Raw genomic sequence first — 71,015 nt, 5'->3', positions numbered from 1 at the left:
GAACCTGAGGCCCAGAGAGATAAATGGCCCTCCAAGGTAAACAGCAAGAGAACAGTAAGGTCTGCCCAGCTCCTTGTTTTCAAGGCCTAGGTAAGGGTCAGCTCTCACTAAGCTGAAAATTTGAGGTAACTACACCTGGCCAACCACTGTCCCTGCCACCCTCCCCCCCAGGCCTCTGTGACCCAAAGCCTGGCCTTCGCGCCCCGGCCTCCAGACCTCGCTCAGACAGCTCCCCTAGCTCCCCTCTACCTGCAATCCCTCCCTCCCTGAAACCCTTTTGGGACACGGCTCATCATTCACACCTTGCTCACTAGTTACCTTTGCAGGAAATCTTCCCAATGTCCTCCCCATGCACCTGCCCTCCCCATGCCTGCACCAGCACCTCTCAGCAGGCAGTGTCCCTACTTCTCTCAGTGCTCCCAATGCTCAGGCTGCTTCCGGTGTGGTCCCCCTATGGCTGTTTCACCTCGGGTGGGTCCTCCCTTGGGTGTTTGTCTCTCGGTCCTTCCAAGCCAGGCACTCCATTACGGGCAGGAACTGTGTTTTATCCCCTCCCCTCTACACTCCCAAAGAGCTTCGAAAAGTGCCTGACATGGGACAGCTGCTCAATCAGCGCCTGCAGGATTGAATTAGAAGAGTTTAAGATGCGCAACAAAGGCACCAGAAAAGGGAATCCCATTGCCTCTGGACCAGGACAGGAAGGTGACTGCGCCCCAGGCAGGCCCACCTCAGGTGGGAGGCTCCTGCCCTTCATGGCTTTACTTGCCCATTCTCATCCTCCTCTCCATCACCTAGGCCTGAGCTGATTTTCTGGGTCAGGCCTCATTGGCTGCTAGGAAGGCCAAGGCTGCAGAAGAGCACGCAGGTTTGCGCTCTGTCTGCAGTTTCTGGAGCAGTCCAGGGCAGTTCTTCTCAGGACCGGTCCCAGGCAGAGCTGCAGGGCAAGCTGTGGAGCTCCTCCCAGCTGCTCACCAAGGATTTCTGCCTTCTGGGCACCTTCCTAGGAGTCCAGGCACAGTCCTAGGCCCCAAGATTGGGTGTGAGCCAGGAGCTAGTTCAGGGCAGAAGTGGCACAGACTCCTTCTGAGATGGATATGAAAGTGGTCTATTTCATCACTTGCATGAGACCCATGAGGGCTCTCTTTTCTCCCAAGGGGGCAGTTTTGCGCGCCGAGGCCATCTGGGGACCAGTAGCGGGGTGGCTGCCTCCCTCCACACGAGGCTCCATACCTGGGGTGTCCAAGGCAACTGCCCCACGTGTCACCATCTCTTAAGCAGGGGGATAGGGGAAGAGGGCATGCAGGTCTGCAGCTGGGCTTTAGGAAGGGACCTAGAGGTGCTTTCATTCACATCGGCCCGCTTAAACTTGGCCACACGGCCTCGCCTACCGCAAAGGGCCATGGGAAATGTAGTTTCGGGTGCAGCAGCCGTGGGCCCAGCTTACATTCTGCAAAGTTCATTATTGAAGTGGAAAAGGTAGGTCTACGGCCATACCACCCTGAACGCGCCTGATCTCGTCTGAAGTGGAAAAGGTAGTATGGACCCTGGGGATCCTTACTCACCATCTGGCTCTGCCAGTGCCTGGAGGATCCTGGACCAATCCTGGCTGCCCACAGCCCGACTGCCAGCCGGCTGGACCTGGGGACATTTCTTCTCCACTGACCACTTACCTTCCAGATCGGAATGACCCTGGGCAAAACGTGTCTCTTCCCAGGGCATCCTTTTCCTCATCTGTAAAAGAAGAGATTTAGACCAGTGATCACTGGGGTTCCTTCTGGCACTGACGCTTGGCAGCTGTGGTTATGGGCAAGTTCATGAACCTCTTTGGGTTTCAATTTCCTCATCTAGAAAAAGGAGATAAATATCGTTCTCACCTCAGAGAGTTGTTGTGAAATCACCTAGGGTGACACCTGACATATAAGAAATAATTGATAAGCGTTTGCTCTCTGAGTTCCGTTTGTCAGTTCCTTAGGAAGAATCTGGTGAACCTGTTCATGCGAACATAAGTATTTGCCACAGGTCCTGTCATTGTCCTCTTTTCGTCTCTCTGAGGTTGAGGCTGCTGTCTGGAGCTCTGTAGGTGTTTGAAAATGAATTCTAGATCCTGTGGCTGGCAAGCGGTGGGGATATTTGGGGACAGGCGGTGGGCTACAGGACTGCCTTACAGAAGACCCTGTTCCCTGCCTCTGCACGTTCCTGCTGGAGCTGTGGGGCGGGTCTCTCCAGCCAGACTTCTTCTGCAGGCTGGTTGGACACTTGGAGTGAGCTGGGGCAGCCAGCACGCCTGGGGACTGAGCTAGGCCAGCAAACCTGGAGGATGCCAAGTCAGCTCCAAGGGAGCTGCCTTCCTCGAGTTCCACAGGGGTCTGCCTGTACCTCGGGCTCCAGGCTGTAGGACAACTTCCCACTTAGCAACTAATGGACCTGGGAGAGCTCAGGCACCTGCTTTCCACTCTTGCAGACCAATGCCCTGCATCACCTTGGTGATAGAAGGGAGAGGGGGGGATAGGGAGGGCCGGAGAGTGCCATCTGCCAGGTTAGCCCTGGGCGGGGGGGTGCCCGCTGCTGGGACTCAGGCAGGCCTCGGGGTGGGACTGTGACCCCAGCTGTCCTCAGGAGTCCCTGTTGAGCTGTGTGTGGCACTCCCACACAAGGCAGAGGCACGGCAGCTGGAGACCCAGATTTCTAGTGTCCTGGTTCCTGGCCATACGGTGTCATCTAATTTGGGAGCGTACAGTATGGTTACCAGACATGAGTCTGATGGGGAAGCAGTATGTAACCTGAGGGGGCGAGGAAGGCCTATATTTGCCACATATCTACCCTGTGCCCTGTCACAGGCCCTGAAACGCCAGAATCGAGATGAAACCAGTCACTTTACTAAGAAGACCCCAGTCTTTGATTGTAGCCATTTTATAGATGAGGAGCCTGACACTCTGGAAGGTGAAAAGACTTCCAGAGGTCACAGAACTTGGAAGCCAGGTCTCTACCCTCCAGGCACCGGGTTTATCCCTCTGTCCTGCAGGCTGGGCAGCGAAGGTCTGTTCCTCAAAACCAGCCCTTGAGGCCGCCACCCAGGTGCCGACATAGCTCAGGGCAAGGGTCACTGAAGAATGATAACTACTAATTATTAAACATTTAACTTTTTCTGTCACTGATCTCAGGTGATCAAATAGCACCCCTGGGCCAGGGCCAGGTGCTAGGGGCTAAGATAGCAGGAAGCCAAGGACTCTGCCCTCCAGGACTCAAAAAACTGCACGTGATGGTGTCTACAGAGAGCCGCGTGACGAGCTGGTTGTGTCTTCACTGGCATCCTGGGGTAAACAGCAGTAATAACAATAGACCTATTCCATGGGAAGAAAATGTGTTGAACTAAATCGGTGGCCTTTCCTTTTGCCCCTTCTATGTCTGCTGCCAACCTCCAGCTTCAGCCCAGGGCCATCCATTGCTTCTGGAAGGATTAGGATGGTCACCACAGGAATACAAAGGGGAGAACATCATTAAGCAGGCTTTTTAAAAATCATATGGCTCATTTTATTTGAAATATTCAGGGAAGATAAGTCTATAGGGACAGAAAGCACATTGGTGGTTGCCAGGGACTGGGGCATGGGAGAATGAGGAGTGATGGCTCCATAGGTATGGGGTTTCCTTTTAGGATGAAGAATATGTTTTGGAACTTGGTAGAGGTGGTAATCTATTAAAAGCCACTGAATAGTACATCTTTAAGTGGCTAACTTTATGTTATGTGAATGTCACCTCAGTAAACACATTAAAAGAAGAACATTATACAGGTTCTTCAAGGCCCTTTTAGAGGCAGAAGTTGTGAAAAATCCTCTGTAATCGTTCACAAAATCCAGGAGTCTTGAGAGAAAAAAAAGTGTTTTTTTGTTTTTGTTTTTGGTTGTGTGTGTGTGTTTTGTTTTTTTTTTTTTTTTCAAATCCGAGTTTGATCCCAGTCTCTTACTCAAGTGTTTACTGGGAAGCCATTTCACACCACATACACTGTTGTAGACACTGAGACAGTTGTCGACCATATCCGGAGGGACTGGAGGGCTGGAGAAAGAATTAGTCAGGCCCCAGGAGGCGTTGGCATGACCCTACCTCATGGGTTAGCGGGGGAGCAAGTCGGGTTGAATGGGGGTGTTGTGGAAGGTGGAGGCTGGGTCCAGTGGGGCCTCCGAGTTCAGGTCATGTGGGGAGTCGGCCCTGCCCGAGCACCTACAGGCTCCTTGGCTGGCGCTGCCCAGGGAGAAGGCCAGCACACTATCTGTGCCCGGAGCTGTGCACGGCCCCTGGACGGTCTGCTGAGTCCTGGACCATCACGTGAGAGGTACCCGTCCTCAGCACTAGGCCTCAGAGTCTGCGTGGCAACCCCTTGTCTTGTGAGCCAGGTCTCCTCAGCAAAGTGCTGATCTCCCCGAGCCCCAGCTTTCTCAGCTTGTGAAATGCAGTTAAGACCGTGCTTTGCCTGGAATGTCCTGTGTTCTCCTCTGTACTGACTCACAGGTTACTGGAAGGGCAAGTCCTGGGTCAAAGGGCTTCAGCACTGTTAAGACTGGCTCAACGTGTGGCCAGATGGTTTTGCAGAGAGGTTATACTGATGGAAATGTCCTCCAGCAGTGGGCAAAAGCCCTCCTTTCCCTTTGCCTTCTTCAACATGGAGGGATGGCCTTTTCTGACGTTTCCGATTTGGTGGGTAAAAAAAATAAGCGCCTCCCTGGGGAGATTAAGCATGGTATGCTGGTTCAAGTACAGGGGGTGGGAGCAGGTTGCTGGGTGTGGTTACAGCCCTGCCCGGTACAGGCCCTGTGACCTTGGGCCTGCTCCTTGGCCTCAGCTTTCTTCATCTGTACAGCTGTAGGATGGGGAGACATCACGGAATTTTTGCAAGGCTTAAATACGATATCACAGGCTAGGCAAAACCCGCTACGTGTTTGATAAATGTATTCTTCCATTTCTTTGGCTAATAGTAAAGTTGAAATATCTTTTGGATTTCTTGTTGTTCTTCTCCAACAAATAAGATGTTTGTCTTTTGCCCATTCTTCAGTCGAAACACAGGACCTCTTCTTACTGATCTTTGAGTAAGTCTTTATCTGTTCATTATATTAACACAGGATCTTCTAATGTTTAATACCAGGTCACATGGGAGTCACCTGGGAGCTTCTAAAACTTCAACCAACCTGTGAGTGAGGTCTGGGCTTCAGAACTGTTGGCAACCCCATCCTCCTCTGTTGCCAGGGTTCGGACACAGTGGCCAGTTTTAGTATCCTTGCTTGCTTGCTGTTTTTGTTTATGTGTGGCTTCAGGTTCTATAGTTTAAGTGTTTATGTGCATAGCCGCATTTATCTTTCTTTTCATTTATGATTTCATTAGTATCCTTTATGCTTAAGAAGCTCTTTTCCCCCCAACTAGTCACATATCTCTTCTGGTTTCCTGTGGTAGCCTCACCTCTCACTTCCTGTGTGATCTTGGCAAGTCGCTGAATCCGTCTGGGCTTCCGGTTCCCCAAAATGAGGGGGTTGGGCTAAATCAGACTTTTCCAAAGTCTTCTGAGCTGCTCTGTGGAAATATGGCTTCCTGGCCAAAGAAGGTTGGAAAACGCCCATTTTGTCAAATATTCTGAGAAACAGTACAGTAAAGCCAAGTGACTCAGCAGCTCCACTCCCGGGTCTAAGCCGGAGGGAACTGAAAACATACGTCCCCACACCATGTGTCCCCGAGTGCTCGTGGCAGCATCGTTCCTGTCAGTCAAGAGGTGGGTCCATGAACTGATGAATGGATAAACAAGGTATCCAGACATCCACACCATGGAATGTTATTCTGTTGTAAAAAGGAATGAAGTCCTGATTCGTGCTAAACACAAGCCTGAAGAACATCATGCTAAATGAAAGAAACTGGCCATGGAAGAGCATGCACCATCATTCCATTGCACCCAATGCACAGATTGGGCAAATCTACGGAGACAGAGGGTAAATTAGAGGTTGCCTGGAGCAGCGGGAGCCGATGGGAAGTGAGGAACGGTGGCTGACGGGGACAGGGTTTGGATCTGGGGTAATAAGAATGTTCTAAAGTTAGATTGTCTTGATGGCATACAACTCCGTGAATGCACTGAAGGCCACTGAACCGTACAGTTTAAAAGGGCGAAAGTTGTGGCATGGGAATTATATTTCATAAAGCTCTTTAAAGAAAGAAAAGAAAAGAAAAGAAAGGTCAGGACTTTGGAAGAGCTGGGTTACCTCCCAGCTTCGTGCTCGCCTAAGCCCTGGACCTGCAGCAAAGCTTGTAAAATTTTCGTCTTTGAGTCTTAGTTCTCTCATCTGCATGACACAGCCCGTAGCATGACTTTGCACCATCATGAAGGACTGGGTCACTTTCATGTCCGCTCCTTGCAGCCCCTCTGAGAAGAGGCTAAGGTGACAGAAATGAAATAGGACTCCTTCCAAGGGTGACTTACCTTGGTTTCCACCATGCCAAGCAGGGGTGTCTGAGTTTCTGGTCCAGCCAGGGTCACGGGCTGCTGAGATATTTGGGACAGGGTTGTCCAAGAACATGCTTTGGGACTTGGAAGGGACTATGCAGACATGACCTGTCTGCTAGCTAGTGACCATGACAGAGGGGTGGTCTGGGGGGAGTCACACCTACACCCACTTCCTCTGAGGCTAGACCAGCTTTTCTGTTCCAACCCATGGCCCCTGGTCAGTCTCTGTACTGCTTCGAGCTTTGTGTTCCTTCTTGTCTAAATGGAAGCTTGGTCCTTAGCTCAGGGGAGCAAGTGGCCACAGAGGACAATATCAGCCCCTTTACCAAGTGCCTGCTAGGTGGCCCACTCACCACGGGACTCCACGCCTTGTTTAAAAAAGCCGTGAGTTAGGTGCGGTCCCTCCCCAGCCCAGAGGAGCCCGCTGAGGCTCACCAGCAGGTTTATGGCCTGCCTCTTTTCCACTTAACTTTATGCCTGTTGTTTAACAGTCTTTAAACAGGTTATCAAAGGCTATATAATATTCTGTCAGAGGCAGAAACTGTCTTTAACTATTTCCCTAGTATTTGACATTTCTTCCTATCTTAGTTTAAGCACAAACAGAGCTGTGGCAGATAAACCTACACATAAAATTTTGTACACCTCTCTGCTTTATTTCCCTCAGGCAGATTCCTGGAAGTGGAATTAGGACTAGGCGAAAGGGTATGAACTCATTTACTGCTGCTCGTATAGGCTGCCAAGCAGCTTTCCAGAAAAGAAAGGCCGAGACGTCTACACCTGTCTGAGCAGGGTTGGTGACGCCAGGAGAGGCAGGTGGCTAACCAGCCTGGGCCTCTGTTCTTTCTCTCACCCCTCTGGATGATCCCAAGAAAAATGACCTTACCCAACCTCATGCTAGTTAAAAAGTATGCTAACTAGTAACTGGAAATAATCAGTTGCACGGGTCTCTTCTGTGGGGCTGTGGAAACCCCCAGGGCACCTTCCCACAGAACACTAGTCGGTAAGGCAGACAATAAATTAAGAGCTGCTAATAGACCTGCTCATGGTTGCAGGTGGCATTTGTCACACGAAAATGCCAGTCCTGGAAAGAAATCCAGGGCTTTGACTCTGTCATCGCCAAACCAGGCAACCAGAACAATTCTTAACATTTACTGAGTGCCTACTGAAGAAATTATGCGTATTAATTAATTTAAAGCTGATGAAAATCCTCTGAGGTAGACTTTATTGTTATGCCCATTTTAACAGTGGCATGAGGAAACGAAGGCACAGCAAGGTTGAGGAAATTGTCTGAGGTCACACAGGAAGCTGGCGGTGGATGAGGGATCTGATCTGATTCAGATGGTCGGCCTCTATGGGCCACGCCCTCACCCCCACATGGTGTGGCTATGCTGTCTGCCCAAGGGGCAAACAGGTCCTGTCGGTCCACTGGTCTTGAATTTGCTGGAGGGTGCAGGGACCTGAGACCCCCTGATTGGGATCAGTTGCTGGTAAATTCTTTTGAGAACAGCATGTGCAGAAGATTCAGGAACGCCTGAGGTCATCTACTGAGATGCTGGTGTCCATCAGAGGCCTCGAGGTGTAACAGGTGGAAGATGGTTCTCATCCATTTTCCTTCATGTTCAGTGAAGGAGGACATTCCTTGTAGCTCTTCCCTGTGCTGCCAAGAGTGGGCAGCAGTGGGAGTCCAGGTAGCCACCAAGATGCCTGTGTCCTTCCCAGCCGCGCCTGTCCATGCCCCCTCCAGCCTTGCCCGGGTGCTGTGGCGCTTGGTTCCCCGCACTGCTGGGGTTGTGCGGGGTGGGGGGTTGTGGGGAGGCAGCCCTGAGCTGGTCTGCTGCCCTATCAGGCTCCTGCTCAGAGAGCTGGCAAGAGGCCTAGAGTGGTGAGCAGCCTGATTCTCAGTGAAGGTCCTACCATGGTTTCTTCCCCAAGTCCCTCCCTGTGAGACTGTCAGCTCTGGGCGTCCACTGCCATGTTCCCAGGGCCCAACACCGTGGGGTGCTCCAGGGACAGGAATGTGTTGGGGGAGGTGGAGCCGGGAGATCGTCAAACAGTTGCACGAAGGATTCGGTTATTTTGGAGTTAGGAAAACGGATATACAGCCAGAGGAAGGGTGGTCAAATGTGGTGGAGACAGCAGTGGGAGGATGTGCAGGGCACGGCTGATGCGGGGACAGAGTAACAACAAGAAGATGTTTAGAGGCCTTAGCAGGTGAAGGAGGAGTACGAGGGCTGGGGGCATGGGTGAGGGTGTGGGTTGGTGCAGAGGGAAGAGGTTGGCAGGGTGCATGGGGGAACCTTGCTGTCCGGGACGCCACTGTGGGGTACATCACAGTCCCTGGAAGGGCTTATTCGAATGGGGTGCGGGGCCTGCTCCCAGAGTTCCTGACTTGGCAATTCTGGGGAGGGCCTGAGAATTGGCATGACTGGCCCTTCCTCCTGATACCTGAACAGTTTTGGGCTCAGGCCCCCTGGCTTCCTATGGATACCCTGACCCTTCATCCCAGGCTGAGCCCAGGGCTCAGGAGCATCACAGGTTGGGGGGGGTAGTGGAGGGTTTGGAGGGTGGGTCGGGGGTGGGAGCGCCAGGATGGGAGGCTTTACAACCAGAGACTCCTCCCATAAACACGTTCCCTAGAGACGTTGGACAAATTCCCGCACACATCTGCATGTTCTGGGATGAGAGAACCAAGTCAGAGCTGATCCCTGGAAGGGAACCCCCGAGGCCACTGCAGCACCCGCTGGCACTTGCCCCAGCGACGGGGTTCGGGAGCAGGCCTCCTCACCTGAGAAATTGGGGCTGAGACCGGGAGAAGCAGTGGACCTTTGGAATGAGTTCAAGTTCTGCCCCAGCAGCCAGGCTCCTGTGCAGGAGGCCTGGGGTTCTTGTTCCTCGAGGGCCCAACCCCACATGCCCGGCCTGCCCTTGACCCAGCCCTCTGCGGGGATGCTGGGGGACAGGAGCGGAATCAGGGACCCCGTGAGGCCAGAGGTGCTCAAACTTGAGAGCGCATTGGAATCACCTGGATGGCTTGTTACAACAGCCTGCTGGGCCCACACCCAGAGCTTCTGACTCAGTAGCTTTGGGGGAGGGCCTGCGCGGCTGCGTCTCTTACCAGCTCCTGGGTGAGTTGCACTTCGAGAATCACTGTTAGGTTCATCTCTGCCAGGCATTCTACTAATTCTGCCCCAAACAGGGTGAAGGTCTGGCACTGTTTGGACCTCATGTCAACAGCGTGGGGCTCTGGGAGCCCCTGCTGGCTGGCGACGGTCATGGGGCTCCGTGCGCAGGCCCTGGACAGCTGGCGTCACTGCCGTGGCTGGTTTCTGTCATGGTTCTCTCACATGGGCCTTCCCTTATGCCCTTCCTCCTGGAACCGCCCCCACTTCCTTAGCCCTCTGCTCCTGAGCAGGTGCCCAAACCTGTACTGAGCTTCCGGGCTCCTGTGCCCCATGGGGAGAAAGAGCACACTCACTCTTTTCTCTTCCCTTTGTTTGCTCAGGACATAGCCCCATCAGCCTTTTGGGTCTCTGAAGAGGTCCCGTCCCCAGGCCCCTCGCCACCCTTACTACAGCATGCCACCCCTCCCCCCAGTGCCTCTTTTTGACAGGAGCCACCCTCTTCTGTCTCTGAAGCTCTGCCCCCCACACCCTCACTTCAACCCTCTGGCCTTGGGCTTTATCGTGCTCAGCTCTGTTTTGGCCGGGGCCCCTTCTCCAGAACTTTCCTCCAGCCCCACAAAGGGGGCAGTCAGGGGAGGGCTGAAGGCTCAGGAATGTGTTGCTCCTGGTGGGAAATGATTGCCTCCTATAAAGTACATATGAAGCAATTATTTAACAAAGGGAAAGGTAGTAAAGGAGTTCAATAAATATTTGTTGAATAAGGGAACACAAAAGCTACTTTCCATGATGCACAGTCAAAACCTCCTGTTATGAAAAAGTGCTTTGATTGTGAGAGCCTTGCAGGTGTGCATGCAAAGTGGGGAACGGGAGCCCTGTTGGTGGGCATTTCTCTGGCACTGTGATTTCCAGTGAGTTCCATGGCAGCGAGTGTCCATGCTCATAAGTGTTACACACCCAGAAGGGGCCCCAGAGATAAAACATTTGGCAAGCACTCAAGTGAGTAACTATCATCTGGTCCCTGTATTAGGGGGACTTCCCTGAGCCTGCCCTGGGAAGGGGGTTGTGTCAGGCCTTGAGGACAATCCCACTGGCTCTGAGGCTGGTGTCTGCTGGATATCTGTGTGGGAACATGGGGGACGTTAAAAGTGAGGGTGGGAAAATAAATTAAAGTGAGGGCAGGAGTGAAGGTGGTTTTAGTTTCTCACAGAGCCCTTTCCAGCCCAGGGGTGCCACCATTTGTGCCCAAGAGGCAGAGGGCTGCCTTCGAAGCTTCTACCAGCAAGGCCAGAGAGAGACAGTTGCCTCCCCTGCCCCCCACCCCCAAGGGATGCTGGGGCCTTCGGGGTAACTGCTGAGGACCATGACTAGCCTGATGACCTGGGGTCATCGGTCAGAGGTCTCCTCATGCACACACGCATACACACATTTGTGCAAACACACACGCGCATGCACACACACACTGGGGTCGTGCATATGGTGAGCCCCGCAGCTGTAAGTCATCCCACCTGGGACTCATGAGCCAGAGGAAGATTCTGATAATGGGCAAATGGGTGGACAAGAGTTTGGAGGGACATTCCCAGCACTCTGAGCTCATGCTTTTCTCCTGCCCTGTCACTGGATCACTGTGCTCTGGGGCACAGAGCAAGGAGGGGGTCACTAATCAGAGGGAGGGCTGGAGGCCAGAGACTTCGGGGATGGCAGTGACCCTGATCCTTCCCCTCCTGGGGATATCTGGCAGCCAGTTCCTTTTGTTCTGTTTGAGGACGTATGTCCCTCCAGGGGCTTGGTCAAGGAGAAGGTGGGATGGCTCAGGAGGTCGACAGTGAGGGCTAGAGAAGGGGAGGGTGTCGGGTGGGGAGTTGGTGGGGTGGTGACTGTTCTAATGGTGCTGGAGAGAAACTGGATAAGCGAAGGAACCCCTTCCCTTGGGGCCCCCTGAAGATCCTGACGATGGTTCATGTGGGCCCAGAATCCCAAATGGCCGAGTCAGCAGTCATCCAACAGGGACTCACCAGGCCCGAAATGGGCCGTTCCCCGCAGTGGAAAGCGGGCATGTGGCCATGAGGTCTCTCTTTGCTTTCCCCTCGGCCACCCTCCTCTGGGCACACTGTGGCCACAGGTTAAGCCTGTCCATTACAGTGGCCCCCACCCCTTGACCCCTGCAGAGCCCTGCCCCTCTTTGCCCCCACCCCGAGCCCAGCGTGCTCTCACATCCACTTGCCTGCACCCTTTCCCAGGCATCGCCTCCTCTCTCTGCCTCCTGTAGACCCCTCCACCTCCCATCTCCGGTCCTCAGCAGGCAGCCATCAAGCATCCAGGATGAAGGCGACCTTGAGTAGAGGTCGGGGCTGGTGGGGGTGAAGGGAATGGCTCCTCCCACAGCCACTGGTTAGAGTTTCCAGGTCCTTGAGGGGACATAGACACCTCATCACCCAGACCTGGCAGGTACACTAGCTTGCCTTCACAGCAGGGCTGGCTGTGAGGACCATGTCTGTCCAACAGTAACCACACTTCCTGTTGCTCTGGCTGTCACCTCAGAAAGCCCTGACTTATCGCCGTTTCAGACCACCCTTCCACTCCTGGTGGCCCTTGTTGCTTCAGCTGTGGTCTCCCTGAGCAGACTGTCAGTGGTGAGATGTCCACACAACCTGGAGCCCATGAGAAGCATTGCTATGTGAGGAAGGAAACTCCTCCTGGGTCTTTCTACAGTCAGAGAATCCTTCAGCTCCTGGCCTGTCTACAAGGCAGCTCTAGGGCACAGGAACCGTCCTGGCTCCTGGGACACTCCGGTTCTCCCTGGCCTGATGTCAGTCCTGGTTTCTAGGCTTCCATGAAGCTGTTTAGGCTGAACTGTTGTGCAGAACTGAGGGGACCCAGCAACCTGGAAAACATCATTCTCCTGCTGGGAAACCAGGACGGTATTGAGAGTCTCCCTCCTCCCTGACAGGTCCCACAAGGCAGGATTAGCAAGGCCCAGGAAGGCCCTCTGAGATGGGAAGGCTTCAGACCGTAAAATCTAAGAGCCAAACCTCGGTCAGTTGCTTGCATTCCTGGCTCAGCCCAAGAACCAGGCCAGGACTGGGAGGGACACAGCAAGAGGGACAGGAAAGCACCTATGCAAACTTCCCCACATAGGACCGTACCCCAGTTTCCCGGTTCCTGGGGTTTGCTGGAGCCTCTGTGCACAGACACAGGAAAATCCCCAAGGTCCCCTGATTCCATTCACCCAGAGTGACTACAAATGGACCACATGTGCCATGAGACCTCCCCAAGTCTGGGATGCAGAAGGATGTCCAGCTGTGTGTGAATCGGGTTTCTGAGTATTAGTGCCAGCTTCTTGGCAGCAGAACAGGGAGGCAGGGAGACCCCCCCACCAAGGGCAGGACCTCTTAGAAATAAAAAGATGGGCTCCAGCCCTCTTGCTTGAACCCTCAGAAACATTCCTCCCTCCAGTTCTGTCACTCAGCCCCTTGCTGTCCCCTGAGGCCCTGGGTTGGCCTCAGACTCAGCCTCATCACAGTCTCTACTCCTTCCCTCTGCTCCAGCAACCCTCATGGTCTGCCATTCCTCTCACCAACCCTGCTGCTTTGTCCTGCAGGGGCCTGTGTGGGGGGCTGGTCCCTCCTTCTAGAATGATCTTCTTGCTCCTCTCTGCTTGTTACCACCCACTCTTTTCTCAGATCTCCCAGTCAGGTCAAACCCTCTTTTTGCGAGCGCCGTGTATTTATTCTCCGACGCCGCATCTTTATTCTCCGACGCTTTTGCCATTGCTGCCACTTGTGCCACCCGGTTGACAACTGCTTCCCTGACTAGGGCCGCAAAGCTTCCTGATGGCCTGGTTGTAGCCTCGGCCTCAGGTGTCCCCAGTGCCAAGCACTGAGCAAGACTCTGTAAACATTTGTTGGATGGGTAGATGGTTTTCACTCTCCACATGTTGGTCAGCCCTACTGCTGAAAGGGATGTCCCTTGGGGGTCCCCAAACAAGATGACTATGACCGAACTTAGGACCACTTGCTTTGGCCAACTCAACTGTGAGCCCTGGGGACCAGAGGTGGGGAGGGCGGTGTCATTCCTCCCGAGTCTGAGATCTGGCATCCCTGGCCTGGTCTGACCCTCTGTCTTAGTCCATGTAGGCTGCTAGAACAAAAACACAACAGACTGGGTAACTTAAACAACAAAACTTGATTTCTCACAGTTCTGGAGGATGGAAAGCCCAAGATCAAGGTGCCTGTAGATTCCGTGCCTCTTGAGAGCCCCTTCCTAGTTCACAGGCGGCTGTCTTCTCAGTTGTTCTCAGATGGCGGAAGGGGCGATGGAGCTCTCTGTTACCAGGGGACACATTCCCTCCACGAGGGCTCCACCATCTCTACCCAATCTCCTCCCCAAAGGCCCCGCCTCCAGAAACTATCACACCTGGGATCAGGATTGAACATGGGAACTTTAGGGGGACACAAAATTCAGTCGGGCAACCCCACCTGGTAACTCACCTCTTCCCCAGGCACAGATGGTTTGCAGAAGCAGGCACGGGGACGGACACGGCTGGTAGCTGGGCCTGCTCAAGCCCCAATTTGCCATGTACTTGCTGTGTGACCTTGGGCCCTCCTCGACTCTTCCAGTCTCCATCCCCTCATCTGCCCTGATGCCCAGCCAGGCCGCTGGGGACATGGACTGAGGTCAAATGCAGACACGGGAAGTCCTGTCGGAAGCAGCACACACCTTGTAAACATCAGAGCTCCTGCCACTGGTGAATTATAGTCATGGGGCTTTGCGGTCCTCACGCTGAAATTCAAGTCTCAGACTCCTCTATGTTTTGGGCTCCCATCTGCCCTCGGCTCAAACCTTCTTTTGGCGCCACTGTCTTTTCCTTGGGCTGACCCTGCTTCTACCCCAGGCCCTGCCAGGCTTACTTAGCCTGGGAAACATAGCTTCTCTGCCCTGAGCTCCAGGCCCGTGCCGTGGCTTCTGGCCCCCGCGGGCCCCCGCATCCCATCCCTTCAGCGACAACTTTCCTCACAGCGTCCCTCTCCTTCCTTTGTTTCTGAGGGGGCGCTGACCCTGGAGCAGGCAGACACGACTTGAACCTCGGTTCTGCAACCCTAGCTGTGGGCAGTGAGTCAACGGCTCTGGGACTCAGCTCCTTGTCTGTGAAACTGCCATCCAATCCCCCTGTGGGTTGCAGCGAAGATATAGTGAGGACATGGGTGCTCTGCTGGCTCAGTGCCTGCAAATGTGGGGTGTGCTCCCCTCTGAAAAGCCTCCCTTCTCCTCACAGCTCTGTTCTCCAGGCTCCAGAGCTGGGCCACCTAAACCCCAGTGACGCACAGAGATAAGGCCTGGACTCCGCCTGGCAACCTCATTTAATCTCCTTTGAGTCGCTCACTACGCTTTTTCTACTTTCCTTCCTTGCTCCTGAGGACAGAGGAGGCTGCTAGCTCAGGCCCCGCCTAGAGCCTCCGGGGTCAGGTGAAGGGGCAGCGAGCCTGGCATCTGCCAGGGTGTGGAAGGGCACACGCCTAGCGAGTCATCTGCAGCAGAATCTGACTTACACATCCCTTCCTCAACCCCTGCCCTGGAACATGGGAGCCCCAGAGACAGGGCTGTCCCGGCCAAATCCTCAGTGTGCTTTGCTGGGCCCCAGTCCCGCAGCTTGAGGGACTCCACTCACACAAACAGCTTCAGATCCCTTCAGCTGGAATCAACCCCCATGGTCTTCTGGGTGCTAGCCACGGAGGGAGGGATGCCCTGGGGATGCAGAGATGGGGAAAGCACAGTCCCTGTCTTCCACGGGTTTCCAGCCCAGGCGGAGAGACGGCCGCCGATAAGCACTGGCTACACCGGCGGTGCTCAAGCTGCAGAAGTTTGGAAGAAGATCAACGCTGTCTCACCCGTAACACCGAGCACAGGCTCGCACGCATGTTCGCACGCACCCCTCCACCCCCACCTTCGGTGCTTTAGCTGCACCCTCTCCAAGGTGGCCAGCTTATTGCTCCTCCAACCCTGCCCAACCCCACCGGCCACGCTCTTGCCACTGCATTTCTGTTGTCTGAGACACTCTGTTATGACGTTAGGTTTATCGCACTCTAATTTATTCATGTAAGATTCTCCAGGTTTAAGTGTACAGCTCAGCAGGTTTGGACAAATGCATACGATTGCATAACTCTGCTACGGTCAAGAGAGAACATTTCCACCACACCGGGAAGTTCCCTCTGTTATCCACATGGCTGACTCCTCACCCCCTGGAGTCTTATGTCAGTCAGGGCTTGGAGCACTTACTCCATCTGTCCTGCTCATTCCTGACCGCATCCCCCAGCACTAAACCTCATGCACTTATATACTTATGCACACAACTTACATGGGTCTCAGATGCTTCCCATGCAGGATGGGAACAAAGTGATGTGTTTTGCTTGCTGTCCTATCCCTGGTGCTCTGTTATTGGAGCTCAGAATTCTGAGTCTGAGAGAAGGGTTAAGAGGTGTGGGGCTGGAGCTGTGGGAACACTGGGGGGCCCCTCCTGCAGTCATCAGGACAGACAGGCATGGCAGTATGTGGAGAAGGAAGGAAAGGGCATGGCCATCTGAGAACCAGAGTTCGTTTGGTGAGAGTGATGAGAAGTGGCTGGAGAGGCAAGTGAAGGGTGTCAAGTCCGCCAGGCAGGGAGTTCTCGGACATTCGACCCCTTGCCCCATTCCCTACAGTTGCCTGCTCCCGGGGAGGCGGGGGAGGTGATACGGGAGAGTCTTAAACAGGGTCTGATTTATACGTTAACAGGGGCTGTCTGGGTGCACCGTGGGGGAAGGCCTGGAAGAGCCACAGCCCTTGGAGGCTGGACATTGGTCACTAGGTGGGAGGCGATGGTGGCTGAGATGGAGCCTGGGGCAGTGAGTCAGAGAGGAGAAACTCAAGTGAGGGCTTGGTTTCTCCTTTAGGCAGCTCTTCTGGCTGCCCCTAGACCACAAGTGCCCACCTCTCAGTGCCAGCCACACTCTGCTTTCTCGTTCCTCAGATCTCCACCTGCCGGGAGGTCTTTCTCACGGCAGAACACCAGTGGGGGACTCGGGAGTCCCTCTGGAAACTTCTTTCTGACTCCCCCTTCCTGAAGGTGGGCACGTCCTAAGGCTGTGTGATGCTTGGGGTCTTATCTTGATATCCAGCCCCATAGAAGGCTTGGGCTGGGAGTTTGCTTTGGCGGGGGGAGGGGTGTGAACAATTAGCCAAAAAGATGTTGTTGTTGTTGCTTTCCATTTAAACACATTTTAGCTGAGCACTGAATGCCAAACTCTGTGACAAGAGCTGGGGATGTAGAGATGGATCAGACAGAGTTGGATGCAAAGTGCACTCACTGTGAGATCCCACAGAGGGTGTGATTGACTATAGGAGGGAGTGTTCGGGGAAAGCCTCCTGGAAGAGGTGACATTCAAAATGGATTTTGAAGGATAAATAGGAGTTCCCTCACAGTACCTAGTAGGGAGGGTTGGCAGGGATTTTAGCAGAAAGAATAGCTCCACAGGGCCTGGGAGGACTGAAGGTATGTGATGGGTACAGAGCTATGATCACTGATAAAGTCTTTTCTGGGTTACTTGGGTGATGAAGAGTGACTCCTGGGAGGTATTCTTCTTGGAGAACAGTGTGGACAGTTCTTCACTGATTGCTTTGTAGCCTCATCCTAGTCTGACTGGCATTCTGTGTCACACCATCCTTTCCTCATGACCGCTTCTCTTTCCCTCTAACTCCCTTGCCTTGCTCCGCATTTGCCCCTTCTAAGATGATCGTGCTGGGTGCAAGGGTCCTGGGTGCAAGGCACTGTGGGACTTTCACAGCCACACTGTGGGCTGTAGAGCTGCTCCAGCAGCTCATGGAGAGGCAAGGAAGAGGGCAGGGACCGCAGGAGGCAGCCAATGCCCAGAGGACCCATGGGGAAGCTAGGCATGGGAAGCCATGCATGTGAAGCTAGACATGGGGAAGGAAGGACAGTCTCTCCCACTGCTCCCTAATCACCAAGTGGGGCTCAGAGCAGAACTCCACTTCGGAGGACACCTGGGTTACCAGCAGGGTGGCTGGTCAGAGCCAGGGTGGAGAAGCTACAACTATGTCCAGAGGGTGGGACAAGGGTGCTGGTCAGGGGTGCCTGCCCGGGGCAGCAGCATAGGGGCTCAGAGTGGACAAGGAGGGAGGAAAACCAGCTTCATCACACCAGGAAGGGGGTGTGTCACACTGGAGAGTTGACACCTGGCCCAGTGTGACAAGCCGCCTGTTTCATACTCATACTTCATCTTATTTGGGGCTTCCCATGGGCCAGGCACTCTGCTATAGGTTTTGAAAACATTGCATCACCTGATCTTCATACCGGCTCTGTGTGGGAGGTGCTGCTACCATCCCTTCCCCAAGATGAGAAGCCACAGCATGGGACACTTACCCAACAGGGCACTACCCCCACCAACAAACAAGAAACCTTAAGAGGAGGCGTGGCTAGGAGCTGCGCCCCCCCCGCCCCCCCCCCGCCACTGCGCCACTGTGCCACCCATCCCCAGGGCACAGAGAGAGACAACCAGGTGGTACCTACACTGCCTACCTGCCTGCCGGCCTGCCGCCCCTTTCTCTGCTCCCCACTTTCCCTACAGCGTTTGCTGTTGTGGGGTGGGCCGCCTCAGGGTAGTGGCTGGAAGAACAAGGCAGCTGGAAGCTAAGCCACTCTGGTCCGCCCTCTCCCCTCCCCCAGCTAAGCGGAGGCCAGGGCCTGGGCGTCTGCAAATTGGGTTGGCCCTCCTGGGGCTGCGAAGCCACCCGGAGCTGAGTCACAGAGATTTCCTTGGGATTAAAGATCCTCTGAGGTCCACGGTACCTGGTTGCGGTGAAAGCAGTTTGGCTCTTCCAGCCAGGCATTAATCCTAGTGAAATACTTGGTATTTCCAGTCATTCCGGCTGGAATTAAACTTAAATCAAGCCCTAAAAACGCAGAGCCAGGAGAATGTGAGCAAACTCGCCAAAGAAACCCGGCATCCATCCGGCCTGTTCAGATGCTGGTCTCAGTTCTCAGGAACTATGGGCCATGCATGGCCTGTGACTGGGAAGCAGGAGGGGAAGTGAACAGAGCACCCCACTGCCCTCCCAGCATCCTGCCCACCCTCGGGCACACGTTGTACACGGCCCAGCAATCCAATAACAGGCATCTCAGCTGGGCAGCAGAGCCGGGCCGCCCGAGCGAGATGCTGTTGCGGTTGCCGGTCCCTTTGCTCAGGGGCACACGACTCTGGTTGGTGGCAGAGAGGCAGCCCAGCTTACGGGCAGGAGCTCAGGGGCTGGAGCCACTGGGCCTAAACTTGACTCCATCGCCTACTGACGGATGACCCTCTGGGTCTCAGTTTCCCCATTTGGAAAAACAAGAGACTAGGAGGCTCCCTGGGGGATTGTGAGTAGGAAGTGGGCTAAAACACAAGAAAAGCTTATGTTGTGAGTGTTGTGAGTGCTGTGTGTTAGCTACTATTACTCTAGGGGCCTGGCTTCTTCACCAGCAGGGTGGGACTAGGGGAAGGCTTTGACCGCCAAGGGCCCTCTTCATGCCCACGTTCTGTGCCTGTGAAGAAGGCCCTGCCTGTGGAAAGCACTCGTCCTCCATGGGAGGAAGTGGGTGGTGGACAGAGGGCATTCCCTGCCCCACAAACCACACACTATTTGGTGGCCATGGTACGGAACGTGCCTATGTGTGTGTATCAATGTATGTTTACTTGTGTATATCTGTGCGTGTATGTGTTTGTGGGTATGTGTGTACATACCTACACAGGTATATGTGTGTGGGTGTGTTTGTACATATATGTGTTCATGTGTGTACGCATGCATGTGTGTCTTGTGTCTATACATGTGCACGTGCGTGGGTTTTTGTGTGTCCATGTGGAGATGTGTATATATGCACGTGTGTCAATGTAAGCGTGTGTGTATGAGTGTGCTTGTGCATGTGTGTACACATGTATATTTGTGCTGTGTTTGTGTGTAGATACATGCATGTGCACGGGTACCTTTGTGTGCATAAGCGTGTACATGGGTGTGTGTGTGTGTGTGTGTGTTTGTGTGTGTGTGTCCAGCTGGAGAGGACAGAGAACCAGCCCATTTTGGTTCTTTGCTGAGGTGTGGATGGGAAGGTGCTCCCAGGTCATCTCACACCTCGGCATGAACCTGTTTGGTCACTGGCAGTAACCTCAACCCGGGAGGGAGGGCTGTGGAGGCAGGCATGGGGACCCAAGGACATGAATGCAGGTGCTTTTACCAAAAAGACGCACCGGGAAGTGGAGTGGAGTAGCTGGAGAGGGAAAGCAAGACCGGTTACTCAGTGGTGAGCACAGCCTCCTCAAGTAAGCACTCCTGCCACAGAGGGGAATATGAACCCCTGACGGCATTGGGGACAGAACCAGGACTCAAGAGTGGGTCCACTGATCCCCAGCCCTGGCTTCCTAGCCACCTGGGATACCCTTGGGTAAAGGGAGACAGACTGGACAGGGAGAGTCCCTGGGGCCTCAGTCCACCAGGCTCCAGTGTGGGGAGTGATTGGGACTGTCAAGTGCTGGATCCCCATGCCCCAGGCCTGGCCTTGGGGTGGGACTGGTGAGGAGGGATTGCTGAGGAGGGCAAAGGGCTGTAGAGCCCCCAGAAACCAGGGCAGGCCACCAGGCTCCCAGACGGCATGAGGTGGTTAGAAAAGGGCCAGGCTAGTGTTCCTGAGTGGCTCAGATTGTTGAGCATCAGCCTTCGGCTCACATCATGATCCCAGGGCCCTGAGTTCGAGTCCCGCATTGGGCTCCCTGCTCGGCAGGGGGCCTGCTTCTCCCTCTCCCTCTGCTGCTCCCCCTGCTTGTGCTCTTTCATGAATAAATAAATAAAATCTTTTAAAAAGAAAGAAAAGGGCCAGGCTACTGGTATTTTAGTTCTCTTTATGAAACATGATATCTAGGCAAGTCAATTCACCTTCTTGAGCCTCTCTTGGTTCATCTGACACTTCTCCGCCCCCAGTCTCTGGGTAGAGCTGGGGGTAAGAGCACAGCCTTTAGTGCCCCCAGAGTGACTCCTGACCCTGACCCTTAGCCGTTGTGTGACTTTGGGTGAGTCACCCTGTCTGCCTGTTGTCTTATATGTGAAATGGGGATAAGAGTGGTCTCTACCTCCTAGGGTATTAACTTGAGTAATGTCTATAAAACAATTAGAACAACACCAGGTCCAAAGACAGGGGTTAGGGAATATTTGTTACTGTTGCATTTGATATTATTTCATAAAATTGTTAGAATAAAGCAAGCTTGCATGGAGGTCTCAGACTGCTGAGCTATGGAAGCGTCTGTTGGAAAGCGGACAGTGTTATTGTTTGCACTATCCATGGCCTCTCTCCCTTTGAGACCAACATATATTTTCACCCTCCTGACTTTGGACTTGACCATGTGACATGATTTGGCCTGTGGAATATGAATGGATGTGATGGTGTGCTCTAGGTTTCAGCAGAAGCTTTAAAATGCACTGATGAGGGGCGCCTGGGTGGCTCAGTGGGTTAAAGCCTCTGCCTTCGGCTCAGGTCATGATCTCAGGGTCCTGGGATCGAGCCCCGCATCGGGCTTTCTGCTTGGCAGGGAGCCTGCTTCCTCCTCTCTCTCTCTTTGCCTGCCTCTCTCCCTACTTGTGATCTCTATCTGTCAAATAAATAAATAAAATCTTAAAAAAAAAATGCACTGATGAGAGCTTCTACTGTCATGTTTGCTGACCCAGATGGGACAGCTTGGGCCCTGGAATAGGAAGTCCTGGGACAAAGCCACAGGAGTCACAGTTGGTAGTCACCCACATGTGATGGGAGAAAGAAATGTTTGTTATAATTGTGAACCCCTGCGACTTGGGGTCTGTGTGTTATCACAGCCAAACTGATACATACAGACAGTATTACAAAGAAGGGTCTCCAACGAGGAGTCCCATGACCTACTGGAGAGGACAAGAGCCAAGTTCTGAAAGTTGAAGTTAAGGAAGGGATTCAAGTAGACAAAACGCATAAGTGCATGTGCAGGCATGCATACATACACGTAAAACATGAGGAAAACCTCAATATTGTCTGCCCTTCACGCCCATAAGACATCGTGGTACTTAGCAGGTCCTTGGAGTGAGCCAGCTCTCTCCCACAGGGTCTTCTCGCCGCGCCACTCCTCCCTCGCTCCTAGTCTTGATTTCTGGGTTGTTCTCATTGAGAGAGCCTAAGAAGCCCTTTGCATTGGCTTCTGTTTTGTTTGCTTTTACTTGTGCCATCCTGTTGTGGACAAGAAGGAAGCAAGCCAACATCAGCCCCTGCCACAGACCAAGGGAAACATTTTCTGGCCTCCGGTTGGATGTGGTTCTCTTCCCGTGGGTCTTCCTTCCAGAGCCAGGTCTATAAACTTGGGGAGCAAATGCTTTGTTGCCACACTCTGTCTGGCCCAGAAAAGGTTTTTCTCACAGGGGACTGGAGTGGGAGGGGGCTGAGGTTACCAGGCCTCTGGTCCCAGCAGTTCTCCCAGTTGGGTGCGGAGGGTCTAAAGGAGGCTGCCATCTTGCTTTTGGAAGAGGAGTTTCTCACAGATCTGACTTCACTGGTCTGGGAACGTTTTCCATTTGGAGTGCTTTCCATTCCAGGAGGCAAAGCAAACATCTGGTCACACAGTTCCCTTTTTCCCTGCCAACTACCCCACTTGGGGATTCTAGACATTTGTTCCATCATTTCTTCATTTTCTTTCCGTACCATCGAGCTGAGCTCTGGCTGTCTCTATCTTTCCTCTCATCCAGGGAGCCATTCACAGTCTCTCTCCCCTTGTGTCTGCTCCTGGCCCTGACGGGAATTTTCCTGTGGCTTTCTGTGGTCTCCAACCCTGTAATTTACCACCCAGAGCTTGCAGGCTCTCCCCGCACTGAAGACTTTCCGAGCAGATCTAGGTCTAGTGTGGTGGCTCCGGGTGACTGTCACAGAAGACCTTGGAAAAGCCGCCTCTGTGGCCCCAGCAGCACTCCAGCCCGCCACCCAGAACACGGCAGCTCACGGCAGCTCTGTGCTCATGTTCGGTGTTTTGGAGGTGTGCAAGGACTAGAAGCCCCCTCAGGCAGCCTCAGGCGTCGCTGGTAGGATGTGTGGGACAGGACCTGTGGAGAATGGCCTCTCAGCTCCTCACGGCTCAGCACAGCAGTCTGTGGTCCCTCAGAAGCCACACCATCTTTTCCTGCTCCTGGGTCTTCATCATCCTTGCAAGTCGGCTTTCTCAGTCACTGCCTCCCGGCCTGCTGCCCCAATCTCTCCCTTCCCCATCTCATTTGCTCCTGCTTGGGCACCATGTCGGCTACTTTGTGGCTTCGGCTTCTGACGACCCTCTGAGGGTCACTCAGCAATGCTGCCTCCTGCTGACTGGGGCTATCTCTGTGTGTCTGCTACCAGACCCCCCGAGAGAATCTGGCGGGGACAGTTCTTTCTGTCTGGCATCTGGTCCTTGCTGGACAGAGTTCCATGCCAGGCCACCTCCCAGGTCTCTGGTGTCCTCATGACCAGGCTCTATGTGGCTCCTACGGAGTCAGGTGCCAAGCCTTGTGTCAACTGCTTATTTATGGCCAGAGCTGCACGGTCATAAGACCCACAGCATGGCAACTGGAACTGTTCGAGGCCACTATATTCATCATGCAGCATGGGTGTCGTGGGCACTTGGGGACCCTGCAGCCACACAACATTACCCTCACTGCACCAGGCCTGGTCCACAGTTCGAGAGTGCCACTGTCTGTCCTGCTGCACACTAGCCCACCTTCCTCCTCCTGCTGCTTGACACGCTACCCCTCCAATAGGGCACTTCCTCCTGTGTGTCCCCATGCTCCCATCCAGAGTCCCCCTGCCAGCCATCCCCTACTCAAGGGCCTGCTCAGCTGTTCCAGCTCCTCCTTGAAGTTTCCCCCACACCTTCCAGGGTGTCTACAGGACCTGCCTTAAAGCCCGGGCCTCGCGCTTGGTTTGTCTTGCCCTCTTTTCCATGCGGCATCACCACACTGTTCCTCAGTGGGGCTGATGCTTGGCAAGGGCCACTGTGGAAGCGTCAGTCATCCCCACCATGGGCACCCCACAAACAGTCCCGCTTTCCTCCTGTGGGCCAGCCTTGGCAGACAGAAGAAAGAGACAGGAGCGCTCCTGGTGGAGAGATCAGGCTGCAACCCCAGGTTGCTTCATCAACAACAGCAGGATTTGTGGAATTTGGTCATGCCACTTCCTTGCTCAAAACCCTCCAGTGCTTTCTGTTGGCACCAGGAGTCCCACAGAGCCCTCTGTGGAGCCTGCGAGCACCCGCATGACCACTCCCCGCTGACATCCTCAGCTTTCTTTCAAGCCACGCTCCCCAACCTGCGCTGCCCCACCACCCTGGGTTTTCAGTTCCTCAAAGACACCAGTCCGTCTCCTTGGCTCAGGCATTAGCTCCATATGGCAGGGCTAGGCTTCTTCACCTCCACAGAGCCTGAGATGACACATAGCCACGAAGGTGTTCCATAAATCTTTTAAAGTGACTAAGTGAGCAATGTGTGTGGTGAGGTGAATGGAGGGGAAACTCATGAAATACATCTGAGGAGCAAGGAGGAGATGGGCCAGGCCAGACTAGAGAGGCAGCAGTGGGAGACAGACTGAAGGGGGTTCGGGTCAAACTGTGAGGCCCTGGGTGCCATGCCCGAAGTCTGGCCTGTCCCCATCACCTGCAGCCAGCAGCTGGATGGTCCCGCTGGGGAATGAGGGTGAATGATTCTGAAGGAGGACTTGGGCCTTCACCGGCAGAACAGCTTGAATCATGAGAAATCCAAAAGTCAAGGGATAGATAGGGAGCCTTTGGAAATACCCCAGGGCCCGCTAAGGATGCACACAGACTTGGGAGGGTGGAGAGCAAGTGGCCTGAGGCCAGAGGGCTCTGGAGACCTGGTTGGGAGGAGGGGCAAGACAGGACAGACGTGCTTGTGGAGTGGAAAAGGAGCCAAGTCCAGGAAGGTGGGGACTTGGAGTCTCCACATGGGCCACAGCCAGATTTCTAGGAGGGCAAAGGAATGGTAGAGGTGAAGCAGGGGGCAGGAGATCAGACCAAGGGCACAGGGGGTGGCCATGTTCGTGGGGCAAGGGCTTTGCCTGAAGTCCAAAAGCCCAGGTTCACTTCCCAGCTCTGTCACTGACTAGCTGGCTGAATTTGGGTAACTCGGTATCTCTGCCCCTCAGTTTCCTTTTGTGCTCTAGGGCGGGGTGGGGGGGGGTAGGTGCAATCAATAATGTCCAAGTAGCGGTGACTCGCTAAGGTAATGCAGGCACAGGGCACAGCGCAGGGCAGACGTGCAGTCCGTCCTGGGTTAAACTGTAACACTTTTTTTGGTAGCTAATATTATGAATACAGTAATATTAATTCCACAAACTGGCGTCCCTGGAAGGACCCATGCTTGAAGATGGAGGCACAGGAGGTCAGTTGCAGAATGGGGTTGGCAGGAGGGTAGGAGCCGGGCGGTGGGAACCCCTTGGCCTGCAGGTGTGTTCTCAGGGAGGTTTCTAAGCCCCTCGGTGGGGACTGAAGCCCCGGAGTGGATAAGCCTGCCCATCAGGGACTGGACTCAGCTGGGAGGAGCTGGGGGGTGGAGACAACAGGGGTGGGGGTGCTCCTGTTACAGGAGCCCACGTTCCCATCTGGCGTCTCCCCTGCTCCTTGGGAAGGCTTCCCACGGAAGGCATGACTGAGGCAGCTGCCAAAACGACTGTCCTCAGGTTTGGCTGAGGATTCGAGTCATCCGGTGCTCCGTGTCTGCAGGCAGAGAGGTGGCACAGCCATGCCTAGCGACTGAAGCGGCAGCTCTCCGGGCAGGAGACGTGTGTCAGGCTCCCCTCTAAGTCGGTGGCACTCCTGCTTCTGCAGAGGGTCTTGGCTCCACCCCGCTTTCTGGACCTCCACACCAACTCACCCTGCATAGCATTTGTCCAACAGCAGGGCTTGGAAAGGGAGTTGACAGCTCTGACTCAGCCTGGGTCCTGCTGCTTCTCCACGGTGAGTTTCTTGGTCACTCCTGAATGGCTCTGCGCTCCCTTCAGCACTTCCAAAAGCTCAGAGAGGATGCTCCTTGAGTCCTTAGTCTGGAAGCCTGATAAATGCTAGCTAGTTCTTAAAATTCACAAAGCTGTCACACCCGCGATCACGGTTCACCGTCACAATAAAGCCGTGGCCCAGGAAAGGCAGCCTCGGTTACCCTGCTCCACAGACCAGGCCCAGAGAGGTCACCCGGCTGGCTGATTCCACACAAGCCCTTGTCTTCCCACCTGGAAGCTGGTGTTCTGTTCCCTCTGCATGGAGTTTCCAAAGACCGCCCTGGCTGCTTAAGATTCTGATTTAGAAGGCATGAGGTGGTTCAAGCAATGATTTTTTAACAACCCCCCTTTCCCAGGTGGCAATGTGGGGAGCATTTCTAAAACTCTGAGCCAAGTTTGTTGGACTCAAGACCCTCGGGGGAAAAGGAATCATAACAGGTGGCCCTGGGCAAACAGTGGAAAGTTTCTGAAAGAGAATTCTGCTTCTCCTCAGGCCGCAGCACCAAGCTTCAAGAAAGAAGGTAGAAAGAGGGTGTCCCCAGAGCTGCCCAGGAGCCGGAAGGATGCCCCTTGCCCTCAAAAATCCTAGAAAGGCATGGCTCTTCAACATTGGGCAGCTCTGGAACAAGATGACAAGAACCCAAATCCTTTCTCCCCAGCTTGCTAGCCTCACGGCTTGACAAATCCTTTAACTTCTCTTGCCTCAGTTATTTCCAAACAAAAGATCCTACGGAGGAAACAGCCCTTGGTACAGCTGCTAGCACATATTGAAGACTTCATGGTCTGTCATGAGCTACTGCTCTGGGTATTGTCATCACTGACTTTGGCAGGCTCTCCTCCTCTTAGCAGCTACTTCCCCGCAGCTACGGCCTGACCCAGCCAGGAAGAAAGAGGCACAAGGATGAGTGTGGAGACAAGGCCGACTCAACAGATGATCAGGTCAGCTTTGCTCCAAAGCTCTGTAGTCCCTGCTCAGAGCCTTTTCTCATATCGCTGTGACTAGGGGCCCATGGAGTGCTGGTCAGGTGCGGCGACAAACCCCAGTCCTCTGGCTGCCATTGCCCAAAGCCACCTTGGAAATGACAGCCGCTGTAAAGCTAGGCTTGCTCTTCTGGGCACACACCACAGGGAAGGGGCACAGCAGTTGGCATAGACATGTGGCCTCTCAGCCACCCCTCAGCACGGTGTCTCTTCTGCTCAAGACAAGTGGAGACTCTCATAAGTGTGGTGGCAAAAGGTACATGTCAGGCCAAAGAAGTGGGTGCCCAGAGGAGCTATCCACTCTTTCTTTGCCTGTCCTGGTGTTACAAAGACTTGGCTAATGTTCTTAGGGCTGAGAACTGCGTCCTCATCTTGGGCTTTCTCCGTTATCCCCAGCCCTGCTCTGCTCAGATGGCTGACCTGGAGAATTTGTTCAGTGCAGAACAAATAGAACTGTATTTTGTATTGGATCATTGGCAGCAAGGATGGGTTCTCACTGCTCTCGGGTCCGTGAAACCAGAAGCAAAACCAAGCACATTCTACGGAAACATGAAGGCCTCACCCAGACATACAGACTACAGACTAGAAGGACATGGGAACCCCCTCCCAACTCACTATGTGTTTGGGAAACCCAAGGCTCAGAAGCAATCCCACCAATGTACTCCAGCTTATTTTGTGTGGAACGGACATCACTCTTGGATGTTTGCCAGGGCTGTAAGCTTCATGAGGTAGAAGCTGGTTTATCCTGAACTGTAATTATGAAAAAGGATGATTTTAAAGTCAGCTTCTAAGCTTCAAAGATTGAATTATGCTTAGTGGTTTGGGGATTGCAAGGTGTTCTGTATGAAACTGCCATCCTCAAACACTAATGTGTGTAAAACCAACCAAACGACTTTAGGTGTGGTCCTTGGTCATTTGGGTCAGAATGATCAGGGGTACTTGTCAAAATCCAAGACCCTCGCCTCTCAGTGAGGCCAGGTCTTTGGCCACATGGACTATCCTACTTATCTAATAGGTGGATACTAGTTCTTGGAATACTATTTGAAAAACCAGAAGTGTAAGATCTAAGAGTCCTTGTGGTGTCTGCGTGGGGTGTCTACACAGTTGTGATGTCAGTGAGGAAAACCTGTTTGGGGCCCGGGGAGTGGATGGGCAACAGTGGAACACCGAGGGCTTCCAGGCAGAGGGCCTGTCCAGTTGCAAGAGAAAGGAGGCGGCTGTGAGTGTGTTGGAGTGGGGGGGGCGTGCTAGGGTTGACTCGCTCATCAATGAAGATTCTGAAAGGAAAACCCTAAGCTGCATTAGAATTAATTAATTCGGGGCATTAGAATTAACATTTGTTCCTGTAAAAAGTGTACCTTGACAAATACAGTTCTGCAAGTCAGCTTCTGGTCAGACTCCATCACTCTCTCCCACCTTCCTGTGCACTGAGAGCAGCATCTCCTAACATTTCTTCTCCTCAATGCCCTGATGACGTGGATATTCTCTGTTCCCATTTCTCAGAAGAGGAAATGGAGGCACAAGGAGATGGAACAGCTTGCCAGGGGCCACACCGCCAGCAAGTGGCAGAGCAGGGCTACGAATTCAGGCCTGCCTGACACCAAATTCTTCCTCTTAACACCAGGTTTCTTTAGGTGTGGTGTTTGGTCATTTGGGCCAGAACTATCTGGTGTACTTGTCAAAATCAAAGACCCCTGGAATGGAAGGCACTGGGATTGGGACATGGGAATATACCCCAAGTACCCCGACGGGGTTCCAATGGTCTCACTGTTTGAAGAACAAAGCCCAAAGCAACAGACAATGCCCACAGGTGGAAAGCCCTCTCTTGGCACTTCCAGTCAGGACCCCAGGGCAGGGTTTCCATCCCAGAAGCTCAGCTGTCTCCAGTGTGACTGGCACACACATTCCCCCAGGGAACTAACACCAGGACAGATGGAACCCTGCGATGCGATCCTCCCCCACCTTATAGGGGCCACCCTGAACCCCAGGTAGGTGCTCTGGGCTGACTCAGCACTATAGCCAGGAATCTTCTGGCCCTCAGTTACAGCAGGTCACTCCCTCTCCCTTTCTGCTGTGACTCTATTATCCATGCTGTCCCAGCCCCCACCAGCAAGATCGAGGGAACCGTCTCACCTTGCCCAGATGTGAGCAAGATGGCTCCAAAACAGACCTCTAAGTGCCATAGCCATAGTAGGGAGTCTGCTCCCTGGGGGCTGGGTCATGACAGGCACCTTACCCTCTGCTTTAGCTAATTTGTATAGATTGGCCCACGTGGGAGAATTATCTTCTCTGTACAGTCTGCAAGCACTAGGCCTGTGATTATTTGAGGCTCTTTCATACAAAAACAAAGACTTTGGGAGACAGGCTATCACAGCTCCCAGGCTCTATTAGCACAATAACCCCTTTGCTTGGGGATGGCACCAGCTTGATAGGGAAGGGTCTTTGGCCTGGGGTGGATGGGTCCAAAACAGAACAATGAGAAAGGAGGGAGGAAAACGCCCATAACTGTATACTGCTGTGCCACACTGCTGCTTGTAGATAAGCCCACTGTCCCTGTAGCAGGTGGGCCCCCGTTTGCTGTTCCTGGAGAACCTGTAGCCTGGGATCACACCCATGTGGCCACAGCTGAGCACATCTTGTCCCGGGAGTCCAAACTCCCAGCCATCAGAGAGAAAACACATGCCCATGAAGAGTTGCTGGTGCCTACCTGCCCCTCAGACTTCCTCTCTGGGAGTTTATATTTTAGATAGCTGAGTTGGGGATTTGTGGTAGGAGGAGACTCTAGAAAGAAAAGAGCAAAGTCTTATTAATTATCAGAGATCAGTAATATCTGTTAAGAGGGCAGGGAGAAAAGTGAGCCCCTGGAACATTTTCTTTCCCCAGCCAGGTATCACCCAGGTATCAGAGCTGTGAGGTCAGCTCTCCCCTGTCTGGGCTCCCTGGGAGCTTCCTGTCTCCTCAGTATCCCAGCAACGTTAAAATAAGCCTTGTTATCTGCAGCCTGGGGAGAGAGTTTCTTTTGCTGTCACTGCAGGTGGAACTCCTTTCCACCACTCACTGCGGTGGTGGCCTGTGGCCCCAGAAGGAGGAAGGAAATGACTACTGACAAGGCACCATGGTACGACAAGGGCTCTCTGACATTGAGTGGGTTGTTTTATATAACCCTTACAGTTACTTGGAGAGATGGTGGGGAGGAGGTTGACCCTATTTATGGATGAGCATCCTGAGGACCCATGAGCACGGTGACAGCATCGTAGACTCTGGAGCTCCATGTTCATGGCCCCCCTCTTCCTGTGCTGTATATGTGATGATCAGCAGGAACTGGCCCTGTGTTTCTCTGTTTCAGTTTCTATACTGAAAACAAAAACAACAATAAAAAACAAAACTGACATGGATGTCCTCTCTGAGAGCCCTGGAGACAGACAGCCCCTGCAATGCTTCTTGGGACGTGGTGTGTGAGTGAGTTCTGGGCACATCAGTCTGGAAGGGACCCTGGAGACCCTCCAGAGGATCCCCTCCTTTGTCGGGAAAGCTCACAGAGTCCCAGGGACAGGAAGTCTCTCAGACTGTCTCTAGCTAACTTTTTTATTTTTTGAAAACTTCCCGTTTGCCATACACATTCATGAGTATACATGAATTAGCTCATTTAATCATCACAACACCCCAATGAGAGAGGTTCTCTTATTATCACCATCACTTTTTTTTTTTAAAGATTTTATTTATTTACTTTCAGAGACAGAGCGAGAAAGAGCAGAAGCAGGGGAGTGGCAGGCAGAGGGAGAAGCTGAGGCAGGGAGCCAGGTGCGGGGCTCTATCCCAGGACTCTGGGACCATGACCTAAGCCAAAGGCAGACAGTTAACTAACTGTGCCACCCAGGCATCTCTATCACCATCTTATTATCTTGAGATAAGGACACTGAAGTTCAGCGAGGTCAGATAAAACTCCCAGAGAAATAGGTGGAGCTGGGACTTGAACCCAGCCTGTCTGATCTGGGCGCCCCCTGTCTGATCTGGGCGCCCCTCCTTCCAACCACCAGCTGAATCGTGTCCTTTGCACTGCTTCTTTTGTCCTGCTACAGAGAACTGGTGCTCCAGTTGGCTTAACAAAGCATTATGATGCACACCGCGCTGCCCTCCCAGCCTCCGTTTTCCTTGACCCTGGAGAAAATTTGGTTGTTGAGGCTAACATTTCTGATGCTTGGTCATTACACAATAAAACAGGGAAAGGAGAGTTTTATTTGTAAAGAAAAACAAAACTAGAGGAGGACGTACCAGTGTGAAAGGTAGAGCAGGGGGATTGTGGGGCATGAAGATGTCATTTGGAAGATTGGCTTGAGGACAGGTGATGTAAAATCAGAATTGTCCTTAAATTGTCAGAGTTGGAACTTTTTGTTGGGTCAACATGACAGCCCTTTTCTCTGTCGCACAGCATTTGAATTGTAAAAAAAAATTTAATTATATCAGATCTGTTGGTTACTAAGTATCAGAAAATACAGTTAAATTAGCTAGAACACAGGGAGTTGTGGGCTCCTGAAAAGAAAAGTTGGATGGCAGTGTGGCTTTCTGACCTGGTTGTCTTGAGTTGTTGGCCCTGCCCTTGCTGGTGTGTGGGTATCATGACACGTTGGCTTCTCTCAAGGCAGCAAAACAATGGTACCCATTCTGGGACTCACATCTCCCCATCATCTCACTGAGACAGAGACGACCATTCACCACTTCCCTTTCTCCAACGACTAAAGTAACATCCCATCCCTAAATGATCCCAGGGCAAGGGGAAGGAAGTACTCTGCTGCTTGGGCCCATCGTTTTGGGATGCTGGAGCCGTCCACATCAACTCTACCCAAGCATTGCGGCAGTTCCTCAGTCAGGGAAAAGGAAATGGATCCTGGTCACCAGCCTAGAACTCCCAATACAGACATTTCCTATTTTCTTTCCACTTTTTAAAAAAGCTTATTAGTTTTTTAATTAAAGTATAGTTGACACTCAATGCTACGTTAGTTTCAGGTGTACAACACAGTGATTTGCAAAGTCCATATTTATGCTGTGCTCACCACAAGTGTAGTTACCATCTGTTACCACACAGTGCTATTACAATACCATTGACTATATTCTCTGTGCTGTATCTTTTATTTCTGTGACTTATTCATTCCATAACTCGAAGTCAGTGCCTCCCACTCCCCTTCACCCATTTGACCCAATCCTCCAACGTGCACTCCTCTGGCAACCATTATATTCCACTATATTGTTCTCTGTATTTACGGCTCTGTTTTTCTCTTTTGTTTATTTATTCATTTCTCTTGTTTTTTAGATTTACATATAAGAGAACTCACATGATATTTGTCTGTCTGACTTCTTTCACTTGGCCTAACACCCTTTAACTCCATCCATGTTGTCACAAATGACAAGATCTCATCCTTTTTTATGGCTGAATAATTTTTTTCACTTTTAAGCAAGGAATATCAATTATTTTCTACCATCCTTAGAGTTAGGTTTTAATCTTTCCCCGTGATTGGCTAAACTTCATTTGCTACAATTCCCAATGTCTGTTAATTAAAAAGGAATTACTATTACTTACTCCCCATTTCATAGGCTGAAAAAACTAGGCCATATTGCAATCATTTAATTATCTTGACAGATAATTAAAATTATACTATTCTACTGAAAATTGCAAAGCCTTAAATGTCTGTTCCCTCTCACAAATAACAATTACTAGGGCCAAACTTGGTATTCTCAAATCTGGAGACTTTCAAGCCCTGACCTGGGGTGGGCTTGGCCCAGGGGTTCTGGATAAGATGAACAGGGCCACCCTGGCCACAGGCCAGTCCATGGGGGGACCAGGGGCAGGGAAGCCCTCAGCCCATCTGAAGCCATCTTCCCCAAAGTCAAGAAAATGGGCCAGATGACTACTCTGGGTTCCTCTGCGCGCTATCATTCTCTAGTGTAGAATCTGCCTTACCTGGTCCTCTGATTTAGGAAAGGAAGCTAGGGGTAATAAATCTGGTCCAGTAATCCAATGAGATCCCTCACTCTGACCATTCCCCCTCCCAGGTTAAGATTAACACAGTGCTTCTCAAACTTTTTGATCTTAAAACCCTTTTATAGGACCCCTTAGGATCCCCTTGAGAACACCAAAGAACTTTTGTTTAAGTGAGTTATTTCTGTGGTATTAACTGTATTAGAAATTCAAACTGAGGGAGTTTTAAAACACAAGAATATAGAGCATACATTCCATTAGCCTCAGACTGATGTCAAGACTGTCATGCAGCCTCTGGAAACTCCAGGGTCACTCCGGAGGGAACGAGAGTTCAAAAGGCAAACAACACTTTAGACTAATGTTGAAGTAGTTTGGATCCCAGACTCACTGTAGTAACACATAGATTTTTGAGAAAATAGGCCTTTGAGTCAGACTGTCTGGGTTCAAATTCTAGCTTCACTTATCAAAACTTCTCATGCTTCAGTTTCTTCAGCTATAAAATGGGGACAATACAACTTACCTCATGCGGCTGTTGGAAGATTTAATAATACAGATACCTACAAGGCACTTAGAACAGTGGCAGGATACAGTAAATACAATACAATAATAAATAATAGTAATACTATTATTAATTAATATCAATTACTCTTGGCCTGAAATAGGAGCTTATAAGTCACTAGCGTAAGTGCAGAACTTCCTCCTGGGGCTTGTCTCTCTGCCTGGTTCATGGATGCTGATGTCGTGCCCCTCAGCCCCTGTGAGGCTGTGAGCTCCAGGTGCCAGTCCTTGGACTCCTCCATGGTGCCCAGTGCTGCATCTGGTATCAGGGAAGAGGCCATATTGACTGAGTAATGGTAGAGCTGACTCTGTCTCCAACTAGCGAGTAGAGAAGCCAGAGCTAGCAGCCGGGGCTCTTAACTCACTGTGTTGAGGGCAACACCACAAAATAACAGCTCACCCACTCTCTGTGGTCAAGGAGAGAATTAACTTAAAACAGAACACTGCATTTTCTGGATCTGGAATTCTAGAAATGGAAAACGAACTGTTGTATTCATAAGTGCACATAGGAAAGCATGTTGGATGGCCTCCACTTGCCCATCCAGACCCTCTCTCCTCCTGTCCAACTCCCTGCTCTGTGTCTTGAGGAGGCTGAGTTCAGGGGACGGCACCGACCTGCCTTCTGCTTGAGTTTGGCCATGGGGAGACACAAGCAGGAGATCAGCAGGCACAGGGAACAAGCATCCAAAAAACAAGCATCTCTTCCCTCTGCTCCCTCCCTGCTAGCCGCAGATCACCGTTCATCTAGAAGCTACGGCTCCTGTCAGGTAGTCCTCTCCTAGCTGTCCAAATACGCGCATGTGAGAGTGTGTACACTCACGCTGGTGGGGAAGGATACACACAGAGTGTTAACAGGATGGTTTCTGTGTGGTTAGTAATGATTTATCTCTTCCTTCTGCTTCTCTATACTTTCTGATTTTTATACAGCATGCATTATTTCTGTTAAAAAAATTGTAAGAAATAAAAGATCACACATTTATGAAATTGAGTTGTTTCTACCTGAGAGGATTCGGGCTCAGGGGAGACTAGAAGCACTTGGATCCAGATCCTTTGAGGGTAGGTCTGGGCCCCGATCCACTTTGGTTGAAGGAAACTAAAGACACTGGTCATTACCCCCTAGATCAGATGTCATGAGGATTAATGAGATAAACATGTCTGCAGCTTGGAATTCTTAATGTGATTAAAAAGAAAATAAGAGGCTCATTATCATTCCTTGGTTTTGAGGTGGCCCTTTGACCTTGGCGGCCTCGGTCTCGCTGCCATCCTGACTGCGAGGGTCATACCAGGTGCATAGTAGAAGCAAGAGGACAAGTCTACGTGGGACAGGAGCATGGCTCAGCCTGGTGGTCTTCCAGCTTCAGCATGCATAGAATCACTGGGAGGATAAGCTAAATGCAGATTCCCAAGAGGGCTAACATGGGCCCCAGGAATCCCATCTCAGAGAAGCTGGCCCTCCTTCACTCCCCCACACATATAATTACGATGAACGGAAGCGCCTTGGTCACTAAGTTTTGGGTACAAGTCCTGCCTCCTTTGGGCTCTCATCCCGAAGACTCAGTGAGCAGAGGAAGGGAGGAGGACGAGGGCGGGGAGAGTTGGGTGGCTCAGGGGGCCAGTCAGCAGAGGCCCAAACCAACCTGGTCATCACCAGGAGGAAACCCACAAGCAGGACATTGAATCCGCCTGGGCGATTAGGCTCCGGAAACCACGAGGACCCACTGGAGGCTTTGACTGATGCTGTGTTCTTTTCCATTTCTTCTCTGATTACATTGATCCTGTACTTTTGCTGATGTTGTGACAGTCTAATTATAGACTTCTAGGCTGCTGAGCAAACAGTCGTCCCCTCTCGGTAAATCTGCCTGTTACACAAGCGCCAGCCCTAGGACACTGTCATTATATGCAGCCAACCCCATGAAGTGCCGGGCAGCACCACCACACACCCATTACCTCCGTCACGCCACTGCTGGAGCTATAGGCGCAGCAGGTAAGCTAGGCCAGGTTCTTTTATTTATTTATTTTTAACAGGCAGGTAAACTGAGGCACAGAGCTGTGGCTAATACATCACAGAGTCAGGGATGAAAACTGAAACATGGTGGGGAGTGGGGTGGGGCAGATGTTATCCAACACCTCTTTCTTTCTTTTCTTTTCATTCTTCCACCAGACATCCACGCAGGGCCCATTGTAAGAATTTTGAAGAGGAAAAAGTGTCACCTGGCCAAGAGCAGAGAACACTTGCAGGGTTGTATGAATTGGATGGCCTCTGCCCTTGAAGAGTCTCAGGAATCTACTTCCTGGTCCTCCGACTTGTAGGCTTCAGAAACTTATCTGTGTCCCAGAGCTAGATGGATTAAAGGATGTCGATTTGTTCAAACACCACTCACAAGAGATGGGTGTGAAGGTTGTGAGGAAGGGGTACAAGTTCTGGCCAACCAGCATCTGAACATCCTTCCTCTGTTTGGAGAATCCCCTATGTTAAGATCCCACTCACCAGAATTAAAGCTGAGAAGATCCCATCATCTGTTTCTGAGCCATCTTTGCAACCAGAACTTGGGCCCACGATCCGGGGTCTGCCAATCAGATGCCCCCACCAATATTTTGAATCAGAAGCTCATGGAAGGAAGAAGCAGAGATGTAAAGACTCCAGTTGTCAATGGGTGACGGCCGTGGTGGTGGTAGCAATTATATCCGGTTTCCAGAGGCAGTCATGGCCTATGATAACTTCATGGCATCTTCCCTGGACCAGTTCTGCAGTATGATCTTCGAGCTCCGTTCCTGGTAGTAGAGCCAAATGGCAAAGATCTCTAGCCAGCCTCCTGTTGCTGTGGGCTCCCCGGTATCTTTTAAGTCAACTCCATCTTGCTTAAATCTTCCAGAATCATTTTTGGATGCTTGCAACTGAAAATACAGGCTGATGTGAGGACTGGGAGACCAATGTTTGAACTCAGAACAGCAGCAGGCTGGTGAGTTAACCGTTCCTAGCAGGTGGGGGTCCTCTTTGTCTGGCAAACTATTTGGGATTGGTGGGAATCTCTGTCCCAAGAGGCGTGGACGCTGGTGCCGGAAGTTTCAGGCAGTACAACAGCTGGTGAAAGAGACATCGAGATCTAAATGTAAGCTTCAGAGTGGACATGGTTGGTCAGGAGATATGAAATGATCAGCTAACAATTTACACTTTCACGGAATCCCTTTTCCCTGAAGGAGGATTTGAAAACGTTAATCCTCAGATAAGAAATCTGGGGCCCCAGAGGTGAAGGGAGCCACAACAAGGGGTTGAGAATTTCCCCTCCTCTGTTCTTGTCTGACTTGCTTGCCAAGTCATCCTGACGGTAAAGTGGGAAAGGGCCCATGGTTGGCAAAGAAAGAGAAGTATTATAAAAAGACAACTGTTTTCACGTGTATTCACTGCCTCGTTTGACTGGGGCACACCTCCATGAAGCAGAGAGGCTAATTACCCTTCCCTTTTTTGGATTTGGAAGCTAAGACTCAGAGAGGTTGACCCATCTGACGGGGGCACGAGCTGTCTGACTAAACCCTACCTCTTTTCCCCAGGGACACCGTCAAGGAGGTGGGGAGGAAGGGGGGTCTAGAGACACCAGCTCAGAGAGCTAAAGTCAGCACTCCTCATGTTTGGCATCTTCCTTTCTCTGGCAGTGCCAACATCACCTTCTCTCTCTTTCTGGGCCCCTATCTTAACTCTTTTCACACTGCCTCAGTTCCCCAGGGCCTCCACAGCCGTGCTATGCTTGAGCCTGCTGTAAGATCACTGCCCAAAGATGCAGCCGAGCTGCCCTCCTCCCTGCCCATCAGATCTGACTAGTCTCAGGTCCACTCCTCCTGTGCTTTGCTCTAAATAAATTTCACACCTTCTTACTCCAAACCGTGTTCTCTTTCGGCAACACCCCTAAAAAACATTGGCCTAAGGGAGCCCAAGAAGAGGCAGAGTTCTAGGTGGGAAGTGGGGAGCCAAGTCATACCTTGGCCTCACCAGAGACTCGATAGGATGTAGACAATGTCGCTGTGGTGCTCCTTTGTTTTGCGATCTACAGGCTAGTGACCAAGGTGTATTCAGTTTGTGACAGTTCATTGAGCTGTGCTTTTATGATTTGTGTACTTTTCTCTATGTCCATATACACAATCAAAACTTTCCTTAAAAATCATTTTTTAGAAAGATTTATTTGACAGCAAGAGAGTAAGCCAGAGAGCACATATTGGAGCGTGAACAGCAGAGCAAGAGGAAGAAGCAGGCTCCCCGCTGAGCAGGGAACCTGATGTGGGACTCGATGCCAGAACCCGGGGATCATGGCCTGAGCCGAAGGCAGACACTTAACCGACTGAACCACTCAGGCACCCCTAAAAATCATTTTAAGTAAGATAGAGGTGGGTAGTTTAATAAACATTTATCATGATAATCCACCTTGAGATAAGGTACTACAAAAACTTAAGAAACTAATAAATGAGGGTCTCTGGGCACTAAATAGAAGTGGGTTTTTTTCTTTTTGTCTTATAAAAATAATTGATGATAGAATGTCTTTCCTTCCCTAAGTATTTAAAATAAGATTTAGGGCACCTGGGTCGCTCAGTTGGTTAGGCAACTGCCTTCGGCTCAGGTCAAGATCCTGGAGTCCTGGGATCAAGTCCTGCATCGGGCTCCCTGCTTGGCAGGGAGTCTGCTTCTTCTTCTGACCCTCCCCCTTCTCATGCTCACTCTCTCTCTCTCGTTCTCTCTCTCTCTCTCTCTCAAATAAAATCTTAAAAAAATAAAATAAGATTCTATTGAGACATAAAACATTTTCAGGGTCATGGCCACAAGAGAGGCACACCTGCATTTTAAAAATGATTTCCTCCCTCTGCTCTTCTTTCCACAGCTTTTGTAGGTTTAGACAAGTGAACCACTCAGAATGTAAAGGTTTTTTTTTTTTTTTAACATTTTATTTATTTATTTGACAGAGAGAGACCACAAGCAGATAGAGAGGCAGGCAGAGAGAGAGAGAGAGAGGGAAGCAGGCTCCCTGCTGAGCAGAAAGCCCGATGCGGGACTCGATCCCAGGACCCCGAGATCATGACCTGAGCCGAAGGCAGCGGCTTAACCCACTGAGCCACCCACGCACTCAGAACGTAAAGGTTTTTAAACCATTTTGATTGGATGTGTACTGGCAGGAGCTGGAATTTGGTAAGGAGGCTCCAGTAATCTTGGAAACTTTCAGTATCTGGTTCTGTGTCCAATGGGCATTGACTTCCTGAGACTCCTTCCAGCTCTAGGATGCCAGAATTTTATGAGATAGAAAGAACACTTTTATGAAACAAAACAGACAAACAAACAAAATTAGAAACAAAATTCGAGAAAAGTCAAGTTATGCCCCAGGAATAAAAAAGGGGGCTATATATGTGTGTGTGTGTACACACACACACACACACATATACATATATACATACACATACACACACTTATGAATAATTAATTTCTTTTCTGGCTCTTGGTTCTCCCCCCACCCAATGGTCAAAGTTACCTACCGGTCAGGGAGCTGAACAATATTTTACCTCCACAAAGGTAGAACCAAACCATGCCAGATCAAATTCTAGATAAGAATTTCTGAACTGCGTTCTACCCTGAGGCTACTAATGCTAATGGTATTCACCAGATACTGAAAAAAATAGAAATGGTCCAAGAGTCAATGTAATACAAAATTTTGCATTAAGTTTATTGTGATCATATGTTCTGGGTTTTTCTGGACATTCTGGATTCTAAGTGGTTGCTTTGTTCTCTAAAATGAATTTTTCATTCAACAAATATTCATTCATTCATTCATTCATTCACTCAACAAAACTGCTTGGTACAGGTGCTGAGCTAACTGGATATCCAAATGGGAAAAAAAATACATCTTGACCTTTAACTGCAGAAAAAGTTAATTTGAGATGAATCATAGACCTAACTATGAAGGTAGCAATCAAGTTCCTAGAAGAAAACAAAGGTGATTATCCCTGTGAACTTAGACCAGGCAATGACTTTTTAAACAGGACATAAGAAAGCCCAAGTCCTAAAAGATAAGATTAATAAATTAGACTTTTTAAAACTTAAATATTTCTGTTCGTCAAAAGATAACATTCAGAGAATGAAAAGAAAGTCACAGACTGGGAGGAGATATTTGTAATATATATACCGAGCAAAGGACTTATACCCAGAATATGTAAGGAACTCTTACAGATCACTAAGATAAGACAACTCTCTGCAAATGGGCCAAAGACTTGAACAGACACTTCACTAAAAGGGCATCACATGGCCAATAGCATATAAAAAGTTGCTCGACATCACTAATCATCAGATAAATGTAAATTTAAATCATAAGGAAATGCACACCCATTTTTTTAAATTAAAAAGACCAATAATACCAATATTGGCAAGGATGTGGAACAACCGGAAGTCTCATATCACTGGTTAGTATACAAATTGTTATACCACTTGAGTAAACTATTTGGCAGTATATTTAAAGCTTAATGTGTATATATTCTGTGATCCTGCAGTGCCAATCCTGAGTATAAATCCAACATAAAAGACATGTCTATGTAGGCCTGAGGGTACAAAGCTTCAGTTATGCCCTATGAGTAAGCTCTGAGGATCTAATGTACAGCATGGGGCTTATAAATAATAATACTATATTATGTACCTGAAATTTGCAAAGGGAATTGATCTTAAGCATTTGTGCTACACATACACACACATTATCTATGCGAGGTAATCTCTGTTGATTAAGTTGGTTGTGGGAATCATTTTACAATGTGTATCAAAACATCATGTATTACACCTTAAATATACACAGTTTTTATTTTTCAACTACGTCCCAGTGAAGTTAGAAAAAGGAGCTAGTTTCTAACAGCTTCATTCAGGATAGACAAACACATTTTTTTTTATTATGTTATGTTAGTCACCATACAGTACATCGTTAGTTTCTTTTTTTCCTTTACTTAGCAAAAACTTTTTTTAAAATTTTTTTATAAACATATAATGTATTTTTATCCCCAGGGGTACAGGTCTGTGAATCGCCAGGTTTACACATTTCACAGCACTCACCATAGCACACACCCTCCCCAATGCCCATAACTCCACCCCCCTCTCCCAATCCCCTTGCCCCCAGCAACCCTCAGTTTGTTTTGTGAGATTAATAGTCACTTATGGTTTGTCTCCCTCCCAATCCCATCTTGTTTCATTTATTCTTCTCCTACCCCCTCATCATTAGTTTTTGATGTATTGTTCCATGATTCATTGTTTGCGTATAACACCCAGTGCTCCATGCAATACATGGATACAATACCTATCACCAGGCTAACCCACCCACCCACACCCCTGCCCTCTAAAACCCTCAGTTTGTTTCCCAGTGTCCATAGTCTCTCATGGTTCCACTTCCCCTCTGATTTCTAACCCCCCTTCATTTTTCCCTTCCTTCTCCTAATCTCCTCCATGCTATTCCTTATGTTCCACAAATAAGTGAAACTGTATGATAATTGACTTTTTCCGCTTGACTTATTTCACTCAGCATAATCTCCTCCAGTTCCATCCATGTTGATGCAAATGGTGGGTATTCATCTTTTCTGATGGCTGAGTTCCATTGTATATATGGACCACATCTTCTTTATCCATTTGAGGATAGACAAAAACTTTATGTAACTCTAACATCCACTAGTAGAATGAGTATGTAAATTGTTGAATATTTACATAATTAAATAATATACAATGGAAAAGAATGAGCCATTGTTACATGCAACAGAATGGATGAATATTATAGATACACTCTTAAGTGAAAGAAGCCAGATACAAAAATGCACATGCATGTAATTCATCTACATCAAGTTCAAACCCTGGAAAATTAATATATAACGACCGAGGTTGGAATAATGTTTACCCTTGAGGGACACTGAGTGCAAAGGGGCATGAGGAAGCTGGAGGTGTTCTACATCTTCAGCTGGTTGGCAGGAACATGGGTGTACACATATGTAGAAAGTCATCATTGTGTACACACCAGCTTTGTGCATGCTACTGAATTTATACCTCAAAAAGTGAGAAAAAATCAGTCCATCTATCCTGATTTCATGTCCAACAATAGAATTACTGTGACTAGCCCTACAAGCAGGCATACTGAAATCCTATCTCATCAACGTTCCAGGAGACTTCCCCCTCCCCCAGAGAGCTCTTGAGATCTTGGCAGAAACTGTTATTTCAGGCTGGGATGCAAGGAGAGGAATAGGGAAATACTGCATCTGGGAGGTAACCTTTGTCTCCACCACCCAGTACAAGCTCCATAATTTTTTTTTTTTTAGATTTTATTAATTTACTTGACAGATAGAGATCACAAGTAGGCAGAGAGGCAGGCAGAGAGAGAGAGGAGGAAGCAGGCTCCCTGCCGAGCAGAGAGCCTGATGCGGGGCTCGATTCCAGGACCCCGGGATCATGACCTGAGCCGAAGGCAGAGGCTTTAACCCACTGAGCCACCCAGGCGCCTCCATAAATGTTTTTGATAAATAACAACAGCTACTATTTGATATGAACAACACTTAACACACACTTTGCATCAGACACTGCACTATTAGCTTCCATGTTCCTATTTAGTACATATACAAGCCTAGAAAGCTGCTCTATCTTTAGTCTTGTCATACAGGTGAGAAAGAGATTTATGGAGGATTGGTTAAGTTCATTGCCCAAGGCCTTACAGATAGGTGGCGAGTTGAGATCCCAACCCAGATTGATCTGCGTTTAGAACCTGGACTCTAAGCCTCTTGCTATGGGACGAGTGGGTGGTGTCCAAGCCCCGCTTGCATGTTATATAACATACGCGACATTTCCATTTCAAGCGGGGCTGAAGCTATCGCGGGTGCCCGCCTTGGCGACGGACTCCTTGAGGCCCGCAGTCCCACTAACCGCACACAGGTGGTAACTGCAGGCAGAGAACCAACTGCGCTGGCCCTCTCCCCGATGGCCTCCAGGGGGAAAGAGGAAGGCTCCCTTGGCTCAGAAACCATAAGTTTTTTTCAGACTTCGAAACACACGCCGGAGGTAGGTGTCGGGGTTTCATTCCCCAGTCCCGAAGAGAACCAACGCGAAAATCTCCAGAGAAGCAAAAGAAAAAAAGCAGGCCTGCGAGGAAGCTGGACGGAGATGGCAAGAGCTTGGGAAGAAGAGTTTTATGATTGCAATGGCAGAAGAGCATAGCGGAAAGTAGAGTCCCAGTAACTCCGAAGTTGGCGCGGGGAGGGGGGATGGGGGGTGGTGTCAACCCAGCCCCTCTCTGTTGCGCCTGCGCAGTGCTACCTTCTTGAGCACCCCCGCCCCTTCCCGCCGCGGAAGGTTTACTCGTCTCTCGGCAACCATTCACCGGAGGAGCCAATCAGAGGGAACCTTTTGCCCTGCCCTCGCCGTCAGCGCCCAGGCGGAAGGATCCCGGGGGCGCTGGCTCCGCCCCACCCCGCCCCTCGCTCCCCTGGGAGGGAAGGCTTGGGGCGGGGGGGGGTTGGGGGCGTGGTCATAGCCGTATAAGAACGGAGGGGGCGGCGGCGGGACCGCTCACTCGGTGCCGCTGCCTGGGGGCTGTAGTGACCGTCCCGCTCCTGCCGGGGGCTGCCCACGCCAAGGACCCGCCTCTGTCCTCTCCTCTTCCGCCTTCCAGGTGAGTCCTCGGCCCCCTCTCCTGAAGGTGCTAGGATGCGGCGGCCCCAGAGAGCCGCGCGGTCCGCCTTCGGGGGTCTGTCCCAGCCGAGCGGAGCTCAAGTCCTCTCAGAGCCGGGTGGGGAGCCAGAGGGGAGGTACGGACAGGTGCCGGGCCGCGGTGCTCTCTTCCCTTCCAGCAGCGACACCCCCACACGCATCCCCCGCCCCCGAGGGCCAGGCGAGACGCCCCGAGAGGGAGCTACAACTTTCCAGAGACTTCGGCTGGGGCTTGGCAAACTTGGGCGAGTTCCTGCTCCGCGCGTCCCGCGGGGCTGCGCGCTGGCCGGCGCGGGCGGGGCGGCCGAAGAGCGAGTGATGGGGGCCTTCGGTCCCTTCCCGGTCTGACGGCGCTCCCGCCGCCTCTTCCTTGGTTGTGCTCCCGCGGACACGCACATCTCAGCAGGCCAGCCGAGCCCGAATTCGAATGAGGCGGTTTCGGGAGGCGCAGTTGGAGACGCAGCGGTCAGGGGCGCCTATAAGGCCGGGGAGGGGAGGGGCGCTTCCTCGGCTCGGCGCCAAGCCCTGGGTTTCGAGGTCAGGGCGGGGATCCCCAACTTTCTGTAGACTCACTCTAGGCTGTGAACACCGTAAGCAGCAAAGTGGTCCAAGCGAGTGACTTCCGCGCGCTGCGCTGCTCTTGGAAACTTCTTGGGAATACAGTGCCCGGTTCCTCCCCCTTTAGGAATGAAACTGGCTTACCGTGTAGACTAAAAGCCTTGACAGTGAGTTGGCTGGGCTAACGGTGCCGCGGGTGGCTGCCCTACATCTCAGAGGTGGGAGGGGAGGCGGAGGAGGGTGACGAACCTGACCGGTACAGGTTGGTAGCCTGTACCCCTAACCACAGGGCGCAGATAGGAGAGAAAACAAAACTGCACTACCTCAAGTAAGGGAGGACTTCCGGAGTTTCTCTGGAGAAGGAGAGCTCACCCATCCCGACTAGAACCAACTGATAGATAAGGCTGGACCTTGCGGGAGGGATCAGATCAGTCCTCTTCCCGCCTTTTTTCCTGGAAAAAAGGCTTCTGCAGGGCTAAGTCCCTGTCTTAGGTAGCAACCGGCTACCTTTTAAACTTTTGTTTTTTTTTAATGGAGTTGTAACATGCAAGCCACGGAGTGCTTTACAGTTCTCTTATTACAGTCAGCGTTTATCAAGACTGTTGTAATCATCGGTATTGTGACAGTTGGTATTCAGGATATTTGGTAGATGGGTCAGGAACCTGAACCTCCCCAGGAAATAAAGTAAAGATTATTAAATTCTTCTAAAGTAGACTCCTGGCTTGGCCTAGCTGCCCTTCAAGGGGGTGGGGAGGGGTGGAGGATGAGAGTGGCCATTGTTGGCTACACTAACATTTCCACAGGAGTAACTTGGCAAGGAAGCCCACAAGGAAGCAAGCCAGGCAGCCTGGGGCTGCTTGGGTGTGTGGGGTGGGGGGAAGAGAGTAGGAGCGCTTACCAAGAACTGTGCTGTGTCTTAAATCCCCAAAGGTATTATTGAGGGGGTGAGACCCACACATGAGACCCTGCATGGAAGGGGGTGGGTGGGGACTAGAGAATGCTGACTTTTCTCTTCGCTTTCAGGGAGGCAGTCTGGCTGGACCAGCAGGGGTTCTGTCCTTTGACATTCTTGTTTGTGAAGATGGAAAACTTAATATCTCTGGAGTCAAGCTTTTACTTGAGATAACTGAAACCTTGTGTCTTAAGGTATATCCATGTCTTTAGACTACATTTATACTCATAAGGACTTTTTTAGAGGGAAGGTTTGGTACATTATATATAATTGTTCAGGTAGCTGTAGGGCGAGTCTCAGTAACATAATGTGAAAGTGAAGTTAAAAAAAAAACAACACTTTTTTTTTCCTCCTTTTAGCCAGGAGGCCTCTAAATTGTTACCCAAAACAAAAGTCCCTCATTTCATGACAGTGTCTGTACCTAAAGATTACTGCTGTACTCTCTATGTGGGGTTTCTTCCACAATACCTCCCTTGCATCCAGAGATTAAGTTGGGGTATCTCTGAAGGTAAGGGTGTGGATCTTGCCTATTTGTCAGATGGAGTGTGACTTAGCCGACCACCAGCGGATCTCCCTCCTTGGTTTGCTCGCCTGTGCTATGAGTACAGCAGCCCACGGAGATCCCATCCTGGGTTATAGAACCCCTCACCCCTGCATTTCCCAGTATGCCCCACTTAGCCTACAGCCCCCAGTGTTCAAGGCCAGGGCAAATTGCACACATCTTGCATTACCCATCAAAGAACAGAGAAGTCCTCATACTTCTGAAAATCCAAGGAACTGCTTAGCCATAAAGATAATGCAGAGTGGACTGTGGTGCCCTTGTTCTCCCAGTGCTGGTAATCGGACGCATTTGCTACAAAGTTAAAAAACCATGTCATTTTCTAAACTGCTCAAGTAAGTAGTAGTACCTTGTCTTCATCTTTCATCTCTGATCTATTGTGCGCCTGGGGCAGGTCACCAGAGAATGACAAGCCAAGAGCTCTGAGTGGTAAACTTTTTTGTGTTCCTAAGAGAAGTTGTGGAAGCTCAAACCTACTTGCATGAATTTAAGCTAGACTTGGGTTGTTGTTTGAGTTTCTTGGTCTCATGCCAGATCTCTGGGCTGTGTGCGTTACTCTTTGTGTTTAGGGGTTAAAGGGAAGAAAGGCAGAATCTGAGCGGTTACTTGGGATGAAACATTATTCTCGTTAGATAAGGCCCGTTGCCTTTTTTGTGATGTCACTGACGTACACAGGGCAATACAGAAAAATGTATTGTGCCCTCCTGGTGTTTTGGCCGTGGCCCGGCAATCTGGCATAAGCTATATTATGATGAGGCAGCTTATGTGTTTAAACAAGCCAGTTGGGTCCGGCAGTAGAGCTGATCTCTTATGATGCTTCCCAGACTTCTGGTCACAAGCCTTTTGATCCTTTCACTGCATGCATTAGAAAGAAGCTCATATTTGGAATTTAAGTGGTTTAGATGAAGCCTCTTTGCATAACCCAGCTATGTAGGAAAGAGCCTTATGAACTGTTTAGAATCAATAGATTTTGTACAGCTGGGCCCCTCTAGGCTGCCCTAGAACTGTTTGCAGAACTTCTTGGAACAGCAGGGAAAGAAGAATATGAAGAAGTAATTGCTGATGTTAAGTCACTCCATGTTGGAGATATTTTAGTATTGGCGGAGCCTTTTGGTCACTAAGCTGCATCAAGTATTGACTTCTTGGAGGACTGTGATTGAGTCAGTAGTTAAGTGCTTCCTAGGCAGCGGTTGGTGCCAGGTGCCGAGGAGGCCAAGGCAGTGAGTGGTATGTAAAAAGGCCCATGGAAGCACTCTGGAGCCGGGACAGCTTCCTAACGTGCGGGCACTCGGGTTTTGCTTGTTTGTCTTAGTCTTCCTGTGAGCCCCAGGAAGGCAGGGCTCGGTGCTCCCTGCTGAATCCCTGGCGCCCAGAGCAGGGCCTGGGGCACAGAAGGTGCTCCTGTGAATTGGATACAGTTCTCTGCTGGCTTCAGCTGCCAGTCCTCTGAGCAAGGGAAGTCTCCTTTAGGTGGAATCATTCTGGTGGGCTTAAAGCCTGGGAGCTTTTTGGCTGGGAAGCTCCCAGCCTAAGATGCCGGCTGGTTTCTGGGCCTTTTTCTAAATGGTGGCCTCCGTTTGGTAGGTCTAGAGCCGAGGGGCCGAGCCTGCAAATTGGCCAGCAGCTGAAGCTCCTTAAGCCCAGCTCCAGCTCTGCTCTCTTCCAGCGTTCCCCATCCTGCTCTTCCTGCCCCTCCACCCCAACCCCAGCCTCACATGGCTCGCTCAGCCTTTCTCTCTCCAGTTCACTCTGCTGCTGGTTCTGCTGATCTTTTATCTTTTTCACTTTTTGTTTCCCACTGCCATCACTGACCTGGTTCAGGGGCCTGTTGACAGCAGCTCCATGAGAGCAGCACGGGGCTCTTCTCCTGCACCTGGCCAATACCACATCCCATACCCCTTAAACACCACCTGAAGAACTCTCAGAATCTGCCCATCCCTCCAGAAGCCAAGCTTCTTTTCAGGACCTGTCCCCTTCAGACCTTTTCTTCATTCTCCACCTCCCCTGGACAAGTTTTCCTGACCACCTTCCTTTGCCTCACAAAATTCATACACAAATGTTGGCACAAATCACTGCTCTTCCTTCCTTACCAGACTAGGTTTTGACCCAGCTTTAGATCCTTCTGAGGTCACCCCAGCTGTGGGTCCCCCATATCTCATTACCTATCTTTTTTTTTGTTTTAAAAATTTTATTTATTCGATAGAGAGTGAGATATCACAAGTAGGCAGAGACGCACACAGAAGGAAGGGGGGAAGCAGGCTCCCCGCTGAACAGAGAGCCCAACGCGGGGCTCCATCCCAGGACCTTGAGATCATGACCTGAGCCGAAGGCAGAGGCTTAACCCACTGAGCCACCCAGGCACCCCTAATTACCCACCTCTTCTCAGTTCTGCCGTGTACCTTGTTTTCTGTTTCTACTTTCAAATCTTCCAGTGGATGAACACACAAAGTCCCATATCTGTCTCCATATTCACTCTCTGTGGGCCCATTTTGAGAAGAAAATCATCCACAAGTCTTGAACTGCATCCACTCCCTCATGTTGCCGTGTGGTTCTCTCCCCTGGCTTAGCCTTACCCGAGGGTGGGAGAAAGGGTCATCCTCCACCTTACCTGGCTGTCTACACCCTACCCCCAAACACACCCTGTTTATCCCTGACTTGTGCCTATGGCCAAGGAGGTGGGCACTGCAGCCAATGGACCCTGTGTGGTCTTGGCCAGTCACGGCTCTCACATGGAGGCAGTGGCCAGGTGCCATGGTAGGAAGAATCCAGGTGGAGAGATGAACTGGACATAGAGTGAGTGTGTGCCCTGAGTCCAGGCGCTGGTTGGGCTTGCTCAGCTGGGACCTAGTGTCCCAGGCCTCTCCTGATCTCTCACTTTCCTCCTCCCTGCCTCTGTGGCCATCTTGGGCTGTGAGGATACGCCCCACCTCTTCAGGCTTCGGTTTCCTCATTGTTATAAGGCCAGTGGACTGGTGCCATCCAGGATAAATAGGAGAGTCCCAGTTAAGTTTCTAGCAGTCATCCCATTGAAGAGTAAAAATGAACAGGTGAAACTCATTTTAATAATCTTATTTAAGCCCTCATAGCAAATGTTAGCCTCTCCATATATAATCAATATAACAAAAAGATTAAGGAGATACTTCCCTTTTTCTTTTCTCCCCCTCCTACTGAGTTCTTGAAATCCAGAGTGTATTCCGTGTTCACAGCACATCTCCATGGTCTCAGTGTGGACTTGGCCAGTGTCGAGTGCTTAAGGGCCATATGAAGCTTGTGGCTACAGTACTGAGTAGCACGGGTCCAGACCAGCTGCCCAGTGGCTTACTCTGCAGTTCTGATTCTGCATGAATGGAAGGCAAGCGTTAGTGACAGCAGGTTATGGAAAGAGAGCATGAGTCTGGGCAGAGGTCTTTGTCTCTTGCTTACTGATGGGTCATCAGCTCCTAGAACAGCGACGGGAACATAGTAGGCACTCAGATACCGGAAAGAACGAAAGGAAATTCTGTCATTGTGACCACCTTACTGCTAAGCATTCACCCTGTGAGTCAGGCCTGCCACTAAAACACAGGATATTTGATTCCTTGTTTGGTGCTCACTCTTACGTTTTTCTCTAGTTTCATAGAGCATAATCACCAGGCAATAGAATTTCAAAGAATTGCAGATGAAATCATCTGACACCAGCAGGGGACCAGGGCTCAAGCAACTTATCAACAATTAAAATATATCAACAATTGAAATTTGAAAATCAAGAAGGAGGAACTTTGAAGTAACAGGTGTCTGTGAGCTGCCAAATGACAGCAATGCATGACTTGGCATATGCTAATTTCGTGATAATTATTCTTAGAGGACCATATCTGTGACCCGCACAGCTCCACACATGTAGAAATACCAAACACAGGGGACTTGGCTGCTCTGGCGCAGCTGGTACAGAAATAGGGACAGAAATAGGTAACTCATGGTCTTGTTCCCTCACTTCAGTGCATCCCTCCACCCCCCACTGCCACCCAGCCACCCAAATGGCCATTCTTCACAGCATTTATAAAATGTGAAGGGGACCGCTGAGCCTGGTGATATGCCCCTCGGGCTGCTCTCGCTGTGCTCAGACCTGGAGGTCTGGTGCTAGCTACAGGGTTGGGTCTATGCAGACCTGAAACCTGGATGGCACTATGCATAAATAACATCTTCCCAGAAATGGAGGTCTGCTCACGCTTAGACTTATGTGACTGGGGTGTGTGTGTGTGTCTCAAGTGTGATAAGTGCTATACTTGAGCTTGGCCCTTTCCTGATAAGGCCCAGGGATGCCGCTAGGGATGGGACAGCAAGCTGAGGCCCGCCTTGTGGACATCTGATGCCTGCTCCAAGTTCTACGCTAGAGGGTTAGGTGGTGTGTGACCCTTGATAGACCCTGGGGGTCGGCAGCCCTTAGACCCTGTGGACTGTACGGAAACTTAGCCACCCTTACAGTAAACAGCCTCCTGGGAATTGTTCCATTTTTCTCAGTCTAGTCAGTCGCAAAAATGGTGGTGGCCGGCTCTGACGATCTCTTTACATGAGTCAGACCAGTAACATCTCTGATTTAGAAAGAGGCATTTCGTAGGAGGAAGTGGGGCGCCAAGTTGCAACAGGGATTCTTTCCAGTTCAAGTGGTGTATGTAGCACTTAATATTGCTGACACTCTGGAAAAATCAGGACTTCTGTGCTTAGCTTCCATCTAAAGATGCCCGTGTAGTGACCTGGTTAATGTTTACACTTGTGACGATTTCAGGGTATTCCTTTAAGCCTGTGTACTTCTGCGGTGCCCCGTTATGGCATCTGGGCCTGTGTTTTGATTCTGTTTCATGCTGTTTGGCAGCCCCAGCATGAGCTCTTCCAGTGTTATCTCTCCAGCCACACTTGCTCAAGCATCCTATTTTGAAAGACGAGAAAGTGTTTTCTGTTTGGAGTTCTTGCAGGGCGGGTGTCTGCGGACAGAGCCCAATCTCTGATAACCATTAAGACCGTCTGTGGGCATCCGTGGGAAGTGAGAACTGGGGAGGGCCCCTCGAACTCAAAGCTGGCTGCAAAGCCAGGCGGCCCTGGGTTCTGGTGGCCCGCTTCTGCTTCAGTCCGGAGTATCCCGTTCCTTTAGCTATGGTGGCACCCCAGCTGCCATGGGAATCACACCAGGTTTGGGGGCTGTGGCGCATGTGGGCATCAGTGGCTGGGACACTCCTGATAACCTTGAGAAAATAGCTTGAGACCTCCAGCTGGACGTTCCCAAGCAGAGAGTGGGAACAGGCCAGCTGTGGGATCTCTGGTGTCACTGACTCAGGACTGTCTTCTCTGGGCAGAGCTCTGCGGCACTGTGCTGTTGTTTCTTTGAATGGAGGCAGAGCATATTTGCGGGTGTTCTAGAAAAAGCTAACATGCAATATATGTTACTGGCCTTTTAATAAACAAGGCATTATTTAATCTGGTTCTATTGCCCTGGGCTGTCTGCTAATGCAAACTCTCGCATGGACATTCACGTGAAAGTTAGATGTGTGTCTCGGTTATCTGCACCATTTTCATGCATTTGAAGGCAGGGGAGTCTCCAGAAAGTGGCCTGCTCCCTGGCGTGGGGGCTGGGCCCTGGCGAGGGGCTGGCCGCTGGCAGACGGAGCCTTCCTCAGGCTGCCCCTGGTCCTCTGTAACTCGTGGCCTTCCCCACGCATTCGAGGATGGAGGGAGGACTTCTCTCCAGAAAGCCACATCTAGATTGGAGCCCGGTCTTTCTCCTTGCTGCCCACTGGTCTGCTGCTGCATTTATCAAGTCCCCGGTCCTCCTGGGTGCCTGGCTTGTTTCTCAAGGACGTAGGCATCTCAAGGGCCAAACTCTGTGCCCTCGGAAAGGTGGCAGGTGTGCAGGCTCAGGTTGAACACGTGCACGTTCATCAGGCTCTGCCAGGTGGTCCTGTGTTCGGCTCTGTTCCAGCTCCCTTTCTTGAGCTCACCCGAGGGGTGCCCATCCCTGCTTGCAAACTTACCTACCTTCTTTCTGCAGCCCCGGTTGGGTTATCAGTTTCTGGGATCTAGAAAGCTGCCTTCTTGTCTGCAGAGTGTCCTGTTCTGTTGCTTTATCAGCAGATCAACACTGCTGATCTTCCAGCCAGCAGAGCGCATCCCCGCAGCTGTCCCCGCACTCTCTGAGAACCACTGCCTGGCAGCCTGGCTCGCATCCAGCGGCTCCATCCAAGGGAGCAACCTGGGCCTTCACCTTCCAGCCCTTGCTCTTTTAAAACAAACCTGAGTGTAATGATGAGCATTTCTGTACAAAATTACCTTCCATTCTGCTGGATTCCAGCCAGATCAAACTATGGATCCTCAAAGGCATGATAATCCCGAGGGGGAGGGTCTCTGTGCTAACAGCTGTGAGGTACTCACGCTTGGGACTGCTTCTGCCTTGCTTCCGGCACCTGCCATCTAGCCTGCCTCACTTGGGGGCCTTAGCGCATCTAGCCACCTGCCTTCCTATCCCGCCATCCTATAAAAAACCTTATCTTTCACCTCTTTCCCTCCACTTTATTGCTGGCTACTTTTTACGACTACCAGAGCAGCTAGCTTCTCTTCCAAGCCCCACGCCCACCCCAACAGTTGCACCCAAACTATCCACCCCCTAGAAAGCCCTTCAGTCCCATTTGTGCCACTTCCCAGCAGGGCATCCTTGGACAGTTAACAACCTCTTTGTTCCCCAGTCCCCTTTCCTGTCAAGCAGGGATAATAGTAGCGTTGGTTGATCCAGGTAAAGCTGGATCAGATAGAGTTTGGTGGTTCATGTTAGGGCCCCTGGCTAGACCTTGAGTCACATTTGGTCTGTCCTCTCAGGAAGAGGGCCTGGAGGCCTAGGAACCTGCTGGCACCTGCTGGAGCTTCTGAGGTAGGCAGGCATTGGTTTCTGAGTAGATAGTGTTGGTAAGATGTTTATATTATGAAACAGCCGATGTGCCTCCCCATTGAGAAATAGGATTTCCCACACTGTGGGCAATGAATTGCCTTTTCTGGTGCTTCTCTGAGAGGCACCTCTAAAAACACCTTGGGCGTCCTCGAGGATGAACGCTGACTCTTGTCCTTTGCTCAGCTGGAATCTTCTCTAACGTGGGCCGTGAAGGGAGATTGGTTCAAGCTTTGCTGCTCTCCATGTATGTGGTGGGGATAAAGTGTCACTGTTACAGGGGTAACTTTCTCCTTTTCTGGATAGGACAAATACGGTCTCTGTTTTTGAGGAGATCACTGTCGTTGCAGCAAGAACTGGTGATCTCAGGGCACTTGTGGGTTGTGACAGGAGCCTCTGCCCTCTCCCCTCCTCCCACCCTGCCAGTGGCCGAGCGAGTTCGGTGGGAACTGTTGCCAGTTCCAAGTGTTTGAAATTGGCTCCAGAGTTGAGGATCCGGGGGTCAATTCACTTAATCTTTTCTGATCCTCATTCCTTAATTTGTGCAAAAGGGACAGTTGTAGCTTCCTCAGAGTACTTGTGAGGATGAAATGAGAATTGAAATGAAGGGGCTTATGCTATATACCCTTTCTTTTGCACACACATCTGCGCCTTCATTTTACAGGAATAGTAAGGCCCAGAGTTGTGGTTCTCATCCACCTGGGTTGCTGAAAGAATTGGTAGGCTAGAAGAGTATGGTATGTGTGCCACCCTCCTTCACTTCTGCTTAAACTCTCTAGGTTTTTATATGCTACATGTAGTTTTTTTTTTTCCCCTGAAAATGCCCTCTGTGGTATACTGGAAGGGGAAGAGTTTGTTTGGAAGATGCCTGCCTCAGGTGCGTGGGTGCCCTGTCAGCCCGGAGCTAGGGACAGCAAGTGTCTTTGTTGTGGCTACACACCACCTGTAGTCTGTCACCCGGCTTAGTCCATTGCCCACAGCTGGGTCTCTTACCTTGAGCCTCAGAAGTGTTCCTAGGAAGGTCCAGGCTTTTGAGGTAACATCCAGTAACCGTAAAAGGAAATGTCATCAAAGGAATGTTGAAATGTGTTCGAGTTTCTTTTGTATTCTTAAACCCCAGCAGGGTCAGAGGAAGAGGGTGGTGCTCAGTTGTCTCTGGAGGGGATGGAGGGCTGCCATAGCTGAGAGCCTCCGTTCACACCTCAGCATTTCCATGAAAGCTCTGGGACAGTAGCTTCTAGAGCTTTCTTGTGAAAATACCACAGACTTACATACACATTGTCCTTAACTTCGCAGGTGGACATTTCCACAGGTACTGAGAACTCTTTGAACAGTGTCTATGTCTAATACCTGGAACAAATAGGAATCAGTGTTGATCTGACCTAAGCCCTTGACCTTAAGACCCAGAAGTATTACTTGCGCTCTTCACGCTCATCTCCAGCTTGTCTGCCTGCCTCTCTGTCCAGCTGGCCCACCTTGAGTCTCCTCATGCTTTCATAGCCTCTGTCACTCTTATTTCTGGGCTCTAGACAAGCTAAGAAGCAGGACTAGAAATAGGTTTCTCTTTCTTTTTCTTTTTCTTTCTTTCTTTTTTTTTTTTTTTCTATTTTCTTTTCCGTTAGGGCTTAATCATAGATTTTCAGATCAACCTGCCTTTGAGGGCCTCGGTCCCAGGCCATGGGAATCAAAGGTAAGTTAGATATGAACTTGTCCTTAGGGAGCATGGTTTATTCTTCTTTGGGCTTGGTCAGTCTTTTCCTCTCCCTTTTTCTGCCATTCCTGCAAACCTGTTTTCTTTCAATGTGCACATTCTAGCCTTCTGCTGAGGCCAGATGATAGAAGAAAAGGGAAATCAGGGGGCACCTGCAGTGGTTAGTCATCATGAGTCCAACTTTTTAGGAGATTAAGTACTTGAACTGAGTAGACAGACGGTCCTCCTCGCTTGTAAAATGGTGCCTGAATTTCCAAATCAGTGAGAAATCCTTGTTCCTACCTTGCCCAGTTTCTGCTGTGCAAAATAAAATGAATCCGCTTCTCAGGCAGTTAAAGGAAAAGCAAACACTAGTTTGAGTTTACCAGGCTTCACATTAATTTTGTTTTCTAGTCATCATTTTGTTACTTCTGCTAACTAGAATTTGTCTTTAACCTGGGCCTTTCTTGAGTTGAGAATGCGTTTCACAGGATTCTTTTATATGCAGATTATAACGTTGTTGATCTCAAGTGGTTAATTAAAACTCCAACTGTTACACTAAGCTCTGGTGTGTTATCTAAGCCCTCAGGGCCTATGACTTGGATTTATTCTAGCAATACCAGTGTTTGTTGGAGTCACTAAAAAAAATATGTACTTTTGATATTTGGAATTGTTTGGATGGGCGAGAGAGAACAAAGAATTCCTTTGTAATCATCATCAGTAACTTATTTTGGACCCTTCTAATGGGCTAAGCGCTGACTATGAACCCAGCCTAAATTTGAGCCTTCAGTAGCTTGGGCTCTTCCGTATCTAAGGCATAGTAAACTGGAAGAATTAAGAACTACACCACAGATTTCTCATTTGTCATGTTCTACAACATGCTTTTATATGAGCTACTTTTTTCTAAAAGTGAACTCCATTGTTCATATGATTGTCAGAAGGACAATCACAGGCATCCTAGGTTCCTGGGAAAGTGCTGACTGCATTTATTAAGTTTCTTGCAACTGTAGCCAGTAATCAATATAACAGCACTACGAGGGTCACTACCATATGTCTGAACTGAGAAATAGCCATTCCTATAAACCTACAGAAAACCACTTTGGGATAACAAACATAGGGTCTAGATTAGACAGATTATCCATTATTTTCAAAGTCTGGAGGATTTTTGACAAACATTGGACATATTCTATTGAACAGTAGAGAAGTAGAAACTTGACCAAAAGCCATTCTAGGGGAAAAACAGGGACCAGTCCCTCCTCCCCACCTGCCCCCTAGAGATCTACATTGAAGTCTCAGAGGGGAAGCTTCTGTGTTTATTTGATTTGGGGACAAAGAGTTGGGGGGGAGTGATTAGGAAAGGCATTGAAAGAACTAAATAAGGCAGCAGATGAGTTAGAAGGCTTGTGGGGGAGAGGTTTTCAGACATGTTTCATAAGATTTTAACTATTTTCAGTTAATATGCATATAGGTTCTCAATTCAAAAAGGATAGTATAAGTTTCCTTTGTCCCGTCTCCCAGTCTAGAGAGGGGGTATTTGGTATAGGTCGAAGTACTTGTGTTTCCTTCCAGAAATCTGTATAAATGTACAAGCATGGGCTTGTGCTTTTACACAAGCAGTGTTGGTTTTCTCTGAATAAATCTCAACTAACATTTCCCATTCTTACAGATAGAGAGCTGCCTCCCTTCTTTGGGACAACTCCATGCAATTGTATACTGTTGTACACATGCATTAAGTCATTCACCTTCCACTGATGACTCTATAGCTTTACAAATAATTCTCCAGTGACTTGTGCATACTTGCAAGTATACCTGGAGGATAAAATCAGAAGTAGACTTCTTCAAAGTAGAATTGATATAAAGAGTACATTCACTTAAAATTGAGAGTCCTACACTGTTCTTTAGAGAGAACCCACAGGCAGTGTGCCAACGGGTGTCTGCTTCTTGATCACTGCCATTCTGATAGGTAAGAATGATTCGGTGAAATTTTAATATGCCCATCCCTTAAGGTAAGGTTGAATGTGTTATGTATCTGAGTCACTGTTCATATATTTTTCCCCTTCTTCTGTTGGGGTGCTGGTCTTTCTGACTTGTAGGAGCTCATTCTTCATTATTAGATAAGTACTTTGCCTCATGCTGCAAATAGTTTCCTAGCGTTGCCTTTCTGCCTTCTTTATGGTATTTTTACCATGTAGATATTTTTATTTTTCTGTATCCAAAGTTTGACTTTTATGTTTTATGTGGTTCAGAAAAGTCTGCCTGCTCTTCATTTGTGTATATAAATTCCATGTTTCCCCAGAACTCTTAGGGTTTTTCCTCTTATGCTTAAGTCTTTAATTCGTCCATCTAGATCTTAGTTTGGCACAAGACAAGGAGCCACCTTGTTTATTTTTTTAAATGTAGATCACTATCTACATGTCTAAACTTTTTGTCTCTACTATTTTGAAAAGCCCCCATTATTATATAGAAAATTCCCCATGTATTAGATTCTATTTCTAGATTTCAAAAATTCTGTTCCAACAGTCTGTCTTTTTGTACCAATACCATGCTGTTTCAATTATTTTGGCTTCATAATATCTCTTATGGGGCTAATATGTACATCATTCTTATTTCTCGTAACTTTTCTGGCCATTCCTGCCCCTCCTCCCATATGAACCTTACAGATTTTCAATCTAAAACAGATTCTAACTTTGAACCTACTACAAGTTTAGAGATTCGAAAATATATGAAAGGTCTCATGCTCTTGTCATCTTCTCACCCCACTCCATCCCTGGAGAAGGAATGATAGCTTCCATCACATTCTCACTGGTATTAAACGTTCCTCCTCTAAGAACTACTGATCTAAAGGTGGGAATAGTTCTGACTTTAATTTTAAAACTTTTTATTTTTCCCTCACAACTCCTTTATTTTTTAAAAAGATTTTATTTATTTATTTGACAGAGAGAGAGAGAGAGCACAAGTAGGCAGAGAGGCAGGCAGAGAGAGAGGGGGAAGCAGAGAGCAGAGAGCCCAGTGGTCTCAGGACCCTGAGATCATGACCGGAGCTGAAGGCAGAGACTTAACCCACTGAGCCACCCAGGCACCCCTCTCACAACTCCTTTAAAAAAAAGAAAGAAAGAAAGAAAAGATATGAGTCAAAAGTCATCCCTATAGTTATTTTCTTCTGCAACATTATTGAGGTTCTTCCGAGAGATACTCCTAAAATTAATTGTTCTTTCTCTTCCAAGTATTGATTCAATTGCTACTGCTCTGTCACTGTGACTTCTCACACCAGTATTGTAGATATGAGACTTGTTAGCATGATGTCAGGTGGTACACAGGGAGAGAAGGTTGTGTTCTTATGGGGAGATCAACACGCCTGGTAGAAAGCTGTGTCACAGAATCAGAGATAGTTTAGCTGTATCTCAAGACAAAGCTAGAGCCATACCTCTTTGCAGTCATTTGGACTTAATTGTGCAGTGCCCTGTGTAATAGGCACAGTGTACTGTATGCTGATCATAAAAGGGCCTACAAAGAACCAAATGTACATAGAGCACATTAAAAAGATGTTCTAAGTCTGACTTGAAGCCAAATGCTAGCCACAGTGAGCATAAAGTATTCTGCCACAAATTTTCCTTGTTATCCTTACCCTAGGCATGCTTTGGTAGAATGATCTAGAGAGCCTAGAGCTTTTTAACACTGTCCAAACAGGTTTGAAAGGAAACTTATCTGCCCCTTGGCAAGCATTCTTCCGTAGCAAGCATGGGAGGGCTCAGCCCAAGATTGGTCTTCCTAGAGCCTACTGGGATCATGTGACCACCCTTCCTGTTGCTGGCCAAGCATATTCATCCCTTCAACCTCCCTAAAGGGAGCCTGTGTTCTTGCTTGAGAGGTACCTGATGGCCAGACTGGACAATTTGCTAAGTCTTGGTTGCACTTTGCCTTCTGGCCCTCAATCCCAGCCCAGAGCTCATGTTGCCTTTGTGTCAGCTTATGCCCCCTCCCCATAAGTGAACTCTTCTGTTGCCTTCTTGTTCACCCTAATCAAGGGACACTCCTTTCTTCTACCTTTTATATTCCATTTTCTTTGTACCACACACTGCCTTTTATTGCTACATTGTGTTCTCATCCACTTTCTTAACTGCCAGCTCCTGGAAAGCTTGTCTGGGGATGTCCTGTGGTGCCCCCCAACACTGACTGACAACCATCACCATCACTGTGAACAATTATGTCAGGCGAGGATCTCTGGGAGCAGTGCAAAGCTTAAAACCCGAGTTGGAACCGCAGGACGGTGATGGGGGGTGTGTGTTCAAGGGCAGCGATTTCCAAACAGTGAAACTGCAGCAGTGGTTGAGATGGGTTTTGTGTGTGCCTAGCCACTCAGGAAGGCTAATGGCGAGACTCTGTGCTCACACCAAAGTGTGAGGATAGCACCTTGACATTTTATTTCGGCTCTTAACGTCTGTCTAGCTCATGTTTGACCCACGTGGACCCACAAGCACCTTGACTTTCTAATACGGCAGTGTTTGTTTTTACACATTAGGATTTCCAGGGATCTGTTGTATTTTATTCTCTGAAACGTATCACTTGGTTGAAAATTACTTTGGTAGCTATGGTTCTAGCAAGTGAAGTGTGAGACAGGATGTTTTTCTCCTAGTACTGAGAGCTCTCTTGATTCTCCTTAGCTAGCCTTGAGGTGTACTAGATTTCAAAATACAGTGAAAAGATCCCACTGCCCTGAGGAAGTTTTCCATGTCCCATGGAGGGCCCTCTTTGCTGGCAGAGCTGTTGCACCACAGAACTGACCCACGCCTGTGTTGCCAGGAATCCTATCATCCAGACAGCTCCCTGGTATCCCACTCTGGATACTGGAGGTGCTGGTTACAGCACTGACTGCTCCCATGAGGGAAAAGGATATGGGGTTCTTGCTACCAAGATATCTGTGTACCTGGTCTAGCAGGACTGATCTGACTTCCTGTCCTCAGTGTGGTGGTGGCCCAGAGCTGAATCTTCCTGTCTTCATGGGGTGAAGGAAGTCTTTTCCTGGGAGGGGGGCATGGGGTGTGTGTCTTGTGTTCAGGTTGTTGGGGTGGTAGCTTAGGTATCAGCCAGTTCAAGATGTAGGTAGGCATGCAAAGGCAGGAGAGGTAATTCTGTGAAGAACAGGAATTAGCCAGACTGCTAGGCCTTCTATTGAGGAATGTGTGTAGGTTACTTTGTTTTAGAAATCTGTGTACTTCCTTTCACACGAACCATCCTCTTGCAGACAAAACAATCAAAACAAAGAAGCCGGCCCCACATAAACAAAATTTCGAAGCAGAGGGTGGGTTTCTGTGTATGTCGTCCTCCCTCCATACACAAAGCCTCTCCCATCTGTGAGCTGTACCCCTCACAGCAGCACCCAACCATGGGCGCCCGTTGTCGCTTTGGGCGGGAAAATGGTCAGAGAACCTGGAGCATCTGCCCGGAGTTCCTCGAGCTGCTTGGCCATGTACAAGTGAGTCCTAACTCTGTTTCTCACCCCCTCACTTTCAGTTTCCCTGCAAGCACGCCCCCCCAAGATGGCAGAGGAGAGCAACAATACCAGGGATTGCATGTCCTTCAGCGTGCTCAACTGGGATCAGGTGAGCCGGCTGCATGAGGTCCTGACCGAGGTCGTCCCCATCCATGGACGAGGCAACTTTCCAACCTTGGAGATAACGCTGAAAGACATCGTCCAGACCGTACGCAGCCGGCTGGAGGAGGCAGGCATCAGAGTGCAGGATGTCCGGCTGAATGGCTCTGCGGCGGGCCACGTCCTAGTCAAAGACAACGGCCTGGGTTGCAAAGACCTGGACCTGATCTTTCACGTGGCTCTTCCCACGGAGGCTGAATTTCAGCTGGTCAGGGACGTGGTGCTGTGCTCCCTTCTGAACTTCCTGCCAGAGGGCGTGAACAAGCTCAAAATCAGCCCAGTCACTCTGAAGGAGGCGTACGTGCAGAAGCTGGTGAAGGTGTGCACAGACACGGACCGCTGGAGCCTGATCTCCCTCTCCAACAAGAACGGCAGGAACGTGGAGCTCAAGTTCGTCGACTCCATCCGGCGCCAGTTCGAGTTCAGTGTGGACTCTTTTCAGATCATTCTGGACTCCCTGCTCCTCTTCTACGACTGCTCCAGCAGCCCCATCTCTGAGCACATCCACCCCACAGTGATCGGGGAGAGCATGTACGGGGACTTTGAGGAAGCCTTCGACCACCTGCAGAACAGACTGATTGCCACCAAGAACCCTGAAGAGATCAGGGGCGGGGGACTGCTCAAGTACAGCAACCTCCTCGTGCGGGACTTTCGGCCCACGGACCAGGAAGAGATCAAAACTCTCGAGCGTTACATGTGCTCCAGGTTCTTCATCGACTTCCCGGACATCCTCGAACAGCAAAGGAAGCTGGAGACCTACCTTCAAAACCACTTTGCTGAAGAAGAGAGGAGCAAGTATGACTACCTCATGATCCTTCGCAGGGTTGTGAATGAGAGCACCGTGTGCCTCATGGGGCACGAGCGGAGGCAGACCCTGAACCTCATCTCCCTCCTGGCCTTGCGCGTGCTGGCGGAACAAAACATCATCCCCAATGCCACCAACGTCACCTGTTACTACCAGCCAGCTCCCTATGTCAGTGATGGCAACTTCAACAACTACTACGTGGCCCACCCTCCAGTCACCTACAGCCAGCCATACCCTACCTGGCTGCCCTGTAGCTAAGCTTGAGACCTGAGGGTTTCCACAGTGGGAACCCCAATAGGGCAAAGGCTCTCAGGGAAGGGAGCCTCCTCCTAGGCGTAGGTGTTTGGCTTTTAAAGGGGAACTCAGCTCTGATTCTGCTCTTTTTTTCTTTGTGCACCATTGGAATGGGTCTACAGTCTATCACGAGCCAACCCTGAAGGGACCCGTTATTCCAGTGCCACTCTGGAAAATGCTATAGGAAGGACGACCTCTCCACATCTTTCCAGGATAGACACTAACACGCCATGTCCCCAACACCCGCACGGGGAGATTGGAGATCCATGCGCTAATGGAATCTGGGAGAAAGCTAGGGCAGTGTCTCTTCTCTCTCAAGTCTAGAGTAGGCTCTGTTGGCCCTCACACGGGATTCTCAGCTGTTGTATGAGAGTTGTGGTTGCAGTCTATTTTCTTGTACCGATTTTAGCCAGGCAGCAAATCGTGGACATGAGAGTGGTCTCGTGACTTCATTTTTGTTCAAGGGACTGAATTGCTTATGTTTATCCCCTGTTAGCAGAGCTGAGGGTTTCTTTCCTGAACAAACCAAAGCTGGTAGCTGGAAAATCGAGATCTGGTTGACAGTGGTTTATGGTTTAGATGCTGTGCTCTCACGAGGAATCGTAAGATATTGCTGAGGAAAAAAAATGACCTTTGCTTGAAATGTAACTTGAAAACAAAATAAAATGTGGAACATAATGTTAAAACAGAATTGTGGTGGTGGCAGTGGGGTGGGGGGAGGGGGGTGATTGTAAATAGGAAACGTGAATGTTCAGGTTTTTTTTTTTCTTTAAGGAATTCTTATTGAATGACATTCCCCCCCCCCTTCCCTTAGCAGCTCATCACTTTAGTTTTGCTCTTCCTAAGACTAAGGATTGTGCTGAGTCTAGAGTCCTAGTAGTAGCTGATGTGAGAGGGTCTTCCCATGTTTTAATTGGAAACCTGTTTTGGTCACATTCCCAGTATGACAAGCTGTTTTTCTGGAGTACCGTGGCTGATTCTTTTTTGTTTGTTTTTATTCTTTTTTCAAAAAATAGTGATTTCTTCTCCAGGCTGTTTTTGGGCTGCAGATGAATTAAGGATTTTCAGTAGAAAGGAATGACCTGTGGAATGACCTGCTGCTGTGGGCAGAGTTCTCTGGCTCACAATTGCTTTAGAATTGAACCCGCTATCCCTGTGCTGTGTGCGAGGTGGAGGGTTAGGGCTCATTTGGGCTTGGTATGCACTGGAGCTGCCAGGGCTCCTTGAATGATTAATTCTGGGGGATTTGGGGAAGAATGAAGTAAATGGAGAATGGTCTTCCTTATTCTGGTAGACTTGACCATACTTGTGTCTGTTGTGCACTTTAGAAGGAAAACAGTGTTAATCTCCAGTCCGAAGCAAGCTTGGTAAATGGGAGAGTTCTAGGCTACTGCTTTCCCAGTCATTCAGATAAGGAATTTTTTGTGTTTTGAAACTTTTCTGGGATCTCTTAGGAGGCATCGCTCTAGGGCATTGAGGACAAAGGAACTCAGTATGGCCAGCCAGCTTGGTCTGTAAAGTGATTTCATCAAATCCATGCTCCTGATTTTTTCCTTTCTCCCATGGCCAGAAAAACCCCAAGCCCTGAGTGATTGCTTTCCTTTTTCCTTGCTTTACGCAATGAAGATACCTTAAAAAAGAAAGGCTTAGCAGAAAACAAGTGGTTTCCCTTTTTCTGAAGGTGGTATTTTCAGGGTTTTTTTGGGAATGTGAGGTCTTGGTCCTCTTAAAAGCAGATAGGGCATGACTGAACCTCAGGGTCCAGCTGGTATCCGTGTTGTGCTATGTTAGGTGAATAGAAACCACTTTTGTGTGTAAGTGACCGGCTCCGGTTTGCCTGTGAACCGTAGTTACATTTGAATGCTCTGGCTTTGAGTCTAGGCTAGTTCCATACTGAGGGGGGTGCCCAGCATGCTTCAGGGTTAAAAGGGGGGAATGAAGAATGAACCCTAAGTTGAAAAACTATGTACTCATCCATAACATTAAAAGGCTGCCATTGTGGTCTAAGGGCAACATCTTTGTGCAAATATGACAGATCTGAGTAACCAAAACTTTGAGATGTCATGAAGCCACCAACATAAGCCCTTGCTAACAGAAGTCAGTATTGCTCCTACTAGAAGGCTTGAGGATCAGGGTGATGAGGCTCCAGATGAAGATAGAATCAGAACCACATCAAGTAATTAAATTTCCACTTTGCCCTTGGAGTTTTTTCTGCTTATATATATATATTTTTGTTTGTTTGTTTTTTGTTTCTTTTTTCCTTTTGCTGTTACTAGTTGTCCTCTGAGGATGAAGGGAAGCCCAGAAATGGTTAGAAATTCCAGTCAACCCCATACCCGCTGCACCAGTTCTTTACCACCATTGCACCATGACCATCTTAGTGCAATCTGTTCACCTGAAGTTCTTAGTCAGCCCTGCCATTTGGGAGTTTGAAAGTCGACACGTGTTCTAGAATGTTCTACCACATCAGGGTAAAAAGCTGCACTGACCAAAGCTGAGCTTTTAAAACATCACCCTGGTCCAGTGGTGTCTCTACCTGCTCGGCAAGGCCTTCGCTGGCCTCAGAATAGATTGGATAACCTTGAATTTCAGGTGTTTGGAAATTCCAGCTGAAACCTGCCTTTCATGCTGCTCACACAAGCACCAGGTCCCCTGAACTGGTACTGAGACCTGTGGTTCCTCTTTTTTGTGTGTTGAGTAACATGAAACTTGGCAGTGGTCAAGGGCACTAAAGTTCAAGTACAAATTCTAATACAAATCTAAGCAGTCTCATTTGCTTCAGGACTCTGAAGTTCTCTAATGCTTTCTGCAAGTATGCAGCTTGTTTTCCTGGCCTGCTTCTTGGAATCCATTTGAGCAGCAGTGAGATTAAAACAGTACCGTTTCCCCTTGTGTTGGCAGAAAGGCACAGCCTGAATTCCTGGCCTTAGGCTTCAGTCTCACCCTTACATTTTACTTTGGCAGTAAGACACGATTCCTCACTCAACTTCAGCTCTGAAAACTAAACTCTCTACACAGACACCTTCCAAAAGAGGGTTCCTGCTTAGTCCATGTGGGCTGGGGTGCGGCCCACACCTGGGAGCACCTGGCAGCTGGGGAGAATTGGGGAGGAAAGATGCTGGGGCCCTGCTGTGTGCTGACAGATGTGGTTTGATGTTCGAGTTCTCCCCTCTGTGCCCCCCACCTGATTTTTTTCCCCCAGGGATTTGAGTCACTGCAAGCTGTGTATAAACCCATGTTTGTGGTGACATATTAATAATCATATCGCATTAATAATCACAGTGCCCCGAATCTGCTCATCCTTCTGCCTCCCTTAAAGCACTAGCTCCTTCCCTTCATGGTAGGTTGGGATTTTAACTAGCACTTCTTTGTTAATTTTGGGAAATGGTGCCACTCGAGAGCGACTTCCTCAGTTTTGGAATACCTTCTTTCTAGTGAACTTGCTGGTACTGCTGCCTGGTTTCGGGATGCTCCTAGATTCTGGGCTCAGATATATTTCTAGTTATCCATCTGTGGGAAGAGACCCTGTAGCTCCCCAGGGCCATGATTTCCTGGGTATCAGACTGGGGCTCTCTCTGAAGGAGAACCCTTTGGTTGGATTCTGTAAGGAGAAGGACTCCCGTTTGCCAGGGTTGGAGTCCGATCCTTAATCTGGCAGAGACCAGGATGTCGCAGTTTAGTCAATTACTTTCAGAGGACCAAGGGAGGATGGGTTTTAAAAGACCTGGCAACTTTTCAGGATTACTTGTGGAGACTCCTAAAGGTGAGGATCAGGAAGGAAAATGTGTTTTTGTTTTTGTTTTGTTTTGGTGAGTTTTCAATCTTGTTTACCTATCACTTTTTCAAAAATAGTTTAAGTGTAAGCTAAAGAAAATGCTTGGAGGTTTGCCTAGGCTGGTGAGAGTTGGTAAAAATTGTCATGTGTGTTTGTATAGGAAGGTGAGAAGATGGTCCACTAAAGAGGAAGTCGTTAAATAATATGGATATGTGGGTGTTTTAAAACTCAAGTCATCTGGTCTCCACCCCCCCCCCCAAAGGATTAAAAAAAAAGCTGCTTTAGGAAAATTAAGAGTATTTATCCAGTCATTTCCAAATTAATAAAGATGAAAAGTAAGATACTCATTAGACTGAATTGGAAACATTTTGTTATTCTCAATTTGCCTTTGAAATACAAATTTCTTAGTGATGCCTACAATATGTGAGGCTTCCTCTTTGGTGTGATGTCACTGACCTTCTTATGTGATGAAGGTGAAATCACTTGTCAATGCAAACTATATTAGAAGTTGATGAAATAAAGCTTTGAGTTTGAGAAATAAAGATATATTAAAAAAACAAAACAAAACCCAAAACCTCACCTGTTATGGTCATTTCTCCATGTCTCCTCAACAGTGAACTTTTTTTTAGGTTTCAGGAAACATGTTTCATGGTGGAGTGGGGGACAGGTCAGTTAATAACGTTCTCAACCTTAGGTATTTCTCTGAGAGATGGTGCTTTCTCTGGGGGAAGAGGTGTGTGCTCACCTTAAGGACTGCAATTCCCTTCACATCTGGGCTCTTCAAGGTGCCCGACTGATTTAAACTGAGTTGCAATTATTGACCCCAGTCTCTTGGCTAATGCCTACATCAGGGGGGTATAGTCCTGGAATCTGCCTTCACTGGCATCTTGTTTGATTTGGCATTAAAGACTAGGTTCTCTTGACCTTGATCTTGGCCCCAAACCCATTTTCAATAAGAGAACCACAATAACTCAGCCTTCCTATATCCAACCGCTACCAAGGCTGCTTCATGTTTTGGAAGTATGGAAGTGACTCTGGATCTAAAACTGCTCAGGAAGGTTGGAGGGACTTTTCCTCTTCTCCCTCTGCCATCACAAGAATTGGGATGGAAACTCCTCCATCTTAGGTTTGCCTCCCAGCCCACTGAAGGGTCCTTTCCCTCCTCGGTATCGTGTGTTCCTTCTGAAACGCCCTTGACTTCGGCCTTTTCGGTACTGCCTTCAGCTCCTGCCTGGGCCACTTCCTGAGTCTTGTCACTAGTCTCCCCTCCATTTGTCTTGATCCACCCAAGGGCTCTTTCTAAAACAGACGTGCCGGGACGCCTGGGTGGCTCAGTGGGTTAAGCCGCTGCCTTCAGCTCGGGTCATGATCCCAGGGTCCTGGGATCGAGTCCCGCATGGTCTCCTTGCTCGGCGGGGAGCCTGCTTCTCTCTCCACCTCTGCCTGCCTGTGTACTCTCTCTCTCTCTCCTTCTCTCTGACAAATAAATAAAAAAAAAATTAAAAAAAAAAAAAAAAAACAGACGTGCCTCTGCCCCTCGCATGCATTTCAACCTATTTAAGACCCTGCAATGCAATGGCACCTGTCGGACTTCAGCACACACACGGAGTCCTGCAGGGCCAGCCCCAGCCTACCTCAGCAGCCCTTTCCTGCCTCTGGTGGGCAGGCTTGCTTCCAGCATCCGAGCGCACATTTCATCCCATGTAGCCCAGCACACCTTAGGGCCTCTTGGGGCTCTGGACGGAGCTGCCCCACCCTGGGCTTCCCCCACCCACTGTTTCTGTTGGTGGGCTGACAGGGTTGCATCACTCCTTCCCAGCGATTGCAAACACCTGTCCGTTTCATCCCCCCCCCCCCAACTGCCTCCCACACAACTGGCGGCAATCTGGTGCCTCGGATGTTGAACCCGGTGTTTTCATCCCTGGAGGACTTGGCCTGAGACCGTAGCTGCAACAAGGCTGAGTCCTGGATATGAATTTGGTTGTGTTGTAATGCTACCCTCCAGCGCCAGAAAACACGGGAGTCCGGGCATCGTCCGGACCAATATTTACACGCAGCGCATTGTGTGTGGGAAGCGGGGGTGTTCAGTTCCCCGGAATGAGCAGTCCTGGACACTGTAATGCTATTGGTCACCAGCTCTTGACCTCCCGAACACAGTCCCTACTTGCGGCTGCAGTCTTCGCACTCTGCTGTGCTCTTCCTCACTCCCCATCCCCCCAACACCCCCGCAGGTCGACCTTCTGGTGTTCTCATGGAACGTTTCTTGTGTGGCTTCCAAGCGATGGTGGCTCAGCGCTGGTGTGGTGTTTCCATCACCGCCTCGGACAACAAGTGGGGAATGTTGTTCCCCTCACTTGGGTGGGATAATAACATACTTGGCTGCAAGTTGGAGTTAATGTCTACTGGAAGATGCTAGGAGCATTAATGGAGTCCGAGAGGGTTGAGCACACAACCTTTGGGAGAAGCCAAGGCCAAAGCTCTTTTCAGGAGTCTGGGTCTCAGGTAGGTCATTCCTCACCTAGCTCAGGCTGACCCAGCACACATGTTTGGGCCACGATGACACCACGGACCTGTCGACTCCGGGGCTCGCTCCTCAAAGCAAATCACCATACCGGCTGCTTTTCACTGTGGGAAGTTTCTTAAAAGTGGTACCAGAGGAAGGCAGGAGAAGTGAGTCACCTGCCTTCTTTCAGATGCCCTCCTGAGAGGGAGGGAGGAGTCTGGGGCAGTGTGTGTGTGAGGGAGAGGGACTGCGGCAGCACAGCGGTGACTTTGCTCTGACTCTCCTAAACCATCTACTTCCATCCACTGCAGGCAGCGTGTGAGTCTTTGGCCCAGGAGTCTGCTGGAAACCAAAACCATGAGAAAACTGAGTGACCATCGCTCACATTTGGCTTTAGGACTTACCAAGCACACAGTACAGAAATATCAGCTTGTGGACCTCAAGAACCTGGGAGGGGGATCGTATTCCCACTTTACAGACAAGGAGCGCGGAGCTCCGAGCACCCTCGAGTGGCCCGAGGGGACCTATGCTGTGAGAGGTAGAGCCTGGGCTCCAAGACCTGACTCCCAGGCCCCTGATCTCCCCACTGTTAGACACCCCAAAGGCGCCATAAACTGCCAATCACAGTGCAGATGTGAATTGTGACGCCAGCCCCCTCCCAAGGACTGGAGAGGTGTTGAGTTGCCTGGTAATAGATTGGCTTCCAGTCACACAGGAAAGGAGTCCTGTGGACAGGCCTGCAGCGTTTCTCAGACAGCCCTGCCTTTGTGAATGGGGTGGGCAGGAGACTAACTGCAGGCTCACAAACACATTCAGGGAATATCACGGAGAGCCAGGTCTTGTGCTCAGGGATGGGATGGCTAAGCTTACAGGGGAAAGGAAAATGTCACGCACCTGGAAGAGCCAGAGCCAGGCCAGGGGCATCTGCCTTCAGGGCTCAAGCTTTTAGCTCCTGTATGATATGCTATCCTGCTTTCAATGCATATTTTTCAGGGTAGCACCTGGAAAAGACACCTGGGAGCGAGTGTCCCACCTTCCAACAGGAACAGCTCCAGGATCCCTGGTGAGTAAGCAGCATATGAAATGGGGGCCCAAAGGACGGATTCGTTAAAAGCAAAAATTAAGCCAGCTGACTGAGTTCGAATAGAGTGCCTGTATTGGGTTGTGGCTGGCATAAAATTTTAAATTCCAATTGAAATGGAAACGAATCTCCTTATACAAGAAGTTACTTGGTAGAGAGGTATTTAAGGACCTGCACCTGGAGGGAGGTTTGGGGAGCACAGGAGGACTTATAGACAGCAGGAAACCAGCTCCCCCACAGCAATGGGACAATGAAACTGAGAAGGAAACTAATAGCAAACCCTGAAAGTGGTTCCTGGAGTCAAACACCTGTAGATTTTCATGCTCTAAATATAGTGGAAGTTGGGTCATCTTACCCCTAAGTAAACACTACAGCTAGGCAAAGACTTCAGAAAGAATCTTGACATTGGCTCATGGTAGCTGGAGGCTGGGGGAGGCAATGTGGGACAGCTGGGTAGGGCCCCCGCCACCCGCATAGGTCCACTCCATGTATCTGATGGTCCTGGTCCTTCTCTTCCCTCTCCTGGTGGTAAGGGATCTGTTTCCTTGGCCTTCACATGATTAGGACCAGAGAAGAGCCCCTCTCCCTCTGGCATGGGGAGCGGGGTCAGCTTTTCAGCAGGCTTCGTTTCCATCCTCCTTTAGCTGCTACTGAGAGGAAAATGATTCCTTCTTTGCTTTTTGAATTTTGGCCACAGCTGAACTGGGCCCAGCCCCTATTTCAGGAAATGTCACACCAGAGGCCCGTTGTCCAAGTCCTCAGCCCCATGGTGGGATGCTTCCGGCCTCCTGCCTGAATGCCAGTTCTGGACCCAGCGGGGTGTGTGGGAACTGAGGTGAGGAGCTCCAGAGAGACAGAAGGGCAGTGGGACAAGAGCTTTGGAGTCAGACCCAGCTTGTGCCTTGTCCTCTCCTGTGCTCTCCTAAACCGCTGTCAGCCCAGCTGTCCACATAGGGAGATGCAGGTGTTGGTGATGTTGACCTTGGAGTGGCCAACAATTAGAGACACAAGGTACTTGACATCAAGCCCCAAGCCCAGCAGCAGCGTCCGGAGATGTTTTCTGTTCCTTGATATTGTCTGCCCTCCAAGAGTTTCCAGTTTGCCTGGGGAACTAAGAGATGCTGTGTGGCATTGACCGCTCTAACGTATGTGTGCCATGCATTCTTTGGCTCTGTGGGACACCAAGAAGTGAGTTGTAATGCTAGCTACACCTACACAGCCGGCTTAGGGTGTCTCTTATACTATCGTTAATGGTCATGCCATTTCTACCAGGCAAGTGGCAGGCGTCTGTCCCCTACCCCATGGAACAGACGAGGAACCAAGGCTCAGAAAGGTTGAGCGACGTGCTGCAGCCCACACAGCCAGAGTGGTCCGTCAGCCCAGGCCGAACCACTTTGATACCTGGAGCCAAGACGGTGTGGACCATGCCCAGCTGCTGGGCTGGGAGCCTGGGGCAGTGGCCCGCACTCTGTCCTGGCAGGCTGCCCCATTGCCCATCGGCCCATGGGTTACACTATTATCACAATTCCCACTAGACAACCAGCTAGCCTCATTCCTGAGGTGTTTCCGGCTCACACAGTTCCCCAGAACTCCAGAAGTACTTCTCCCAGCCCTGTGCCTGGGGAGGGGTGAATATGGAATGAAAGGTGCTGTTTTGGAGAGCTGGCATGAACTCACTGTACAATGACGTCATTTTGTCCTTTCCCAGAACAACTTCCCTGTCCCAGGAATTAGAACCTACATATGCTGCAAAGCCCCAGAACCCTCCTGCTGCAGTGTGGCGGGCTCTTTTGTAAATGTGTGACCTGCTGGTTTTGCTGGGATGTGCACATTTCCAATAATGGTGATGATAAACAAAGAGGACTTTGCATGGAAGGGGCGTTTCCTCTCTCCAAAGCTGCTGTTTCAGATATTCCTCCACTGCCGGGGCCCCAGGGCTGGCCCACCCCCATCCCTCACTGGGGGCTGCTCCCCCAGAGCCAGCACCAAGTAGCCCTAGGGGAAAAGGGCAGAAACCGGGGCTCTCCCTTCTTGGGATTCCCCATGCTCACATTCTGGAGCACAGCTGAGTTCTCTCTGTTTCACAAGTGCCTCCTCCCCCATCCGAAGAGCATTCAGTGACTTCCAGCAAGGTTGGCAGCCAGGACCTGTGGGGAGAGAGGTAGTGAGACACGCACAGCCATTTGAGATCAGCTTGGGCGAGTTTCTGATCCGGCCCCCATGGAAACTGACTGGATAAGTAACTTCTTGGGGGAATTATGATGCTCTTAATAGCTCAAGGGTCAGCGATTTTTTTCTGTAAAGGGCCAAATAGATAATAGTTTAGTCTCTCTCACAACCATTTAACTCTGCTGTTGCCACCCAAAAAACCCAGAACAAAGCCAAACAAAAAAACCAGCGAGAGTTAATACCGTGTTCCAGTAAAACTATTTATAAACACTGAAATTTGCATTTAATATAATTTGATGCATCCTGAAATATCATTATGTTGATTTCCCCTTAACCACTTAAAATGTAAAATCCATTCTTGCTTGCTGGCTTTTTGGAAAACAGGTGACAGGAGAGATTTGAGCTGCCAGCTCTGGTTTGTGAACCCTTGTCCTAGGTGCAGGTTGTCTCACAGCAAACACTCTTCCTCTTTTTCTCACCCCAACCCAAACATGTCTTTCAAACAGGTGATACTGCAGACGGGCCGTCTTGTTACCTCTTTGCCAGCTCCCTCCACCCTTTCTTGTCATGGTCTGGCTGTGGTTGCCTATTGCACCTGCTAGCATGACCGGCTGTCATCACGACTGTGAAGCTGCCTGGAGGTTCTAGCCACGTGCGCATCACTGCCCTCTGGCCCTAGGTCATCCCCTTGGCCAACCTCCCACCATACCTCTCATCCAGTGGGGGAAGCGCCTCTCCTTAGCAGAGTCACAATTTTTTCTGTGTTCCCAGAGAAGGGTGACTCCCTCCCTCGGTTCTTCGTAGAGCTCCCAAATGATACAACTTCTGCTAAGAAGGCTAGTTCTGCTTACGACTCATTCCAAAGAATGTGGAACAGTTTTCTTGGGACTTTCAAGTCACGCTCCTCAGTGTTGAACCCAATTTATCTTTCTTACCCTTACTCTCCCAAGACCCCAAGGTGCTCCCCTAAGCCTAAGGCAAGCCTTTTGTCCTGGTGTCCTGGGGGCTGATTCCCAGACTCTCGAGACCTTCACCACTTCTTGCAGGGGGCCTTGGGACTCTTTGAAAGTGAAGTGGCCAGCTATACCCCAAGTCTGGGTACATCCAGCAGGGTCTGTCCCACCTCGCTCAGATCTTCCTGCCCCAGAGGCTCAGCGTCTGCCCCTGCAGCAGGCAACGGGCTGTCACAGGTTTGGAGAAATGATGGC

General features: G+C 50.0%; 1 protein-coding gene across 2 annotated transcripts; it reads left to right on the top strand.

Moving 5' to 3' along the window:
- Positions 1-40,793: 40,793 nt before the first annotated feature.
- On the top strand, positions 40,794-64,620 carry TENT5C (terminal nucleotidyltransferase 5C). 2 transcript variants are annotated; one of them, XM_046018689.1, is made up of 2 exons: positions 40,794-42,826; positions 59,042-64,620. In XM_046018689.1, the coding sequence occupies exon 2, from the start codon at positions 59,068-59,070 to the stop codon at positions 60,241-60,243; it is 1,176 nt and encodes a 391-aa protein (XP_045874645.1). In that variant the 5' UTR covers positions 40,794-42,826; positions 59,042-59,067; the 3' UTR covers positions 60,244-64,620. The 2 variants fall into 2 exon arrangements, with proteins under 2 accessions (XP_045874645.1, XP_045874656.1); XM_046018700.1 differs by lacking the exon at positions 40,794-42,826 and adding an exon at positions 44,446-44,568.
- The last annotated feature ends 6,395 nt before the right edge of the window (positions 64,621-71,015 follow it).

This window comes from Meles meles, chromosome 1 (assembly GCF_922984935.1).
Source record: "Meles meles chromosome 1, mMelMel3.1 paternal haplotype, whole genome shotgun sequence".
NCBI lineage: Eukaryota > Metazoa > Chordata > Mammalia > Carnivora > Mustelidae > Meles > Meles meles.
This window is presented reverse-complemented; position numbering and strand designations above follow the sequence as displayed.

What these genes read in the sequence shown, in the direction of transcription:
- TENT5C (XM_046018689.1), top strand. Translation starts at nt 59,068, where the DNA reads ATGGCAGAGGAGAGCAACAATACCAGGGATTGCATGTCCTTCAGCGTG.